The sequence below is a fragment of the Acinonyx jubatus genome, chromosome E1 (assembly GCF_027475565.1).
Source record: "Acinonyx jubatus isolate Ajub_Pintada_27869175 chromosome E1, VMU_Ajub_asm_v1.0, whole genome shotgun sequence".
Classification (NCBI taxonomy): domain Eukaryota; kingdom Metazoa; phylum Chordata; class Mammalia; order Carnivora; family Felidae; genus Acinonyx; species Acinonyx jubatus.
This window is the reverse complement of record NC_069397.1, coordinates 50,012,940-50,085,028: the sequence shown is the minus strand read 5'-3', so window position 1 is coordinate 50,085,028 and position 72,089 is coordinate 50,012,940. Positions and strand designations below refer to the sequence as shown.

The following is a 72,089-nucleotide window of genomic DNA, read 5'->3' as shown; positions in this document are numbered from 1 at the left end:
CACTCGTGACTTCTGAAGCACTATCCAAGAGTTGATGGGCTGGGTGCCCGAGAGTCTCTCTAAATAATTGAGTACTCTACTGTCGTATGGCTCCAGAAAGCATGATTATGTTCTCCAGAAGGGCATTGATTTGCCAAGTCTTATTACACTCTCAAGAGTTAGCCAATTCACTTAACAAGATTCCCTTTATGGAAAGGCAAAGAACATTCTAGTCATTTATCAGTAGATGGTATCAAATGCCATCCCTGGCAACTATGGCAACTTGGTATTATATGTGCTAACTCAGATTTTTGGAAGTCAGTTAGTGCCATAATGAATATCCCCAGTCATGGGCATTTTGAGTAAGACCTCCAACCCACTGTTATACACCCTCCCCACCACTGCCCTCTGATACACTGGGGTTTACCTACTTGGAACTTTGCCAATTTGTTTTCAGTTTAGTTGAGGAAAAGACTGAGAAAAGGGAGAAACCCTAAGTCTACAGCACAGAGAACAGGGAATTCAGAAGCTGCTATCAGTGATAGCCCATCTTTGGATCAATCATAATAATAACACTAACACTGATAATAAAACATTTAGGTTTTATGTGCTTAGATTACAGAAACTGTGCTGAATGTTTTATATGCATTATTTTATGTATATATTACAGCAATCTTACAAGATAAAAATAATAAAATAGAAACCAGTATGGAAAGGTACTGCTCAAGATCCAACAGCTGTAATAGGCAAGATTTCAACTCAGACAGTGGAGTCCAGACAAAGCGTTTAGCTACTGCATACACTGCTTCCTGCTACCTGCTTGGAATTATTTAGAATTTCTCGAAGAGCTGAACGTTGCTTCTTTCTGTTGGTATGATCTGGCAATGGGGCATCTGGTTCTCAAGGAGATGATTAGTGTGGTTAATCCAAAAATTAAATTGTGGGTTTTCCAGGCCAAGTAATGATCTATGGTATGAACTAGTGTTTTCTGGAAGTGTGTGTGACCTGAAGCTTTAATTTTCCTGGCCTGGTGAGAGACATAAGGAGCAAAGAAATAATTTCAGTTTTAGGAGTAAAACACTGATAACCACCAAGAAAATACTGTTATGAATTATGAAAATACTGTTATGAAATTATGCTTGCCCAAGGAAAAAAAGGCCAAGTATCAAATGAATTGATGAGCCTGTGTAATCTTATTTGATTGTAGTGATATAATCAAATTATCTTGTCTAGAATAGGAGGGGAAAGCACCTTGGATCTTAGTTCATGTATAGACATAATCAGAGTTATAAGGTTGAAAATAACTTCACCTTTAGACCACTGGCATTTGGGGAGGTGATTCTTCCAGGAAGTCCACTTTATCCAGTCATGGCATTGCAGTAGCAGCTGCCTGAATTATTGAAGGCTTTCTTCGTTGCAGGCATTGTACAAAGCACTTTATCTGCATTACCTTGTTTTGACCTCACACAAATCCCAGGCCCATTTCACAGATTAGGAAATGGAGCAGATATATTAAGCGATTTGTCCAACTTTACGTTCCTAGAGCCAGGTTGGAATCCCAGACCACCTGATAGCTATGCATTTGCACATAAGGAGCATGCCACAGTGCCTCCACTCACATTGTGTGCTAGGGATGTTGCCTGGGATCCAAAGATCTAGACTTCGGTCTCAAGACCAGCCACCACTGGTCATCAGCCGCCCACCATTCAGGAAATGCCATGCGAGTTACTCACCTCCCACATCGGGATGCAGACAACTGCCCTGCGTCTCCCACAGTTTGCTTTCATTGGATGAAAAAGCTTCCTACATGACAGGTCTGATGAATAAGGACTTTAAAAAAATATTTCAACTTAAGCTGGATGGAATTTTTTGGTCTTCCTCAAACACGATCAGATTTGAACTGCATACGATGGAAAAGGGTAGGACTATGATAAAGATGTGGGGAAGGGAGAACATTTCAGGAAAGATGAATCATGTGACCCAAAATGTTTTGGGTCCCCTCCCCCAAAATGTTGAATAAAGGTAGAGTTCAACGTATAGATTTGATGAAGGATAGGCAAAGTCTGGATTTATCCTGAAAACAAAGTCGAAACACTGAAGATGGTTTCACATGAGGGTTGTGTCCCATGCAATGGTCTATTTTTTTGGTAGTAATGCCTAGGATAAAGTGAGTGGGGAAAGAATAAAGCCAGATAGACCGACGACCATATTGCTGCCACTCTAGTTGAGCTCTGAAATGATAGGCTAGGGCTGCGGCAACAAAAGAGACTGGACAGACGTGAGGGAGAATATGGGCTCATTCCGATTCTGGAGACTACACAGGTGTCCTTCGTGAGACAAAGGAAGTGATTAAAAGCTTGAGGATTTTGAGCCTGGGTGTCTGGGAGAAAGAGGCCAAATGGGGGAAGTCTGACATAGGAATCTCCACGTGGAAGAAAGAGGATAGGAATCTACTGTGAGAGTCTATCGTGGAGACAGCAAATGTGCAATTCAATGTAGAGAACGAAAGCAGTGCAAGGAGTTCGGGTCCCAGCGCAAAGAAATGTGAAGCCATCTGGTACCGGGACGCTAGACAGTGGAAGCATGAAAGCCATTGAGCTTCCAAGCCAGTCAAAGGAATAATGGGGCAAGGTGTGCAGCTCAGTGTGTCTCCTTATTTGGGGGATTATAGAAGCAGCAATTCAACAGGAAGTTAAAATTAAAAAAGAAAGAAAATGAATCATCATTAAAAAGATTCAATAGTCTGAATTACACAATGACCTACACGTACGTATGTATGTACATAGCTATGTGATGTGTGTGCGTACATGTGTACCCAGGTTCCAATGTGAGGGGTTCAAAGAAAAGCATGACCAAGTATCAGCTAGACTCTTGCCTTTTATGGCCTTTGCTAATACCCCCCTTTTTTTTTTCAACTCTCAACAGGGTCCACTTTCTATAGGTGGAGAGATTGTTAGAAATGCCTTCCATGCTCAACTGAACTTGTTTTGCCCGGTGAATAATTTTCCTTTCTACCTATCTTGGCACCATCCATTTCACAATTTCCCTCCTCCTCATCTCATTTTGCTTCCAGAAACATATTCTCAAGTGCCTGGCTACGTCAGAAATACTCTCTATGGATGCTGCTCAGCCCTTAGTGCTGTGCAGAATCGCTGAGCTGTAATGCGCCACAGGCTCTAATATTTCTAACGCCTCCTGGAATCATCCCAGCATTAACCATTTATAAAATTCCAACTGCTACTCAATATGTAGAAATGCCATTGCATTTCACTGCTTGCCAAAACAGCAGGCCTTTCTGAGATTATTTTTCTTTTCTCTTGGTTTCCGGGAGAATACAATTTTGAGATCCGTGATTAGTTGCCAAGAGCAGGCTAGTGGTAGTTGTTTTTTTCCTAAATGATTTTATTATATTGAGGATTTGCCTCGGGACAGAATGTTCTACAGAGACTAATAGGTGAATAAATATGTAAATGCATTTTTATATGGCGACCCCTTACCCCATCCCACCTCCCCATGTTTATGTAAGTTTACTAATACTTAATGAGGGAATTTTAAAAATCATTGTAAAGGCAAACAGTGGATCTGTTTTGCATTTGGAGGACGCAAAGGGACATTGAAGCCACGTTTTACGATTTAAACTAAAATCAGAGGTGGATAATATCACGGTGAAACATGGTCTTCCAGTGCTCCTGGAGCGATAAAGACTATTATAATGATGCAGGCCAATTCCACATAATGTGGTAGGTCGGATGCGGTGTCCTGGAGATGCTTCAAGTTACAGATACAGTCAGCTGAACATCAGAAGTCCTTACCAGCTTTGAGCTAAGGAGTTCCACTCTACTGTTTCCTTGGGAAGTCAAACATTGCTCTGTACCACAAGAAAGAGTTTCAGGACAATGTCTTTATGGGGTCTGCAACAGAAGAAAGGTTTCTTTCAGGCTGACGTTGTCAATCAGATCCCATAATCTAAAGAGTCCGTTATAAACAGGGAGCAAACAAGCAAAACCAAATACTGCTGTGCTGGGGTTGGGGGTGGGGTGGGTAGGAGGGAAACAGCAATTAAGATTATATTCTGTGGGAAAAGTCCACAGATGTCACCTTGTCATTTCATGTTTTCAATGATTGCTATTATTAGTCACCTGATACACACATATTTTAAGTTTATGGTGTCAAATATGGCACTAATTATTACCAGGGATACAAAATAACCGACATGCTTCATGTTTTATGTCGGTGAGAAGGAAAAAAAAAAAAACTTGTGCAAAGGTTAGGCATTGCTTCTTTTAAAGATTTGTTTTTCTATATTTAGAATCACAGAATAGAAGTAGGAAGAATTAGGAGGGAATATTACAAGAAAAAGCTCAGAAGGGAGGTTCTAATATTTTAATAGATTACACAGGATAAAAAGAATGGGCCCACTCATAAAATTATGTAAACATGAAGGACATTCAAACACCGTTTCCTGGAGAAAAAAAAATGTCTGTCATGTATAGGACACTTTATCTTTTTTGCCATTGCTAGAATGCATGCTTTCACAAAATGCTATTAGGATAAACTTTTCTTCTATGCCAGTAAACTCAACCTTGAAGTTCAGCTTCAAGAGCATGACACCTGTTACTTAAATCATTCCAAGCATGGTCAGTCAAGTTTATGACATTTGCCTAAGGAAGAGTCTGTATCAGAGGGAATCTCTTAGATCAGTCTCCCAACAAAAAATAAGTCCTTTACAAATCTGACTATTTAAGATATAAGATTAGGAATATGAAGATGCTGAACCAATGACTTGGCAATCTGCCAACTGCCTTGTCAATCACCTGTCTCACCGAAAAAAACCCTGGGGCAGCTCAGGCAAGGGCTGCAAATAAGATAAGACACACGCTTCTGGTCCCTCCCTAACTTCCAGAATCTTGACAGGGAGGCAAGACACAGAAACTATTGAAAAAAAAAAAAATGCACGTGGTTCATACATGCATATGTATCATTATAATCCTAAACGGATTTTAGCAAATGACCTGGGTAGGCAGAATAATGACTCCTGAAAAATGTCCACATCCTAAACATGGCAAGAAGAGACTTCTCAAATGTGACTTAGGTGACCGGTCTCAAGATAGGGAGGTTATCCCAGGTTGTCCCTGTGGGCCCAATCTTTTTTTTTGTTTTGTTTTTTCAATATATGAAATTTATTGTCAAATTGGTTTCCATACAACACCCAGTGCTCATCCCAACAGGTGCCCTCCTCAATACCCATCGCCCACCCTCCCCTCCCTCCCACCCCCCATCAGCCTTCAGTTTGTTCTCAGTTTTTAAGAGTCTCTTATGCTTTGGCTGTCTCCCACTCTAACCTCTTTTTTTTTTTCCTTCCCCTCCCCCATGGTCTTCTGTTAAGTTTCTCAGGATCCACATAAGAGTGAAAACATATCGTATCTGTCTTTCTCTGTATGGCTTACTTCACTTAGCATAACACTCTCCAGTTCCATCCACGTTGCTACAAAGGGCCGTATTTCATTCTTTCTCATTGCCAAGTAGTATTCCATGGTGTATATAAACCACAATTTCTTTATCCATTCATCAGTTGATGGAAATTTAGGCTTTTTCCATAATTAGGCTATTGTTGAGAGTGCTGCTATAAACATTGGGCTACAAGTGCCCCTATGCATCAGTACTCCTGTATCCCTTGGGTAAATTCCTAGCAGTGCTATTGCTGGGTCACAGGGTAGATCTAGTTTTAATTTTTTTGAGGAACCTCCACACTGTTTTCCAGAGTGGCTGCACCAATTTGCATTCCCAACAACAGTGCAAGAGGGTTCCCGTTTCTCCACATCCTCTCCAGCATCTATCGTCTCCTGATTTGTTCATTTTGGCCATTCTGGTGTGAGGTGATATCTGAGTGTGGTGTTGATTTGTATTTCCCTGATGAGGGTGATGTTGAGCATCTTTTCATGTGCCTGTTGGCCATCCGGATGTCTTCTTTAGAGAAGTGTCTATTCATGTTTGCTGCCCATTTCTTCACTGGGTTATTTGTTTTTCGGGTGTGGAGTTTGGTGAGCTCTTTATAGATTTTGGATACTAGCCCTTTGTCTGATATGTCATTTGTAAATATCTTTTCCCATTCCGTTGGTTGCCTTTTAGTTTTGTTGGTTGTTTCCTTTGCTGTGCAGAAGCTTTTTATCTTCATAAGGTCCCAGTAGTTCATTTTTGCTTTTAATTCCCTTGCCTTTGGGGATGTGTCAAGTAAGAAATTGCTACGGCTGAGGTCAGAGAGGTCTTTTCCTGCTTTCCCCTCTAGGGTTTTGATGGTTTCCTGTCTCACATTCAGGTCCTTTATCCATTTTGAGTTTATTTTTGTGAATGGTGTGAGAAAGTGGTCTAGTTTCAATCTTCTGCGTGTTGCTGTCCAGTTCTCCCAGCACCATTTGTTAAAGAAACTCTCTTTTTTCCATTGGATGGATGTTCTTTCCTGCTTTGTCAAAGATTAGCTGGCCATACGTTTGTGGGTCTAGTTCTGGGGTTTCTATTCTATTCCATTGGTCTATGTGTCTGTTTTTGTGCCAATACCATGCTGTCTTGATGATTACAGCTTTGTAGTAGAGGCTAAAGTCTGGGATTGTGATGCCTCCTGCTTTGGTCTTCTTCTTCAAAATTACTTTGGCTATTTGGGGCCGGTGGGCCCAATCTAATCACGAGTCCTTAAAATTGGAAGAGGAAGGCAGAAGGTTGAGTCTACAGATGGCATCATGAGAAGAGCTGAAGTGGAGGCCATGTGTAAGGGACCCGAGCGTGCCCTCCAGGAACTCGGGGCTGCCTCCAGCCAATGCCAGGAAGGGAAGGGACCTCTGTCCTACAACTGCGCCGAAATGAATCCCGCCCACACCTGAATGAGCAAGAGAAGGGGATTCCTATGTAAAGGAATAAAAGTCCTGCTGACACCTTGGCCTTAGCCACACGAGCCCCCATGTCAGACTCCTGGCCAACAAAACTGTGAAATAACATAGTTGTGTTGTTTGAAGCCACAAAGCTTGTGGCCACTTGTCACAGCAGCTGAGAGTACTAACGTACCACCAAAACAAGTGGCAAAAATTATTTAATTCTTTTACTGGCATTTGGGAAAGGAGAGGGAAGGATATTTTTTGGAGGAACTTCGCTATTATGAAATTCAAACTGGTTTTGTAGGCTGGAGGAATGTGAATGGGGTTTAAGAGGGCAGAGCATTCCCCCCAAGGGAAAGTTCACAGAGAGCGGTGTGAGTAAAGGCGTCTGACTGACAGAGTTGGTGTTGGGAAGGAGGAGGAAAGTCAGGATTAGGAATGTATCCTTGAGGACTCTGCATGCAAGAGGAGAAATTTGAGCTATTGGAGGAAATTCCTATTTCAACCCACCCTTACAGAACAGCTACGTGAGTTCCAACATTACCCCTGCCCTCCTGCATATCTCTTCAGCAACATCCAGGGACTCTAACACAAAAATAAAAAATTAACGCTTACTGATTACCCAAGACCATGCTCTGTACTAAGAGCTTTATTCATGTTCTTTACTTTGATCCTTACAACAAATTTTTTTTTCATGAGTATATTAAGGCTTAGGGAGATTTAATCAACCTACACCAGGGTACAGAGCTAACTAGAGGCAAACCCAGCATTCAAATCCAGACAAGAAAACCCTAGAGCTGGGTCTTAGCCATTTTAAGTAGTGCTGCCTTTGACAGCCAGACACGCAGTTTGTTTAAACTGCCTGCAGAATATTTTACTGATATATATTTGGTTATGCCTCTATGGGCCCAACCGACATTATGCATGCTAACGGAGGTGTAATCAACCATTTTAAAAAGGAAAGTGAAAACCAAATCTAATTATTCAGTTAGGTGAGAAGTCTGTAATGACCACAGCATGATTCATCCGAAAATTGTTCAGGTATCACAGCCAAACACTCCAGCTGGCTACAAAAAAAGGATTCAATGACCAAATACAAACCTCAACTAAGTCGCATCTGAGTCTGAAAGAATGCCTGGTATTTATGCCACCATAGAGCATGCCGTGCCCACAATTTTGTCTGTCATGAGGAGCAGCTGGGACCCCAGCAACTGAATAGGTTACTAGGGTGGCTTTTGTGTTATTCTGTTGAAATCCCTTCCTTGCTCCCATAATTCTCCAAATATTGTCAGGACCAGAGGGAAAGCAGACATCTGAAAGGGACCTAATTAACATAGTGCACAATTCAAGGAATAACGAACGAATGCGTGAGTGAATAGTGATGCCCAGATCTGAAATAGAGCATCCTGATGTTGGCTAACATTCTCAAAGAAGCCGTCATAAATTTCTATCCTGCTACCACACACAGCCTGTCGGGTGGTGCTTTGCCAAAATCCAAAATAAAGCTGACATTTAGAACTTTTAACTTCTAACTTTTGAGTAAGAACCGATAAAACATGGATTCTTTGTAGAATGCATGAATGTACCTGAGTTAAACCCATCAATTTTTATGTAAAGACTGAAATTGCGACACATGCTAAAAGAATCAAATATAATTAACAGATCATTAGAACAGAACTAATTTTTTTAGGTTTTATTTATTTTGAGAGCGAGAGAGTGAACACAAGCCAGGGAGGGGCACAGAGAGAGGAGGAGAAAGAGAATCCCAAGCTGGCTCCGTGCTGTCAGCACAGAGCCTGATGCAGGGCTTGAACTCAAACTGTGAGATCATGACCTGAGACGAAATCGAGTTGGATGCTTACTGACTGAACCACTCAGAGCCCCTGGAATTGAACGAATTTTTAATGGTAATAATTTGCAGAAAATAGGGTGTGGCTAATAACGTTTTATTGATGGTGCATAAAAGTTATCACAGGTGATTGCTTATCCACTTGAAAGCCAACATTCTTCCAGGGGAATAAGTTTTAGTTATTCTGGTTTGATTCAATTTGATTTTAAAATGGCTTTTGGTTAGGTAATAGAAGTACATGTAAGAAGTTTCAACAGGGATGCCTGGGCGGCTCAGTCAGTTAAGCGTCCAACTTTGGCTCAGGTCATGGCTCTCACAGTTTGTGGGTTTCAGCCCTGCATCAGGCTCTCTGCTGATAGCTCAGAGCCTGGAGCCTACTTCAGATTCTGCGTCTCCCTGTCTCTCTGTACCCTCCCTGCTCACGCTCTCTCTCTCAAAAATAAACAAACATGAAAGAAATGTCAACATCTGACCCTCTTACCCTCAACCATGTTACTTAATCTTTTTTGTTTGTCTTATTTTGGAAGCAATCACAGTTTCTTTTGTATCCTTTAACAGAGCTATATGTCTAAAAGTCTACACATATATACACCTAACCATACACACAGTTTATTACCATAAAAAAGTCATCACTGGAAAATGGCTAAAAACCTAGTTTTCCACAGGTAGACAGAAGGAAAACATTTAAAAACAATATAAGTAGATTAAAAAATGTGGCTGTGAATAAAAACAAATGCAGCTAATAGAGTATGTATCATTGTTTAGTCTCGTTAGCTGGGAAGTACAGTTGGATGGGGGTTAAAGCAGAGGCTCAGGGAACAGATCTCAGCTTTTAGTTGGGTCTCAACTTGTACTTGTGTCAGGACTCTATGCCTTGGTTGCCTCACCTGTAAAATGGGTATAAAGACTGTGTAAACCTGAAGATTACTGACACAATCCAGCTAACATGCTTAGCACAGTGCTTGACACATATTAGAAACTCAAGCTTTAGAAACAGGAAAGAAAAACTGGCCAGAAACACAGCAATTATGTGTGATGTGTGTGTGTGTGTGTGTGTGTGTGTGTGTGTGTGTGTGTGTGACAGAGAGAGAGAGAGAGAGAGAGAGAGAGAGAGAGAGAGAACATGTGTTTTCAGCCTGGAGTGTTTTGGGGGGAAAAATGTCTTTCTAATTATTTTAGGCATTGCTTTCAGAAAATGGTCTTTATTTGTAAGCTTAGGAGATATAACATTGGAAAGCTCATTTACAAATTCAGAACTGGAGACTTAACACTTGATTTAAATTCATTTCTCAGTTTTCCCCCCCAAGCAGTGTATTAAAGTAATGGATGAAACCATAACAGAGGTTTCAAATGACAACAGACTTAGAATCTAAGTGATAGGTCAATAAATGATGGCTTTCCTATGGTTCTAGCTTTTGCTCTAATAGATTGTTCCAGGCTATAATTTTTTTTTCTTTTAGGATTCCATTATACTTCTTTTGCTTCATACTTCTTTGACATGCATTACCTTTCTTGGTCTGTTCTCTCACACTTGAGAGAGTAAGGTATATCCTTCTAAAAGACCCAGGCTTCTCCTTCTAAACTACCACCCACCAACCTATAAAATTTTAGAAGGCTCAAAAAAAATAACTTTCACCTGGAGCAAATAGACGCATAAGCACACATCTCTACCCTGTTTGTCATCATCACTACCAGCAGCGATGCTTGATGTTAGCTTGGTGTTAGCGAAAGTACCATGGGAAGGAAAAGGTTGGAAAGTGCTGACAGAGATGTGGGAGAAACTTAACCTTTTGGCAAACGGTAGATAGATGTGAAAATAGAACCTAGCAGATATATCCGGTTGCCCATCACCTCTCCTCAAAGGACCTCACTAAAGTCAATATCACCTTGGCTCCCATGACAACCCCTTGACAAAGATAAATAGGTATCAAATATGCGTTTGCTCCCAAGACCTCTGGGCATTGGTACAAAATGCAAATGCAAAACTCAGGCTGAATTAATCTCCTGATGTACCACTTAAGAAAAAACCACAGAATGCAGGTTTACCGGTCCAAGCTTCTAGCCCTGCCTCTGCAAGGCTGTCAGCACCCTCTAAAAAAGAAAGTTGATAAAATTAAGCAGGCAGTTTCTGTTGGCATTTTCACACTGTATGAAACACATGTTCTGTTTAGAATGCAAACATGACTCCAGGGTTATAGGATCTTTTTCGGGATGCATGCCAATGAAGAGATTTCTGATCACAGGATTATGGTCTCAAAGTTGAAAACTTGGTTGAAACTACAGCAAGTAAATCAAGGCCCTCTTTGAGGAGAAGATTAGACAAATATCTAGCAACCTGGAGCCACGAAGTCGGTGGGTCTGCAAAAATCAGTGCTCTGCCTTGGCAACCTCAAACTCTCTAACAAGTTCCTGGGCGCTGGCTCAACACTGAATGGATTCCTTCTGTTTGACAAGAGTGTTGTTGTCTGCTGTGGAAGAGGAAAAAGACTAAAGCAGGTGTTACCCTTGGGGTCTCTTTTGCCTTTACCAAGCTCAATGGTACCGAAATGGAAAAGATTCTACCGAAGACAAAAACCCCAAATTATACCTGTGTTAGTTACATGCAGTGTGCTGCAGTGATTAAATTCTCAAATCTGATGGTCTTTACCTGTTGGTCTTGTTTTCCTCTGCTTGAACCTTTATTTATTTTTGAGACAGAGAGAGACAGAGCATGAATGGGGGAGGGTCAGAGAGAGGGAGACACAGAATCTGAAACAGGCTCCAGGCTCTGAGCTGTCAGCACAGAGCCCGACGTGGGGCTCGAACTCACAGACTGCGAGTTCACGACCTGAGCCGAAGTCAGACGCTCAACCGACTGAGCCACCCAGGCGCCCCGTGTTTTCCTCTGCTTTAAAATGAGGATAATAGAAAATGCTCCAGTGAGCACATTTGAAAGTGGAAGAAAATCCTAGCTATAAAGAAAAGCTCAGCTTAAGAGTGGATACTTATTTTATACTCCATATAGATTAATGACCCTTTCTAAAGCTGTCTTGATTTCATATTGGCTGAATTGTTCTGCATTCGTATATTAAGGTTACTGTATGTATTCTGTGTTCTATATGGTAAAATTACTCTTCTGGAAGGCAGAAAGTCTGTGGAAGGAAAAGAAGAGATTTCTCCTAAGAAAGAAGTAGGAGGGCAGCAGAGAGATATTGAAGTCCAGTTTTCTATGTTTTCTCCACGTCTCTGAATATCCACACTTTCCCTCCAGCAGGAAACAGGCCTGAGGGGAAAAGAACTGGGGATATGTTTGTATCTGTTTTGCACAAAGCTTTGAGTAGAAAGAACTCAAAACCATTGGCAACTCAGAGTTCTTGGAGGGAAGATTCCTTTAGCCAATTAGGCTTAAGGAAATATATTTCCAGGTCCTCTCTTGCTGGTTTGGGTACTAATCCCAGGTCTCAAAATAATATTCTGGCTCTCCCCTAGCACAGTCCTCTTATAGCAAAAGGTCACATAAAGGGAATAGGCCTGGAGCCAGAGGCCTTGGGGGTGTCCCTCGCTGTGTGGTCTACTGGCTGTGACACTAAACCCTCCTGTCCACAACTTGTATCTGAGCTCCGGGCTTCAGCAAACGTATAGCTGTTCACATCCAGGTATTTGGCTATTTGCTTTATTTTATTGTCCCCCCTCCTCCCCTGGAAAGTATTATATATTCACAAATATCATTGTACGTAGCTAATAAATGACCGAAAACCAACCTCAAAATGTATGAACTATAATTTCAGACCACTATGGGTTTTTATTTTCTTAGAGAATTATGCAGCATCATAGTTCGCTTTATTCCCCCCCCATCCATATAATTTGTTCAGAAAAGTACAATGTGAGGGGCGCCTGGGTGGCTCAGTCTGTTAAGCAACCAACTTCAACTCAGGTCATGATCTCATGGTTCACGGGTTCGAGCCCAGCGTCAGGCTCAGTGCTGACAGATTCTCTGTCTCCCTCTTCTTTCTCTGCCCTTCCTCTGTGTTCTCTCTCACTCTCTTTCAGAAAGAAAGAAATAAACATTAAAATAAAAACAGGAAAGCACAATGCAATAGGTCTTGTTCTGACACAAATCTCTCCTTGTTTTGTATAAAAAAATAGAAGATGCACACACTGATCGTTGAGAGAGTTTTCCTGTGGCTGTGTTTTACGGAACTTGCCTTCCAATGGCATGGCTTTTTGTGTTTCTCTTCCTAGGTGCATGAGAAACTATATTGAAGGGTATGACCCGTGGGAGAAGGGCGGGTCATTCCTCTCAAGTCAGCCACACCATCTCTCTTCATCTTCTTGTCTGTTCCCCTCTCTTGCTCTGTCTTTAGCTTCACATGATTGCAATTGAATGAATCCACCTGCTCTGAAAGCTCATTTCCTAGTCCCCAGTGGGACGATTCAAGTTTTATTACTTTTAAAGATTCACCCAGGCTTTCACGAACATGAAAAGTGGATCACCTCAGAGTGGCAGCTTTCGGGTTTAAAAGATTTAAACTCCAAAGCAGAAACTGGCTTCTAATGCTCCACTTGAAAGGCTGCAAAGCCCCATTGGATGTATGTTTAACAGTTTTTATTCTCTTGTGAAAAATGAGGATGTTTATATCTTCGCCGAAATCATAAAAAGACCCAGGTAGAAAATTTTCCATTACAAGTCACTGTTCCTGTGGTGTCATTTTAGGTAGAATAAATGAACGGGATCTGATCACAGGCTTGTAAATGTGAAATAACTCCTGAGTGATGTCAAACATCACAGCCATCCCACCTTCTGTGTGCAGAACACGTCTCATGAGACATCTCTCCGCAACCCTTCCCCCATAACATCATTTTCCCCTTCATGTCTCTGGGGCTGCTTTGCAATAAGAGTGATACATGGAGTACAAGCATCTGTGATACTCAGCCTCAGAAAGTTCCGGGCTGGGCTGGGGGTGGAGAGGTGAATCAGTGCCAAAGCACAGCACAGCTCAACTGCCAGATGTCCAATACTGACAGCTGCTGCCTGGGGTTTACCTTGCAAGGGCTGCTGTGTAATTTCAACAGTAGACACAACAGGGAGAGAGAGAGGCTAATGTTCCTAAACCTGCCTTCAGAAGCTCTGGTCTTTGCCTCTCCATCCCTCAATGCTGTTGCGTCTCTAACAGGGATTCAGACAGCTTTAATTGCCCCGGTGGCCATCTTGCCTGATATTCTAAATATACACATAGTTGGTTTGTAAAAAGGTCAGGTTGAATGCAAGTGAATGGACCCAACTCAATTACTGTGAGAATAAGGCCTGACATCTGTGGTCAGTGGATAGGGTCTCATCTGAAAAAAAATGCCCACACTTGTAATCACTTCCCTAAAGAACAACTGGGATGTTACTCAGGATCCTAAATTGAAAAGGGACATCCCTAACAATAGAGGACATAAAAAGCAAGTGCAAATGCATTGGCTTCAAGATATTCTAAGACTTGTTCTTAATAGTTATTTCAACATAACTGTACCCCAAAATTTGCATTGATCAGTCTTTTACACATAAATATTGTCCATCTTCTTGAAGTCTCGTTAGTGCTGAGTGGTGGATTTATCTTCCATTTAATTCCTCTGGCAAATTCCCCGCAATTAGTAATAAATGTATCCAATTCTCTTTTATTTCCTAGAATTGATTCATCTTCTCGCACTTTAAACAAAAGTGTGGCATGACCTGGATTGTTTCTAACTGACATGACCTCATTAATCTATTTGTACATAACAACCATTCCCCAAATGTAGTGTTTTAAAACAACCACCACTTAATTGGCTCATGTTTCTAACTGGTTTGCCATGGCTCAGCGGGGAAAGCTTACTTCTTCTCCCTGAGTTGATAGCTGGGCTTGGTCAGGTTGAACCCAGTCCAGGCTGGAAGATCCAAAATGGCTTCCTTCACATGCCTAGCGCCTCAGCTGGGAAACTGAGGCTCACTCTCCTCATGGTCCTTCATCTTCTAGGTCCTCCTTTCCCTGTGGGCTTCTACCCTTCAGAAGGTCATGATCTCCATCTGATCTCTCTAGCGGGATAGCCAAACTTAGTTATGGTAAATCGAAACTCTAAGCAAGCAAAGGCAGAGTCGGCCAAGCTTCTTAAACCCAAAGCCCAGGAGTGGTGTAGCTAACTCCTAAGCTCTAATAACCAAAGCAATTCTCAGGCCAGAGAATGCTCAAGGGAAGAGGAAATACTCTCCATTTCTTGGTAGGTGAGCAACATCCACATATAAGAATGAGAATTAACTGGTAGTCATCTTTGCAGACAATTGACCACACCTATCATGCCATACATCTGTGTAAACACAGAGGGGAAGAAATACATGTGGGAATTTAGTATATATTAAGTTGTATGAGCCAAATGCTTGGGGAAACTGATCTATTTAATAAATTGTTTTGAGGCCTTTGGTTAACCGTTAAGAAGAAGGAATCCAGCTACATTAAAGAACACAATGTGATGAATAAATTTTAAAGAACTATAATGTTTTCTTTTTCTCGGAATGTGGAAGAGAGATTAAATGTAAAATTGAAAAAATACACACAACAAAGTCATAAAGGTAAACTCTGACTGGTCTGACAGATCTTACCAAATATAAACTTTATTTTTTTCCCAAATATAAACTTTGGAAGTGGATCCCAAAACCCTGTGTGCTGCCTCTGCTTAAGGTAAAGGAATATACAAAAGAATATTGATCCCACCCTAAAAGTGAAGGGGGGAAAGCCAGATAATTTATAAAATCATCTCCTTTCTTGTCCTTATCAGAGAACAGGGGTCACACTGCAGCCAAATGAAGTGAATTCCAAAAGATAACAGCCACTCTAAGGAGAGAAGAAAGACCAGTTTCGCCTGGGGCAGAATATGGAAGGAAAGGTCAGCCACCATAACAGCAGGGAAGAAGAAAACAGCCAAAATTTTAGCAAATTCCTAAAAGCCAAATTTATGGGCTAACAGGACAGCTTAAAATACCTGGGAGCCCTAGACCTGAGGAGAATCCACAGTCCCTTATAGCCTCTTTTTCATGGACCTCTCCTGGTGTTCATGGGAAGCACTTAGGGACAGGGCAAGGGACCTGAGAGAGCCCCCTTCAGTAGCACTCAGCATGAAGCCACACCCACTTTCTTGGAAACTTCTCTCATACGAAGCAAATGCCCTAAGTCACCAGGGTAGGGGCAGGCAACCCTTCTGTCCCAAAGGTTCAGACACAGATTAACCGTCTCTGAGAGAAAAAACAAACAAGGGGCATCAGCTACTGAGGGACAAAGCCAAGGTACATTTCTGCTGAGTGAGGGGTCAAAGCAAGAGGTCTGCCCGGGAGATGGGGATAGCATAGCCTACAGCCGCAGGAAGGGCACTACCGTTCCTCCCAGTGGTCTCAGGCAGTGGCCCAGTACGGCTGCCGAAGAAATAGAATAAAACCCCTCTGCTTGGGGAGGAGACACAGAAAAATCCCTCCCACCCAAGAACCCTCCCCTTCCGCCTATACAAGGTACACTTTGGACGGCATGGCAGAGGGTCAGGAATGCTAGCAACATCTGCTTGATTACCAACCCGATTGACTCAACCGCCCACGCTAAGGATCAGAAAGAAAAACAAATGTGCTTGTTTCAGGCCATACATGCTGGTTACCTCCCTCTTTACTCTGACACATAAGCAGTGTCCACTATTCACACAAGAATTGTAAGAAAGGAGAGGAGGATGGAAAAGGAGAGACAGAGGGAAAGGGAGAAGGAGAGAGGGAAGGACGACGGAAGGAATTAAAGAAAGGATAAGTCAGTCAACCTTACCAAATCCAGAGACTGGACTCATGTGAGGATTCCCAGACAGGAAATTTTGCAAACTATGTTTATTTTTTAATTTTTTATGTTTTATTTATTTATTTATGGGAGAGAGAGAGAGACAGACAGACAGACAGAGTGTGAGTGGGGGAGGGTCAGAGAGAGAGGGAGACACAGAATCTGAAGCAGGCTCCAGGCTCTGAGCTGTCAGCACAGAGCCCGATGTGGGGCTCGAACCCACAGACCCAGAGATCATGACCTGAGCCAGAGTCAGATGCTCAGCCACCCAGGTGCCCCTCAGACTATGTTTAATATGTTAAAATACTAAATGGAAAAGGTAGAAGACATGTCTGGGCAGATGGAAAAGTATAAAAAGAAGCAAATGGGAATACGGACAGGGTGGGAGATTTACAACATAATATTGGAAATGAAAACTTCCATGGGCTTATTGGCAGATGTGATGCTGAAGATAAAGGATTCAATGAATTTGAAGGTGAGTCATGGATATGATCAAAACAGGGGGAACACAAGCAGTTTTAAAAAATATCAAATAGTACACCAGAGCAGTAGGAAAGACGTAATAGTGGAACATCCGTGCAACTGGGAAGGAAGGAAGGAAGAGAGAGACAGAGAGAGAGAACAGAAACAGGAGATATTTGAAGAGATAACATGGGCTGAATTTTCCACTTTTAAGGAAACAAACCAAACCACGGGTTGAAGAATCTTAGTAAACCCCAAGTAGGTTAGAAATGAACAAACAAAAAGATAACAGACATATCATAGCCAAACTGCTCAAAACTATGAAGATATCACCTTAAGACAGCACAAGAATGAAGGATCATTACATATCGAAAAGCACAGATGAGAATAATAACAAGTTTCTTGCAGAAACTAAACAAGCCAGCTTAAAGATAGAGAAATGTCTTTAAATTTGGGGTGGGGGGAGGGTTGCCTGGGTGGCTCAGTTGGTTCAGCGTCGGACTTCGGTTCAGATCATGATCTCATGGTTCATGAGTTTGTGCCCCACGTCAGGGTCTGTGCTGACAGCTCAGAGCCTGGAGCCTGCTTTGGATTCTGTGTCTCCCTCTCTCTCTGCCCCTCCCCCACTCACGCTCTCTCTCAAAAATAAATAAACATAAATTTTTTAAAAAAAAATTGGGGGGAGGGAGTCAACGAAAATATTAAACTGAGGAAAAATATCTTCTAAAACTGAGGAATCTATAAAACTTTGTTTTTTTCAGATACAAAAGCAGAATCATTGCTAGCATGTCTGTGCCATAAGAAATGTTAAAGTAGAAAGACTATAGAATCAAAATAAAATTTAGACCCCCCCAAAAAAAAAAGAAAAGTAAGGCACCTGGGTGGCTCAGTCAGTTAGGCGTCCAACTCTTGGTTTCAGCTCAGGTCATGATCTGGCAGTTTCATGAGTTCGAGCCCCATAACGGACTCTGTGCTGGCAGTGAGGAGCCTGCTTGGGATTCTCTCTGTCTCTCTCTCTCCCTCTCTGTGCCTCCCCCACTTGTGCCGCCTCTCCTTTTCTCAAAATAAATAAATAAACTTTAAAAAAATTGAGTAAACATTATTTAAAAAGAAAAGAAGTGAAGAGCACCAGAAATGATTTTAAAAAGAAAAAAATCATGTTTTGTTTGTGTTTTTTACTGTTTACCATCTTCTTAAAAATGATTGGTTATCTAAATCAAAAAGGCTTAACCACTGTGTGATTGATAATGTATGTAGAAGTATGATGTCAGTGTAATGAATTAGGAGGAATGGAAGTGTAAGATTTTTATGCTATGTGATAAGTGGCATGATATTAGCAAATAATTGTGATAAGTTCAAGATGTAGATTGTAACCACAAACACACAAGAAGACAAATAATACAACAATGAAAACTAATTATAAACTATACTTGATAAATTAATGCAAGAAAAAAAGATAAGATAAATAGAATTCAAATAGCAGGATAATACACTCAAATACTTTATCAATAATTACATTAAATATCCAGACACCCCAAATAGAAAATAGATTGTCAGGTAAAATAAAAGCAAAGGTTCAACGTTATGTTGTCTTATGGTGGGAGAGACCATGTATGTATGGGGACAAAGGGTATATGTGAATACTCTGTACTTTCTGATCATTTTTGCTGTAACCTTAAAGCTATTCTAAAAAACCAAGACTATTAAAGTAATAACAATAATAACAGTATATAATAATAAATGGTTAAATAAATCAAGAGGAGATAATAATCCTAAATATGTGGGTACCTAGTTCCAGAGCTCCAAAATACATGAAGCAAAAACAGGTAGAACTAAAAAGTGAAAAATAGACACACCCACAAATATAATTGGAGACTCCAATGCATGCCTCTCAGAAATTGATAGAACAAGCATAAAGTAAACAAATAAAAATAGAGAAGATCTGAATAATGCTATTAACCACCTTGACCTAATAGCCATTTAGAGAACACTACATCCAATAGTAATAGAATGAACTTGTAATTTAAGAATACATTATCCACAGGGGCACCTGGGTGGCTCAGTTGGTTGGGCTCTTGGTTTTGGCTCAGGTCATGATCTCACGGTTCGTGGGCTCAAGCCCTGAGTCCGGCTTGTGCTATCAGGGCAGAGCCTGCTTGGGATTCTCTCTCTCCCTCTCTCTCTCTGCCCACCCCCCCCCCCCACCGCTTGCTCTCTCTGTCTCTCTCTCAAAATTAATGAATTTTAAAAAATAAAAAATATATTATCCACAAAGGTAAAACTCATTCTGTGTGACAAAACAAATCTTAACATGTTTTAGAGAGGGGCGCCTGGGTGGCTGGCCAGTCAGTTGAGCGTCCTATTCTTGATTTCCTCTCAGGCCAGGATCTCACAGTTTGTGGTATCGAGCCCCATGTCAGGCTCTGCACTGTCAGCACAGAGCCCACTTTGGATTCTCTTTCTCTCTGCCCCTCCCCTGCTTGCTCTCTCTCTCTCTCTCAAAATAAATAAATAAACATTAACAAAATTAACCTTTAAAAGAATTGAAATAATACAAAGTATGTCCTCTTACTGCATAGGAATTAAAATAGAAATAAAGAGAGAAGAAAGATAAATTGTCTATGAGTCAAATAAGAAGTCATAGGGAAAATTGGAAAACTGAATTGAATTGAATGAAAACAAAAATACAAAATGTCAACATTTGTGGGATGCAATTAAAGCAGTACTTTAGAAGGCTATTTGTAGAAATAAATGTTTATAGAAGATAATAAAGATTCAAAATAATGGTCTAGCTTCCCTCTTAGAAACTCAAAAAAGAGAGCAAATTAAACCCAAAGTAAGCATGAGAAAAGAATAATAAAAATAAGAGATAGATTAAAGAATAGAGGGGATTAAGAGTACACTTATCGGGGCGCCTAGGTGGCGCAGTCGGTTAAGCGTCCGACTTCAGCCAGGTCGCGATCTCACGGTCCGTGAGTTCGAGCCCCGCGTCGGGCTCTGGGCTGATGGCTCGGAGCCTGGAGCCTGTTTCCGATTCTGTGTCTCCCTCTCTCTCTGCCCCTCCCCCGTTCATGCTCTGTCTCTCTCTGTCCCAAAAATAAATAAACGTTGAAAAAAAAAATTTTTTTTTAAAAAAAAGAGTACACTTATCATGATGAGCACTGAGTAATATATAGAATTGTTGCTTATATTGTACACCTGAAACTAATATAACACTGTATTTTAATTCTACTTCAATAAAAGAAATTTCTAGATAAAAGAAAATTTTAAAAAGAGCAAAATTCAAAGTAAGGAAAGGAAAACAGATAAGCAATCAAAAACTTAAAGGAACCAAAAACTGTTTTAAGAGATCAAAGCAAATACTGATCAAAAAATGTAGAAGAAGGTGTAATATAACAATATTACAGCTGAAAAATTGCTTATCAGTACATACTCTATAGACTTTAAAATGTTAAGAGAATATTATGAAAAAAAGTTTACATTAAGAAATTTGATAACATATGAAATGGACAAGTTTTTTGAAAGACACTATTAACAAAGCTCATTCAAGAAGAAATAGATTAATATCCATTAATGAAATTCATTTAATAATTTAAAAAGATTTCCCCTTAGAAAACTTGAGGCCCAGATGGCTGCGCCAGCAAATTTTACCAAACGGTAAAAATCAGTAGTAATAGTAATACAAATTGTGCAGAAAATAGAAGATAGAACACTTACCAACTCATTTTATGAAGCCAGAATCTCTCTATTAACGAAACCAAAGATGTTACAAAAACAAAATAAAACAAAAAAAGCATAAAGCAGCATCTTCTATTAAGTTAGAGATATAAATCCTTTACAAAATGTTAATAAATTGAATGCATCATCAACAACAACAACAACAACAAAAACCCCCAAAACAGATAACACAACAAGACACATTAGGGTTGGTCTTAGGAATGCAAAGGTGGCTCAATATTAACAAAAGCAGTGTACTAGACTTTTAAGCAAAGTGTGTGTGTGTGTGTGTGTGTATATATACATATATATATATACGCAGAAAAAGCACTCAACAAAATTCAATGTCAACTCACTATAAAAATTCTCAGCAAATTAGAAATAGAAATTCCTCACCTTGAAAAATGACACCTACAAAACCGGAGCATCATACCTAATGGTGAAGAACTGAACGTGATCCTCCCAAGACAAAGAAAACATCGTCCGCTTAACATTGTTCTAGTGGTTCTGCCACTTAAAACAAGGAAAATAGAGGCATGTACATTGGAAAAGAAGATATAAAACAGAATTTTATTTACAGAATGGATGATAATTTACATAGAAAACCCCAGAGCATTTACAAAAGAGCTACCAGGACTAACAAGTGAGCTTAGCAATGCAGGAGGAGGAGCACTAATACATTAAAATTTCGTAACAATGAACAATTAGAAATTGAAATAAAAATAGCATCAAAAGTTACAGTAGCATCAAAATCAAGAAACTTTTAGAAATAGCTTTGAAAGAAGATGTGCTATATCTATATGCTAAAAGACTACAAAACATTGAATGTGAGAAGCCACATTTTAAAAATAGATTATGTAAGTGGGAAAATATATTCATTGATCACGAGGACCTAAGATTATCAAAGTTGTCATGTCTCCTCCGAATCAGTCTGTACATTGAAAACAATCCTGGGGCACCTGGATTGTGGCTAAGTCAGTTGAGCATCTGATTTTGGCTCAGGTCATGATCTCACATGTCATGAGTTCAAGCCCCACATTGGGCTCTCTGCTGTCAGTGCAGAGCCTGCTTTGGATCCTCTGTCCCCCTCTCTCTCTGCCCCTCCCCTGCTCATGCTCTCTCCCCCAAAACTAAATAAACATTTCTAAGAAAGAAAGAAAGAAAGAAAGAAAGAAAGAAAGAAAGAAAGAAAGAAAGAAAGAAAGAAAACAATACCAATTAAAACAACCTAGATTTTTTTGGTGGAAATTGAAAAACTGATTCAAAAATGTATATGAAAATGAAAAAGACTTACAATAATCAAAGCAATTGGGAGAATAAAAACAAAGTTGGAGGACACACATACAGATTTCAAGCTTTACTATGTATGGAGTTCCATAATTTAGACCCTGTGATGTTAACAATGTAACAGACATACAGATTGATAGAACAAAATGCTTATTTTGTTAGTTATTTTCAGATAAATGCCATCCCATTTCTTTGAAAAATAATTCACTTCTGCTTCGATCATTCATCTCAACTCTCTCCTTTATTCTGTTACTCAGTCAATTTACATGATTGCCTTCCTCCCTGTGAGCTTCCCTTCTGCACAGAAACTGAAGCTTTTTCAGGAGTTTTCTGGAACTTTCTTTTAGCTAAAACTAACAACAGCATTCTTTCTAAACCTATTTTCCCTATCTGGGAATTTTTTCACTTTGCCACTAGTTCCTTTTAGAAACTCTCTCTGTTCCTTTTAGACTCTAATACCACATTTTTTGGTTTCTCTTCCTTTTTTTTTTTCTTTCATTTCTCCCCCCTTTGAGAACCTCCAGATTAGAAGGGAGCTGGAAAAAAAAATGGACAGGAATTAATTTTTATCTTCTAATAATTTTGCTTTCTCTCTCTAGAGTGGAATTTCGGTTCATCTAGGACTAATTTTTATTTATTTATTTTTGTATTCAGTTTATTTGAACAAACCCAAGTTTGTTTTTTGTTTCTGTTTTTGTTTTTCAGTTTAACTGTTTCTCTTCTTTTTGACTTCTCTATTCCTGGCTCACATGGTGATTTTTCTTCCTCCTCAAGCCCTTTCCCAAAGATGCTTAACCTTCTGCTCATTTTTCTCATGTTCTCTCTTTCTATTAGTTTCTGTATCTTTAGTCATCACCCCTGTGTCAACAGCTCTCAGAGCCCCACCTCCAGCCTCAGCTTCCTTTGCAAAATTCAGTCGCTATTTTTACCCCTCCAGGGTCTGTAAAAAGTCTTCATATGGATACCCCATCCTCTCTTTTTGTGCTTCAGATATGAGTACATTTTTATCTGAAGGACAATAGCACTCTTAATTCATCTCTAGTTCTCAGTTCTTATTGATCCTTCTTGAACATTCCTCACCTTTATTTTCTTCCCTTTCCAATCAAGTCTCCAACTCTTGTTATTTTCCTGCTCAGAGAATTCCAGTTGCAATAGCTTCAAATTACTTCCCTTTATTTGTGTGTCTCCAAATGTGACACTACTCAAAACACACAAATTTTATATTCTGTCCTCATTGTGTGTCCTTATTTATTCCCTAACCATTCTCAGTAAAAATCTTTATTGCTATTGTTCTTCTGCCCATACTTACTTCAACTCAAGGATATTTTCTCTGTGTGAGGGGTGCTTGGGTGGCTTCGTCATTTAAGCCTCCAACTCTTGATTTAGACTCAAGTCAGGAACTCACAGTTCGTGAGTTTGAGCCCCGCATCGGGGCTCTGTGCTGAGTGCAGAGCCTGCTTGGGATTCTTTCTCTCTCCCTCTCTCTGCCCCTCTCCTGCTTGCACATGCGTGCTCTCTCTCTCTCTCTCTTTCTTTCTCAAAATAAATAAACTTTTTTAAAAAGGTAACTTTCTCTGTGCAAGATACTGTGTTACATGTTGACCATAAAAGAGAAACTTTAAGCACTTAATTAAAAAGCTTAAAGAAAGAGACAGATTTCAAAACAACTATCATGAAATCTAGTAGGTGATAAAAAGGTAATATGAAGAGGTCCTTCAGCAACAAGAACGAGGGGTAATCAGATCTTTATTAAAGGTAGGAAAATATACAAATAGGAAATGACACATAAAAGCAACTGATAAAGAAGTGATGTGAGCGGAGAGAGTGACACGTGCAAAGGCTCAGGGGAGTGACACCCCATGATGGATCCAGACCAGGAAGAGTCCTGTGTGTCTAAAGCGCATTCTCTCACACCTGATAAACACATGTCATCTGTCCTTCCACACATCTCTTCCATGCCTTAATTCTAATTCCTGTTGATTTCCACCTGTTTCTATAAGTTCTCATGAATGGATTCTTTCACTTCTATTTTTTTAAGGATTTGGCCATAAACTCCTTTGACTAAACATAACCTATGCTGTTGTGATAGTGATATTGTTGGATACTCCCTGGGAGATTATGAGGATCTGAAGGCCAAGAATAATGATTTACATTTATCCTCCTCCTTCCCCTCTTTCTCCTCTTCTTCCTCCTTTGTTTTGCCTCATTGCCATGTGCATAAAAACTCCTTGAAAATTATTTTAAGTAGGGTTTCTATAGGTAGAGAATGGGGGTTACTTAGATGTTGTCTATATAAGTGGCTCTAAACCAAGGTACCTCATTAGTGTCACTTGGATAGCTTTTAATAAATACTAATTTCTTTAAAAATCTTTTTAATGTTTATTTATTTTTGAGAGCGAGAGGGAGAGTGTGAGCTAGGGGTGGGGCAGAGAGAGAGGGAGACAGAGGATCCAAAGCAGCTCTATGCTGACAGCAGTGAGCCCAGTGTGGGGCTTGAACTCATGAACCATGAGATCATGAGCTGAGCTGAAGTCAAACGCTTAACCCACTGAGCCACCCAGGCACCCCAACACTAATTTCTTTAGTGTCTGGACTTCACGTACGGCCCACTTAAATCTAGAATCTTGGAAGAAAACCTGATCCCTGATGTCTAGGTATCTCTATGTATGTGATGTACATGTACCTTATATCTACAACTATATATGAGTCTGATGGGGAATAGGGAGCTAGTTGAAAAATGTTGATATACTTTTTTTTTTTTTTTTTTTGATGAGGAATTTAAAGCTCGGAGAGGTAAGAGCTTGATTCAGGTCACCCGACTTGAGGTAAAGCTGTGAATGGAGGCCTGACTTTCTGACTCTCGGTCATAAATTTCAGTTTATTCCCTGCTATCTCTGCAGAACAAACTCTGTCCTCTTTTTGAGTGTGACGATCAAATAGTCTCCATTTCTGTGATTCTTCAAGACACAATACCTACCCGTAGGAAGAAAACAGCATGGCATTCTTTACGTGTTGAGTGGTCTCCTTCCTGACTTGCCTGGCTGCCTTCACCAAAGCAAATTCTGGGTGTGTGAGAAAAACCCAGATCTAAGGAACTGCTGAAGTCACTCCTGCTTTAAAAAGAAAAGAGCACACGTGTAAATCTACGGGGAAAACTTGAGGGAAGAATGTCTATCTTCAATGTTAGGAATGTAGCTCCAAAGTCACACAGGGAAGCTAAGAACAGGCTGAAACTTCTCCAACATGTCACATGGCTCTGTGCAGGCCAAGCCAACGCAACAAGAATGTCCTTCACATGACACTGAGCCACTTTATAAACTGGAGCAGGTGGGGGCAATGTGAGCAGATGGAAATAAGGCCATGGGACTGAAGTGTTTTGTTTTGTTTTGTTTCTTACACTTTTCCGTTTGTCCTTATGAACTACCTTGAATGCACAGCCCTGTGTTGCCTCCTTGCTTTTTAATCATGAGAAGTGGGACAATCAGGACTTTATCTCCCTCGATCTTATTGTAAACTACCTGACTTTCTTTTTTCTTTTACCCTCTTTGATGCATTGTCTAATATATTTCAATTCCCAAGGAGGTTGGGTTTTTTTTTTTCTTTCCTTGTGAAATTATTTATTTATTTTTCTGGACAGCTCATTGCTTAATGCCTCAAAAGTCTGCAATTTCTCAACATCATTTCCTCTTTGGTACACAGCGGTGGAGACCATTTCTTTCAAGTTCTCCCTTTACAAGAAAAACTACAAATAGTAAAATACCCTGTGGTGTTTTTTTTTTTTTAACTGAAGTAAACTTGTCCTCGGGGAGATGAGTATTGAGCTGTTGTCTTCTTTCTACGTGCTGCAATTTCCCAGATACCTATTGAAAGTAAAGAACACCAGTAAGTTCTTGGTTGTTTGCTCCAAAAGAGAGATAAAGAAAAAGCTATAAGTTTTGACTTTGGACATTGTTTTTGCACCGGCATATTTATGGGCCTTGTGCTATAGGACACAGCTTCAAATAAAATAGCGAAGACACGTGGCCCATGAGTAGCCACAAAGTTGTCATACCATGCACACCAATCCCCTTTCTGCAACAGGGAAAGGGTATAACCTGAGAAACATTTCACAGATCTCAGTCTGTAGGAATAAAGACATATGATGCATTCAGGAGCAAGAATAATGATCTGTTAAGTATTGTAGTTTCAAATCCCTGCTGAGATGCACACTGAATCAAATTTAGACCAAATAAAGAACAAGGTCTCAAAAGAATGTCCAATTTAGCCAACTACCTCAGATATTGTCAACAATTGGAAACACATTTGCCTACAGAAAATCTAATGTCTCCTTTTTTTTTTTTTACATTTTATTTATTTTTATAGACAGAGAGAGACAGAGCACAAGTAGGGGAGGGGCAGAGAGAGAGGGAGACACAGAATCGGAAGCAGGCTCCAGGCTCTGAGCTGTCAGCACAGAGCCTGATGTGGGGCTCAAACTCACAAACCGCAAGATCATGACCTGAGCCAAAGTCGGACGCTTAACCAACTGAGCCACCCAGGCACCCCCAGTGTCTCCTTCTTTGACATTGAACCAATGAACTCCATTGGTTCATTTTTTTTTTTTAACACAGTAAGAGAGCTGGTTTTATCCCACTCTCTGCTCATATGTGAATTCATCTTATGTTTGTCAGACTTTAGGCTTTGAGTTTTCAAGTTTCTGGAGTTCAGAAGCTTTGAAAAATAAATTTGTTATTCCTATGGATTATTAACAGATGTCATCATACTATCCAGTGAAGTGTTCAGGTTCTTGTAGATAGGTACACAGATGTGGGTTCAAATATATACTGGGTAACCTAAATATCGTGAGAAAGTACCATATTCTTCTAAGCATGAGTTTCCCCACCCATGTTCCAGGACTACTTATGATGCTAAAATCATGCCATTGTTAGGAGAATTAGCTGAAATCACCAATTTAGATGATTAATGACTACCATGTAGTAAGCACTCAATTGATTACAGCTCCTTTTAGTTAACTAATAAAACGTAGTATTATTAGATGATAGTGGGATCAAGCTTACAACAAAAGTATTTTTCATTCCTAACTATTTTTTAAAATAATGCAATAAACCTTATTTCCCTGATATTACTCTACCATGCCAAGACAAATATTGAAAGCAGAAATATCATTTTGAATTTTACATAAGGACACCAAGCTATAATCAATCAAGAGGTACATGAAGTACATTTACAGCTACCAGCCCCGGATTTTTGTAGATATAATGGGAAATTACAAGCTATTGATTTAAGCAAAACACACTCGATGTAGCTTCCCTTTATAGCCTTGGTCTAAATTACAGCACTTTGCAGTAGATTTATGACGCCTGAATAACTCCACTGGAAGACTGATTGGTTTCTTGGTATCTCAGTGGAGTGAAGTACTTAGTTTTATTCAACAGCACAGTGTTCCTGGTGTTGTTCAGTAAAAGTTGTATTTGTGACTTGGGAAAATCCTATATGCACAAATATTGCCCCTCACCTTTTCATGACCTAAAAGTGAAAGACACAACAGAATCAAAATTCTCAGTAGTCTCATCAGACTGGAACAGTGACATTTAAAAGATCAAATATAAAATCCAATATTCTGATTTGAAAATAGCCACTGGACAGATCAGGGATAGTAGGAATGAATTTAAGTCAGATTTCCCGAACAGAAATCCAGGAAATACTACAGTTATCCAAGACGATAGTGTAGCCTTTCTCCACCCACAACATATATTATCATTTGTTGTCCTTCCTCCTGATTTCATGCTAGAATACTTCCATCTATATAAGTAAATGAATATTAATAGGGAAATAATGACATAGTTGAAGCAAGCCAAAACACAAAGAGTAAATGAAAAGCAAGTATCTATTTGACTCCTCTGTTCTCTACCTTCTGTTAATGACATCAGCAATGACACACATCCTCACCATCAGTTTTCTTGGTTCCATCTGCCCAAATTTTACTTTTAGGTCCAATCCTCATTCTTTGGGGGACTCCTACTGTCTAACTTGTTATTCTGTCTCCACTGCTCCCCCTCTAAAAACTCTTTGTTGTACCTCATTCTTCTAAAATGCACACAGGAGCTTAGCATTTTTTTGCTTAAAGTTCTTCCATAAATATCTATATCCTAGACAATTAAGTCACAACACTTTTACGTAGCACAGAAGGCCCCTTTTAACTTCCTTTACTTCCTTTATTTCCACACTCAGTCATGTTGAACCATTTATGTATTTTCCACACTATCCCAAACTTTCACAAGTCAATGGCTTCGGCATCTTCCTACCTTTGTTTAGAATTACCCTTATTTCCACTTTTTTTTTGTTTTTTTTACTTTTTCATGCTTCAAATCCAAAGGCAGAAATCAAATCTATATAGGATAATTAACTGATCTATCCCTTTTCCTTCACAATGTTATATGCTTTATTTTCTAAGTATTAATTTATATGAATCTTTCTCAAACAGTGGTGAACATTTTAAAGCTTTAGACCACAATGGGTTATACCCAGCTTCTATGGAGAAATTGACACATTGGAGGTATCTAATAAAGTTTTGAAAAATTAAAGGCATTTAATAATTCAGATAAAATGATTGTTTAAACTGGATTGTGACACTCGGAGGTTGTCATTGGTCAGCTGTTCCATGCTATAATCCTATGGAGTAATTAACTTTGTCTTGAGTAAACAAAACAGGACTCAGATACAATTTGGTAAAGAATTGTGTACGACTAGGTCCTTAATATGCCTTTCTCTTGGCAACTCATTTCCCCCCTGAATTCCACAGTGAGAAGCATGCATTTAACTCCCACAGTGGAAGGCCTTGACCTAATTTTAAGGAAATCCTAGAAGAATCTACAGTCATTAATTCTGGAGCTGGTTGTTTCAGAGAGAAAAGCAGATCGATATGTGTATATGCTGTCAAAACGACAGGCCTGTTTCCAAGATGGGAATGCAAATTGGCCATCATTTCACCCACAAGTTATTCCCGTTCTTGATCAAATAATTGCTGGGGAAATACTATTTTTAATTGAACAAGTGATTCATCTCTCTGGAGTACAGAGCATGTATTCCACGGACTGCAAATAACCAGCTGGTGATAGCTCTCAACGTTTGCTGGTTAGAACCTCTATCGGAGCTGAGTGTCCTAGTCCTGAAATGACATTACATCTATTCAGCTGTTGTGAAGGAAATTTCTAGAAAACTCTCTGAAAGGTACACAGATTGATCTGCTGTTGGAAAAATTCCTTCTTTGGGGCCTTATAATTTTAATCCTCTAAATGGCAATCTCCCAAGAAATAGATGGCCTCACCAATGCAGCAAAACCATTGGATTGGTTGGTTTCCAAGGATACTGAAGGGAAAATAGACTACTTTTAAAATGAAGCCTTTGCCTAAAAATAATAGAAAAGAATAGAGATGAGGAAGTCCCCAATTAATTGCATTCACCACAGCAGCCCATCTAAGAAGCGAAGCTGTCAGATTATAAATTTTCAAAGATCCCTGATAGTTTGTAATAGTAAATTTGAATACCAACTTACTCTGTATCTCGCTGTATGATCCTATCAGGAAGCTCCTCTTTAAAAACCACTCGATAGGGTTAACCCATTCAGAAAGAGGGATTCTAAACAGGAGGGAGGATTCTAAATGAGGGAGACTAACTGCAAATTTCACTGCTACTCACCCCAAGTTGTGTTTTTGCCTAGTTGAACCCTGCCCAGCTGGGGATCCTAGTGCAGAACTATCTGAGCCACACTCAGAGGGAAGACTCACAAAAAAATAATTGAAGAATAAACTTTCTGCCCAGGCCAATTGGGTAAATTGCTTTTGTGCTTTTCCATGACTTGCTTTTGCCAGATGGAATAGTTGGCACTCAGGACGGTGGCACTGGACCAGATTTTGGAGCAATGGGATTTTTGAAAATGATTTATTTTTTCCCTCTACAGACAGTTACTCCGGCACAGATGGTTTCTCTGAATGATGAGCCCAGAGTCTTTTCCGTCATATTTCGCCATTGTAAAAATCTATCCGCTGCAGTGGCTTCGGCTTTTCGCTTCGTGAATCCAAGAGAATGTGTAAGGAAGTTCAGAATGAAGACCAAAGTTTGGCACCCAGCATGTATAAGACCAAGCCCTTCAGAGATGGCTCTGTGATCATCATAAGCTGAAATCCTTCTTTTCCCTCCCCTTCTGTTCCTACTATGAAATTCCATCTTCAGCAAATAATGTTAATAGGGGAAAATCAACCAGAGAAGAATGGAAAATTATAGCTGTCCTTCTCTGGACTAATATGCAAGCTTAGATTGTGTTATGTGAGTCCTTAGTACTTACTGTTAACTCTCCCAACGAGATTAAGACCTAATTAGGAATGCCATGTTAATATTCAAGGCCGAATTAGGGTAAAAGAAGTACTCGGGTTAAAACTTATCCGTGATAACTATGCAAACAAGATCTCAAGGACTGCCCCATTTCTACGGAAAGAAACCTGTCTTTGGAAAGGAAACTTAATATTTCTTGAGAATCAATTACATGCTGTAAATGTAAATCTCTATAAAATCCCTGAGACTCTGTGAATCCTTACCCCCATTTTACACACAGGTAAAATGAGAATTAGAAAGATTAAGTAACTTGAAGTGATCCGCTAGTTTACAAGAGAGACAAAAGATTAACTACAGGCTTCTATACGCCAGAGCTCTGCCCTGTAGCCTAAGATCCCCTCCCCCCCCATTTAAATCATATGTTGGCAATTCATGGTATTTGGGTGCAAGGAGAAAAGGTGGTAGTGATGCATTCCTTGACATCATTAACAGAATAGAAAATATAGAATGATATGCCTGGCATAGGGCACTCCGTCAGGGAGCTACCCTAATGGAGAAAATTACAATGATGACTACAGGATGTGATGACACCACATGAAACCCAGCCAGAATTTGAGCCCATCACAGCAAAATGGAGTAAAGGAGCACATCTAATTACATTAAACGGATTTGGCAAGAAAGCCTGAGCATAACAGTTAATTATGATTAATTATTTTACTTCTATCTGTCACAACTGTGAGAGGCACAAATATCTTTACGATAGCGGGTCTTTAAAGGAGTATAAATGTATTAATAATTTTCTATATTTGTACATTGTATATTTTGGGTACTTAGAAATGATTCTATTTAAAAAATGAGGGGCACCTGAGTGGGTCAGTCGGTTGAGCTTCTGACTTCGGCTCAGGTCATGATCTCACAATCTGTGGGTTCGAGCCCCACATCAGGCTCTGTGCTGACAGCTCAGAGCCTGGAGCCTGCTTCGGATTCTGTGTGTGTGTGTGTGTGTGTGTGTGTGTGTGTGTCTTTCTCTGCCCCTCCCCTGCTCGTGCTCAGTCTCTCTCTCTCAAAAATAAACATTAAAATTTTTTTCAACAATAAAATAAAAAAAATGAAATGACTTCATCAGAAAATCTAGATGTATGTGTGTGTGTGTGTGTGTGTGTGTGTGTGTGTGTGTGTTTGTGTGTACTGTCTTACACCAGCCACATCATATCAGCATATCTCAGGGTGTTTGATAGTCTTGACTCAACTCTGTAATTTTTGAAAGTCACTTCTCTTCATTGGAGGCCAGTGTCTTCATGATCATGCCGAAACAATGGCATCTCACCTAAATTTCCTCATTTGTAAACTGGAAGTACGTAGAAGGTAATTCTGATCAATAAATGAGATAATACACTTAGTATAGTCTCTGTGTTGTCATGTCAAGTTAACATTCACTGCTATTATTTTTATTACAAATCTGATGAACTAGTTGAACCAGACGTCTTCTACGGCTCTTTCTAACCAGCTCTCATAATCTTTGTTTTTTTATGTCATGATCTCTTGATCTATTTTTTTTTAATTTTTTTTAACGTTTATTTGTTTTTGAGACAGAGAGAGAGCATGAATAGGGGAGGGTCAGAGAGAGAGCATGAACGGGGGAGGGTCAGAGAGAGGGAGACACAGAATCTGAAACAGGCTCCAGGCTCTGAGCTGTCAGCACAGAGCCCGACGCGGGGCTCAAACTCACGAACTGTGAGATCATGACCTGAGCCGAAGTCGGCCACTTAACCGACTGAGCCACCCAGGTGCCCCATCTTGATCTATTTTTTTAAGTTGTATATTTTTTCTATCCTATTCATATGAGCAGAATCTTATGTCTTGTCATTAATTACACCCCCCAACCTGAGCATGGAATAATATATGGTTTTTGTTCATTTATTTGTTTATTTACTTGTTGATTTATTTACCGAGAAGTTTGCAAAATAGATTAAAATAGCATCTCCTTTTAATCGATGAGTCATAAAATACAACAAGGAGCAGTAAAAATGAGATAAAGCAATCCAAAACCTCAAAATGATTATTTGCAAATCTTCATCAGGTTTGGGACAGATATTATTTCTTTCCAAACTTTGGTTATGTATGTAAGTCAAATGTGTAAAAAATATTCAAATGATATTTATAAAAATGGCTTTTTATCAACATAGCCATTGCTTTATTAATTTAGCTTAAAACATAGTTCAACAGTAGTAAAGAAGGCATAAATGTGAACTCCAGTTATGTTATTTTAAAATGCCATTAAGTTCACATTGAAGTACATAGTAGAGTAAGTGGCAACAAATTGGAAAATAAAAAAGCACAGTGCCTTAAATCTCTCCATAGAGTAAATTAAATTGAGATATATAGATATAGATGTAGATATAGATATAGATATATGTCTATATAAAACTAGAGTGTATATTTTACAATGGAAATAGAATTGAATATTTGTTAAAGTCATGGAAGGGAAATAGGTTTCTAAATGGACAAGTGAAAACGTCACAAAAAGAAAAAAATTTCAATAGATTTCTATGTAAAAATTTAAACTTTATGCAGGTTAAAAATATAACAACACACAAAGGTAAACAGCAGAGTAGACACTATTCTTACAAAATAAGATGAGAAAAGACCAAGAGACCTTAGTAAAAATAGAAGAATATTTGTCAAGGAGAGCAAATCACGGATAGATAAATGGGAAAAAATAGGAAAAGAAATGTACAAGAGAAGACATACAACTAGTAAGCAAACTTGATAAAAATGTTCAATATGAATACAAGCAAAATAAAACACCAGACTTTTTTTTTTTTTTTTTTTTTTTTGTCTATAGATGTCATAACCTACTGTTGGTGCTTGAAATTACTAACAGGCATTTTCAAGTAAGTAGCAAAGGCAGTCAAAGACATTAGTGTGTTCTTGCATTTGAGGGCATAATTACAGTTCTGTAAATATGCCTTATAGAACAATGTTGGTGATGAAATGTTACACAGCCTTTAAAATGATGGTGGTAAAGGATATGTGAGAACTGGAAACAATGTGCATGATATATTAAATAAAAATATAGAATGCTGGAACAAGTAAATATCCACATGCAAAAAAAAAAATGAATCTAGACATAAACTTTCTACTCTTCATAAATGATTAACTCCAAATGAGTCATAGACCTACAGTTAGGTCATAAATCTAAAACTCAAAATTATGAAACACTTAGAACAAGACATAGGAAAAAATCTAGGAGATCTTGGGTTTGGCAGTGCGTTTTTCATACAGCACCAAAAAACACAATCCATGAGAGAAGGAATTAATAGTAGAAATCATTAAAATTACAGTCTTCTGCTCTGCAAAAGACATTGTCAAGAAATTTAAAAGACAAGCCACAGATGGGGAGGAAATATTGGCAAAAGACATATCTGATTAAGGTCTGTTACCAAAAATATCCAAAGAACAATTAAAACTCAACAGTAAGAAAACAACCCAATTAAAAATGATTAAAGATCTTAAGAAACCTCACCAAAGAAGATACAGATATGGCAAATAAACATTTGAAAAGATGCTATATCATCAGGAAAGTCAAATTTAAAAAAATGAGTTAGGGGCGCCGGGGTCAATCAGTCCATTAAGCGTTGGACTCCTGATTTTGGCTCAAGTCATGATTTCACGGTTCCTGAGATCAAGCCCTGCACTGGGTTCTGTGCTGACAGTGCAGAGCTTGCTTGGGTTCTGTCTCTCCCTCTCTCTCTGCCCCTCCCCTGCTAGCATGCACTTCCTCTCTTTCTCTCTCTCAAAATAAATACATAAATATTAAAAAAAAAATTAGGGGTGCCGGCGTGGCTCCGTGATCGAGCGCCCGACTTTGGCTCAGGTCATGATCTCACAGTTCCTGAGTTTGAGCCCCATGTCAAGCTCTGTGCTGACAGATCGGAGCCTGGAGCCTGCTTCGGATTCTGTGTCTCCCTCTCTCTCTACCCCTCCCACCCTCTCTCCCTCAAAAATAAATAAACATTAAACAAATTTTTTTAAAAAAATTAAAAAATGAGATACTTCTACATGCCTGTCACAATGGCCAAAACCTAACATACTAACTAACACCAAATGCTGGTGTCGACGTGGAGCCACAGGAATTCTCATTCCTTGCTGGTGGGAATGCAAATGGTGCAGCTGCTTTGAAAAACAGTATGGCAGTTTCTTAAAAAAATAGACATACTTTTACCATGCAATGCAGCAATCGCACTCTCCGGTATTAACTTTATGTCCACCCAAACCCCTGCACACAAGAGCTGATAGTAGCTTCGTTCATAATTGCCACAATCTGGAAGTTCTTCAATAGGTGAATGGATAATGAGACTATGGCACATCCATACCATATATCCAGGATAGGAATATTATTCAGCACCCAAAAAAAAAAAGTGATCAATGAAGCCACAAAAAGACTTGGCAAGGGAGATCCTAAATGAAAGAAGCCAGACTGGGAAGGCGACATACTTATTCCAACCACATGACATTCTAGAAAAGGCAAAACTGTGGAGACAGTAAAAAGATCTGGTGTGGAAGGACTCAAAAAGTGCAGCACAGAGAATTTTTAGGGCAGTGAAACTATTCAGTATGATTGATTCTATAATGATGGATATACGTCATACATTTTTCTAAACCCGTAGAAAATGCAGCACCAAGAGTGAATCTTGGTGTGAACTATGGACTTTGGGTGGTTATGGTATATCAGTGTAGACTCCACAGTTGTGAGGCTTCTAGGTGGCTCAGTCCTGACCGACTCGATTTCAGCTCAGGTATGAGCTCATGGTTTGTGAGCTCCAGCCCCATGTCAGGCTCTGTGCTGAGAGCATGGAGGCTGCTTGGGATTCTGTCTCTCCCTCTCTCTCTCTGCCCTTCCCCTGCTTGCTCTCTCTCTCTCTCTCTCAAAATAAATAAATAAACTCAAAAAAATTGCAACATATGTACCACTCTGGTGGGGGATGCTCATAATAGGTGAGGTTATGCATGTATGGGAGCAAGGAGTGTACTGGAAACCGTTGAACCTTTTGTTCAGTTTTTCTGTGAATCTAAAAGTGCTTTAAAAAGATAAAGATTTTATATATATGACATATATATACCTAACTTGCAGCATCTTTTACTTATAACTGTTTAAAATGCATATTAAAAAATATTGGGACAATATATAACATCTATTGTATTAGAATCATGTGGTTGTGTATTATTAACTTCCTTCAATTTCATTAATATTGCTATAATATATCACGTGTTTAAAATAAATGAATAAAGTAATAAAACTACACTAAGGTGAAATTATGTCCTAAATTTCAAAGATTTTAGTGGCTTCAAAAGATACAAACCTAAATACTCAGTTGACTGTAGCCCTGACTTACCTTCTCTTTTCTATTCACCAATGCTGTGCAATATTCCCTACGGAAGTTAGGAATATTTTCCCTTCCCAACTCACCCAGCCATCAGAACAATGCTTATTTCCTGAGGCTTTTGTGAAAATCACCTATTTGGTTTCTGTCTACAGCCCCTCTTGTAAGGGTCTGACGTAACTCAGCACAAGGAACTGATGTCTAAGGGATACACATGGATGGTGGCAATCAGCTGTTAGTGATGAAAACTCTCTTCCTCTCCGGATAAAAACACTCATTCAAAAATGGGAGTGCCATTCACTAGTTTATCATTAAAAGTACCTGCTAACAGAGTGACCAACTCTCTTTGTATGTTAGGACTGTGGGCAGGTGGGTGGAGGTGCCAGGCTTTAAAAGTGGGACCAGTACAGGAGCGCCTGGGTGGTTCAGCTGGTTGAGCGCCCAACTTCGGCTCAGGTCATGATCTCATGGTTCCTGGGTTTGAGCCCCGCGTCAGGCTCTGTGCTGACAGCTGGGGTCTTGGAGCCTGCTTCAGATTCAGATTCTATGTCTCCCTATCTCTCTGCCCCTCCCTCACTCATGCTCTGTCCCTCTGTCCCTCTGTCTCTCTCTCAAAATAAATAAACATTAAAACTGGGACCAGTCCTGGGTAAACTGAGGCAAATAGGTCACCCCACCATCTAAGTACCCGGCACTGTTTTAAGTAATTTATGTGTACTATATTATTTAATTTCCCACGTTGAAATCCCAACTTAGACTCCAGCTGAGATCCTCAATATATATGGGGTCAGGATGAGCAGTGTGGGAGATCTTGACATTATGTAGACCCCAGGTAGCTGAGTTCAATGAATGGTATACATGTCCCTTCCTTCTTTCCTTCTTTCTTTCTTCCTTTTTATGTGGTTCACACTATGCTGTGCAAATTTTATGACAATGTATATGCTTTTTATGGAGTTAATTTGTTTCTAACTAAAACTGTTTCATGTTCATTATAGAGAAATAAAAATACAGAAAAGCATAAGGAAGAACACTGAAGTCACAAGTTCTCTCCCACCTCAGGGACACTGTTCCTAAGCTTGGCTCATTCTCACCCCTGAGGTCTTGGTTGGAAAAAACCCTCCCTGTCAACCAGACCCCAAGAGGACTCTTCGCACGGATATACTCTGTCACTCTATCTTGTTGCATGGTCCCCAGAAGAGCTTCTAACTTGGAATTGGCTTTCTACATATTTAATTATACCTTGTTAATCATCTGTCTCTACCATGAACAAGTAAATTCCATAAGATCAAAGTTCTCATCGTCTTACTTATTACTGACGGCCAGGGCCCAAGCCTGCAACTTGAACGAGTCACACCCACAAGCCCTCCAGGCTGCAATAATCAGTGTCAACGGTCTGCTAGTGCATTAATTACTTCCTGCAAACATTCTCCACCTTTCATAGAGTGATGATCGTTATATTTTTGTTGCCTTATACCTTTTTGTTTGCACTTACAGTTGCAAGCATTTTTATGGGAGAGTGTCAAATGTGAACATTGTTTTAATGGTTATCATATACCATCTTACAACTATATCACCACTTATAAACAAGTACTCGGCTCTTGAATTTTTAGCTTCTTTTTAATCTGTTGCTATTGAAATTATTGGTATGTTTATTTAACAAATACTGGCCGGGTGTGTGCCCTGCTCTGCCAACACTGTGCTTGGCATTTAGCTACGGAAATAAGAAAGATAGAGCTGTTCCTGTTCTCATGGAAGTTAGAATATATAGAAAAGACAGACTGTCAATACATGTCTGTAAATGTTTGGAGGAGAGTGAGGACCTATGAGTGATATGTAAGCATATTGGTGGGGGGAGGGAGTTTTGGAGTAAACCAAACTTCTGTTCTTCTGTGGGAATAGAAGGAAAGTAGTCCTGGAAGAGGGATATTTAAACTTAGTAAGAGGTGAAGATACATAGGATCTAGCTGAGAGAAGAAAAGGTTTGCGGCAGAATACTTCAGGCAAAGGAAAAAGCAAGAGCAAAGGTCCTGAGGCAGCCTAGAGTGTACTGAATGTGATGAATTGAAGGTTGACCCATGGTATAGATAAAAGAGGAGAGACTAGTATCATCCTATATAAACCGTTGCTCCAATGTTTATTTATGTATTTAGAATAGATTGCTTGAATGAGAAAGAATGAAATATGGCCCTTTGTAGCAACGTGGATGGAACTGGAGAGTGTGATGCTAAGTGAAATAAGTCATACAGAGAAAGACAGATACCATACGCTTTCACTCTTATGTGAATCCTAAGAAACTTAACAGAAACCCATGAGGGAGGGGAAGGGAAAAAAAAAAAGAGGTTAGAGTGGGAGAGAGCCAAAGCATAAGAGACTCTTAAAAACTGAGAACAAACTGAGGGTTGATGGCGGGTGGGAGGGAGGGAAGGGTGGGTGATGGGTATTGAGGAGGGCACTTTTTGGGATGAGCACTGGGTGTTGTATGGAAACCAATTTGACAATAAATTTCATATATTAAAAAAAATAGAATAGATTGCTTGAAATGAAATAATTGGAGTGAAGTTATGGACTTCCCAAAAGTTTCCTGATAAAACCAAAGTACTTTTCAGAAAGTTTATGCCAATTTATGCTTCTATAGAATGTATATGACATTGTCTGTCTTTCTCGCTTTAACCTCTGGCATTTCAAATATTCCACTTTCTTAATGAACTGTTGAATCTGTTAGTCACTGGAGCAAAAAAAATAACAATATCCTTTAAGATTTAGCGCAAGAGGTATGTCTAAACATCTTTTCTGATTACCTCTTACTCAACTACAATAATTCCTTACAGTGTATTTCTCCAAGATGAACATATTCACTTTATCCCATATTATTTTGCAGTTGTAATTCTGATGCTTTGCCTTTCTTTTTTTCTGCTGCTTAATCTGTCTTTTTTCCCAATTAGACTAAAAGCCTCATGAGGCCAGTTCAGTACAATTCAATTCAACTAATAGTTATTGCAGTCTTACTTTGTTTTTTTTTTTAATGTTTATCTATTTTTGAGGCGGTGGGGGAGAGAAAGGGAGAGAACACAAGTGGGGGAGGGGCAGAGAAAGAGGGAGAGAGAATCCCAAGCAGGCTCCACACTGTCAGTGCAGAGCCTGATGTGGGGCTCGAAACCACGAACTGTGAGATCATGACCTGAGCTGAAACCAAGAGTCAGACGCTCAACCGACTGAGCTACCTAGGTGCCCCGCTTTCTTACTTTGTTAGAAGGGGTACTGCAAAGTGCTGAGTCAAAGAAAAACCAAAATTCATGATCTTTGTCCTCAGAGGAAGGTAACATTTGCACAGTTAGCAAAGCCAGAAGGCAAATCCGTCACCCATTCCTTCATACAATAAGTAATGGATAATTAGTGATAAGTAATAATAAAATAAAATTTCAGAATAATGTATTGCAACTCAGGAGAGACAGAGTTTAGTAGTGGCCAGGGAGACCAGAGAAATACTTGTGAATCAGATGATCAGAGCTAAGGGTTGATGAATCAGTAGAAAGGCGGACATGGGTGGGGAAAATGCACTATTGACATAGGAAACGGAGGTCATAGGTGAGAAAACATAGTATGCCTATTGAGGCTGAATTAGAAAAGTTTATTGAGATTGCTGGCCAAGCAATGCCATAGACTCCCCAATGGCATGCTGAGTTAGGATGTTATTTTATAATTAATGATTTTTTCTTAAAAGTTTTGCAAAAACAGCAAGGAGATGATTCCCTGTTAACAAAAGTCCATAGCAGGGCACTTGGGTGGCTCAGTTGGTTAAGCATCTATTTGGCTCAGGTTATGATCTCACAGTTCGTGGGTTTGAGTCCTGCGATGGGCTCTCTGCTGTCAGCACAGAGCCCGCTTCAAATCCTCTGTCCTCTTCTGTCTCTGCCCTTCCCCTGCTTGTGCTCTCTCTCTCTCTCTCTCTCTCTGTCTCTCTGAAAAATAAATAAATAAGCTTAAAAAAAAAAGTCCATAGCAATTTTGTGGTTGCTACGATATTCACTGATAAAAATATTTCCAAGGGCACAGCTAAATTTCCATTGCCACACATTATTTCCAAACACAGTTTACCTTTGTTTGTAGCAAATCATGATATCATAAACACTAAATTCCTTACACCCTGTCCCAGGTCAACCTTGAACTGCTTGCTTCTAATGATGTGGAGGTGTGTTATCTTCACTGGGGATGATTCCCACTAAGGGGGAATTACTCCCTGTCAGCAGGTGGGCATACCAAGTGACAAGAGAGGTGATGATTCATCTAATTTTGAACTCACCCACTGTTTGATGGCAACATCCACAAAAGAATGAGGCAATTGGACCGCTAACCCAGACACCTGCTACATTGACAGCTCTCTGTTATTCCAAATATAGGACAGCGTGGTCTGACAACTCTACATGGGGGCTGGGAAAGGAACAAGTGGTAAAATGAATGTGATTACCTGAATGCATGTTTTCACAGAGGATCATGTTTCCACCAATCATTCAGACATTCATTCGGCAAATATTTAAGAGCCTTCTGTACAATATGTGTTTTGTGAGACGCGGGTGAATAGATGATGATCATTCTATAAATCCTACCTTCTGGAATTTTATAGGCTAATAGCAGAAAAATTTCCTTTTGAAAGCGACACACTTTAGGTGGGTTGATTTATGTGAACTCGATACTTCAGTCTTCAAAGTCTTACTTTGTCCACGAAATGGTCACACACACACACACACACACACACACACACACACACACACGCATGCCCCACCCCCATTTTGTCTAGTCTAATTGTCCATTTGGCCCTAGAGAGTGGAAAAACTAATTGACTTTTCCTATGCCTCTCTGCACAGATCGGGTTGATCTGGGTTGCAGCTGTGGTTTAATTTGCGAATGTGCAATTGAAAATAAAACTTATTGGATTACAGCCCCCGACCAACTTTTTGGCAAACTGACAGCATTGGCCAAACATATGAGGGTCATATAGTAATTAGAGAAATGATTACAACTTCCAGAGGAATATCCTGGTCATATCAATGGGGGGACTTTGCTGTGGTTTGTTTTAACTATATCCCCAGCCTCTCAGGATGAAGTCAACCTAATAGTCTTCTGGATTCTGCCCTCTCTGGCACATTCATTTTCTCCACATCTGTATGAGAGGCCCTCACCAATCTTTCATTTATTTAAGCAAAAAAAAAAAAAGTAAACTATAAAGAATACTTTCTTTCCTTGCCTATGTTTCATAAATGCTAGTCTTTGCCTTTTAATTCATCAGATTACGATTAGGGAGAAACTTAATTAGAAATATCCTTGTGCCCTGGTTGTCAAATTCATCTCTCTTAAACTTTAGAAATAGGTGTCTCCAAAGGGACTCATAGTTTATGGATGAAAGAATACAACCTGGTATGCTTTCCTAGGTACTGAGCATTTTTACACTAGACTGAGAGTCATTCTATTCCTTCCTTCCCTCCTTCCCTGTCTACCTTCCTTCTCCCCTTCCTTCCTTCCTGATCTCCTTCCTTCCTTTGTTCCTTCCCTCCTTCTTTCCCTTGCTCCTTCCTTCCTTCCTTCTCTCCTTCCTTCCTTTGTTCCTTCTCTCCTTTCTTCCTTCTCTTCTTTCTTCCTTCCTTCTCCCTTCCTTCCTTCACCCTTTCCTTCCTTCCCTCCCTCTCTCCTTCCTTCGTTCTTCCCTTCCTTTCTTCCTTCTCCCCTTCCTTCCTTCTCCCCTTCCTTCCTTCACCCTTTCCTTCCTTCCCTCCCTCTCACCTTCCTTCCTTCTTTCCTTCCTTCCTTCCTTCCTTCCTTCCTTCCTTCCTTCCTTCCTTCCCTCCTTTCTTCCTTTGTTCCTTCTCTCCTTCCTTCTCTCCTTTCTTCCTTCCTCCTCCCCTTCCTTCCTTCATCCTTTCCTTCCTTCCCTCCCTCTCTCCTTCCTTTCTTCTTCCCTTCCTTTCTTCCTTCCTTATTTCCTTCCTCCTTCCTTCTCCCCTTCCTTCCTTCACCCTTTCCTTCCTTTCCTCCCTCTCTCCTTCCTTCCTTCTTTCCTTCCTTCCTTCTCCCCTTCCTTCTCCCCTTCCTTCCTTCCCTCCCTCTCTCCTTCCTTCTTTCTTTCCTTCCTTCATTCCTTCTCTCCTTCCTTCCTTTGTTCCTTCATTCCTTCCTTCTTTCATCCCTTCCTTCTCTCCTTTCTTCCTTCCTTCCTACTCTCCTTTCTTCCTTCCTTTCATCTTCTTCCTTTGTTACTCAATGCAGTGATTCCTGCAGTATTGTTACGACTGGGGTTGAATCTGCACATTAAGTGGCATTAGACTCACAGGTGCCTCCTCTGTGTTTGCTCTGGGTGAGTGCTCCCTCTCATCACATCCCATAATACGTCACTCTAAGCTCTGTCTGCTGTTCTCCCCCCTCAGTGGCAGAGCAGCAGCAGCAAAGCCTTTACTCAGATCGGTGTCCTCACTCCAAACTTCCATTTATCAAGTTACAGTCACAGAAAGCTTAGAGAGGCACAAGGGAGACTCTTCCATGTAGGGCTGAGTAGACTCAGAAGCCAACTTTTACATAAGTGACATCTCTGTCCTTGCACACGTTCACAAAAGAAGATTTGGACTATTTTTGCTCTGCCTATTTGCTGCCTATTTTGCTCTGCCTATTTCGAATGACTTGACGATAAAGGATGCAGTGGTCCCTCAAAGCACGTGCTGCCTGCTTTGCCCAGGTCAAGCAGTTTATAGAATTTGAAAGTGTATGTGTTTTAACTCATTACAAAGAGACCAAATAAAACCTATGTACTGTTCTCCGATCTCCATGTTAACTGAAATCAGAGCACCATTGTGACCAGAACGGTGACAGACAGAGATGCTGCCTAAATCAGGGGGGGAAAAATACAAAGTGCGTTTATGTTGTAGATTTCTTGATGCTGCTACAAGAATGAATACATTATTGTGCTTTTCGCAAATGTGTGTTCCTAGAAATCAAAGAGGGATGGGCTTATTCAGGACATTTGCGGTGGCGCGGTTTGCTTTTTGATTTGTCTGGCAGAGGTCTGCTGAAAAGAGAGAGGCAGGGGTTGCAGGAAAGGAGAAATGAAACAGGGACGAGGGAAAATTAATTTGAAGGTCAAATGACATACCCCAGTTCCCCCGACACTTATTTTAGTAGCTGATTCATGCTCAATACAGTCGGTGGTTTTCCCGCACGACAGTGAGCAATTGAAAGAGAATAACTCCACAGGCTGACAGAGACAGACAAAGAGGGTTAATAAGCAGAAAACTTAAAGAAATCTGCTTAGATCTATTGTTGGACACCCAGTATAGTTCACCTGAAGCAACCACCTCAGCCTCTTCTTTTTTGTTTTTTTTTTCTTCCTTTTTCTTCCTTTTTCAGTGTCTGTCAGTAACCCGGCAAGCTCTAATGACCAAAGAAGCAAATCCAATCATATATTTTCTGACATCGGGTTTAGCACTGTGGTATTCGGGGTGATGGTAGAGTGGGTAGACCCACTCTTATGGGTCTAAAAAACTAGCATTTTTTAGAATGAACTTCTTTTTTTTTAATTTTTTTTTTTAACATTTATTTATTTTTGAGACAGAGAGAGACAGAGCATGAACAGGGGAGGGGCAGAGAGAGAGGGAGACACAGAATCTGAAACAGGCTCCAGGCTCTGAGCGGTCAGCACAGAGCCCGATGTGGGGCTAGAACTCATGGACCGTGAGATCATGACCAGAGCCGAAGTCGGACGCTTAACCGACCGAGCCACCCAGGCGCCCCTAGAATGAACTTCTAATAAGAGTTCCAACTACTATAAAATGGAATTTCTTAAATGAAGAAAAAAAACCCTAAAATATTTGGGGAGCCATAAAGCATGAAACTAAGTTGTTTTTTGACCTAGATGCCAAGTAGAGATCGTGGAGATAAGACTTTATTCTACTAGGACAAATACATTTTGAATTGACGCAAGAATTAAGTTTATTTCTTTCAGTAATTTACTAGGATTGCTGCTATTATCATAAAGAAGACAGATGTGTTTAACAACTTTTGCAAAGACAAAGGAGAGTGTACGGATCGGCTAAAGGTGGAAAGTATGATGAGCTAGCCAGAGTGAGAGAAGAATTCAGGATTCTTGTATCTTTAGCCAAATAATTTTATTCTCAATTTAAATCAAGTGGGGTAAGGTAATCAAATGATAAATCAGTTGCTCTTAACTGCCTTTTTCCAAAGCTCTTTGTAAATTTGAGCACTTATTCCATTGCGATTTTTTTGTTCCCTTATTTTCTACCTCGATACTGGATTGTGAGCTACCAGGTGTCAAATAGCACATCGTATTTTTCCCTTACTCCCCAGATTCCAGCAACCTGCCAGGTTTTCATTAAGTGCCCGATACCCGATTTAGGGGATGGATCAAATAAAGCCTGTGTAACAAGATCTATCTACTTCTGGGATGGATTTAGATATATGAGTGGTAACATTTGAAAAAAATGCAGTGATGACACAATAAATTGGAGGTACAAACAATATTCCAATGAGAGCAGTTTGCTCTCAGATGTTCAGTAAGGAGATCTGTGGGGTATTGGAGCATAATATCACAACTGCCCGTGCTAAATATCATATGCGCAGTAGCATTAACATATCAAGACACTGTCACACTGGCTACACTTCCTAAATTTCGCCACACTTCTATTGTTACCATTTTACAAATGAAAAAAAAAATCTCTATATATTCCAGGTCCTTCTGACACATACTATCTTAAAATTGTACAATAACCATGAGGAAGTTATTCTTAATTCTCTTTTATAGATAAGACGTCTAAAAATCAGAGAGGTTAAAAAATATGTCCAGATTATACACACGGTGAATGGTAAAGCTGAGAGTAGAATCTATGCATGTGAGATTTTTATTAGCATTGTGTTTGTGGTCCGTGTTATTACATGTACCTCTGTTCACTTTATCATATGTACAAGATTATATTGTAGAAACATACAAACAGGTTTGCTTGTATATACGTTTCATATTTTTGGTGAATACCTAGGAAGGATGTGCACATTTTCAACTTTATCATGAAATTAATTTCCAAAATGGTGACACTAATTGTACCCTGTCTTCAGCAAAGTTTCCATTGTTGGATACCTCTACCCCCGCACCCCCCCCCCCCACCAGTCCCGCAGACTGTGGACAGGGAACATGAGGCGTGATCAATATTCTTGCTCTCTCCTGACCCTGTGGGGCCATGCTTCACTCAGACCTCAGCCAGATCCCGGGAAACCTGGTGTTTTCACTGGAGGATGCTTGCATATTGCTTTTGCTTGCCTTTCCTTGTCTGAGTTCATGAGAATTTTCAACCCAACAAAGGCCAGAGTTCCTGTCCACAGAATAGATTACAATCTATCAGTGGGAGAAGGACAATGCAGCTGGTACACACAAGCTCAGTCCTTGTTCATAAACACTTGTTGGCCTTTAGAACACTTGTGACCGACAACAGGCTATGTTTATACAGCTCCTTCCAAAAATAAAATTCAGGAAAAAAAAAATCGGTAAAGCCATAATGTCACAATTTCCCGAACTCAGAAACGTAGTGATATTTTTGTTTTCGATCTGGAAAAGTTCCCCATTGAGAAATAAGGTCCTAGATACTAAAGGAAAGAATGGATTCTAAATGCAGTAAAACACGCGAAATGCAGAAAGGAATGTGGTCTCCTCCAGAGACACAGAAGCTGCAGGGAGGATGTCCTTAGATTTATTTCATTCTGGATTCGTTTATCCCACAAAATACAGGTGCCTTCTTGTAAAAGCACATAAAGAAGCCCAACAGTAAATCTTAGTCCTCCTAATATTGATCTGAAAATGCATAATTGACTTGTTTATATACACGTGCTTTAAGAAAGGATGCCATTGATTCAAACCAGTTGAGCTCATTAGCCCTGTTGACTCATTATTGATCAATAAACTGACTTTCTCTCATGATGTTTCTCTCAATCCTAGGAAGAAACAGAGTTCAGTGTTAAAAAAAAAAAAAAAGTCAATAGCTTTCAATGCCACTGAACCAAAGTATTCACTTTAGCTTTCTGTTTTGAACTTTGTTTATTCTTATTTTGATTTTTCATGGCACAAGAAATACATTTGTATTATAATATTTAAAATACAGAAATAAAGAAAACCAAACAAAAACAGTTTACTATGCCCCATTCCACCACCTTCTGCTGAGGTTATCACAGCTTTTAATTTGGTGTGAATCTTTTAAAACTGCTTTCTATGTATCTATTTAGAAGTACGGTACATGGTTTATATTTTTCATATCTTTACCTATGTGACATAATGTATTATTCTATAACTTGCTTTCATATTCTTAACAACATACCTTAGAAACATGAAATTATATTATTTTTTTTAAAGTTCATTTATTTTGAGAGAGAGAGCCAGAGGGCGAGGAGGAGAGTGGCAGAATAAGAGAGAGAGAGAGAGAAAAGAATCCTGAGCAGACTCTGTCGGACTCGGCACAGAGCCCAATGTGGGGCTAGAACTCACCGAACGTGAGATCATGACCTGAGCTGAAACTGAGAGTCGGACGCTTAACCGGCTGAGCCACCCAAGTGCCACCTTTAATTATTTTAAATGGTTGTATGATAATCTACAGTAATGGGTACACTCTGGTTCATTTTACTATTCTTCTAATAACAGACATTTAGATTGTGGCTAATTTTTGCGACTATGCTCACAATGCTGCAGTTAAGTACCCTAGTGCTTTCCTAGAATGCTTCTTTCTGTCAGAAATTCCCAGATAAGCTGACTATTCAAATACAACTGTATAATGTATGCATTATTAGTTTAAACTGAAGGGGAGGGAAGAGTGGTTACAGGTAATAATTATTGCCAACTTTTGCTAAGTACCGTTTATCAGCTACTACTTAAGTTCCTTACATGCATTAACTACATGACCTCTAAAATGACCCTTTAATGTAGCTACTATTGTTAGCCTTGTTTTACATATAGGGAGACTGAGGCATAGAGGAATTAATTACATTGCTAAAAGCCATAAAACCAGCAAATGAAAGAAGAGATTTGAACCCATATATATTCCTGTAGCCTATATTTTTAACCATTATGCCGCATGGCCTCCCAACGTGACTCTATAAGGAATTACTAAAGGAGTTTGTAAAAGTTCTTGGGTAATTTCAGGGTCTATAGTTATTTTTGGATCGGGCGAGGGTGTGTGGGATTTATGTGGTGACGTGTGAAGTGTATAAGAACTGTAAATTAGAAGGGGACACAAAGGCTCTGTCAGCCCAGATGAAGGAGATTTATAGGGAGTAGCTAAGGAAATAAAAGTTTTAAAAATATTCACACGGACTCCAGTGACACAGCTTTATTCTTTACACATGTGTCCCTGGAAGGTACTTTACCAATGTTACTTTCAAAGGATATTGAGGATCCAGAATGCATCCAGGAGAAAGGAAAAAAGTGCCTGAAGTGATAGAAAGTGAAGTCCTCGGAATAAAAGCTGGAGAGAACTGTTCAATGGACAGTAATTACTAGCTGGGTCCATGGTCCTGCCCTCTGTGCAGTGGTGAAAATCAAGATGAAAATTTTGTTTTGTTTAGTTTTGTTAATTTCCAAAAAAAAAAAATGTTTATTTATTTTCTTTGAGAAAGAGACAGAGCACGAGTGGGGGAGGGGCAGAGAGAGAGGGAGACACAGAGTCCGAAGCAGGCTTTAGGCTCTGAGCGGTCAGCACAGAGCCCGACACAGGGCTCGAACCCACGAACCGTGAGATCATGACCTGAGCTGAAGTTGGATGCTTAACCGACTGAGCCACCCAGGTGCCCCAAAGATGAAATTTTTGAAACACACTCCTTCTGAGATGCTGCCTGTTATGGAATAAGGGAGATGAGACCCGGGACAAATACTTATAGTATGATACAGGGGTTATACAGACAAAAAGGAACAAATGGTATGAAACATATATGGCCCCCCCAACTTGTGCCAAACACTGTCCACAGACTCACCTCACTTAATTCCCGTGAGTGGCCATCATCATAGCTAAGGAGACAGACAAATGCTCTGAGTTACGAAACGGTGTACTATGATGTAACACTGATAACTTTGATTCAAACCCCAAATCTGCCTCACCCCAAAGCTCAAATGCTTCTTAGCCACTCCCTCACTCCTTTGGAAAAGAGAAGAAAACTGGAAAATAATGACTCTTTTCAAATAAATGAAGAGTTCTTATAAGAGGTCCATAGCATGGATGGTTCAACTGGGGAGATTGCAGATGAATGTACTGAGAATCTTTGTATTAGATGAAAAATGCTCTATAAAGAGAAGAAGGCTCATTCTAAGAAAGCATATGTAGGGCTAATATGTGTGTGGTTTTATCTAGTAGACTCATATTCCTTGTTAAAATATTGACCTATGTCCAAGTCCAAATTGTTTCCTACATAGCTACTGTTCAGGCCCCCCAACTAGCTCACAATGCCGTGGCTTATCCCCAACTCCCTCCCCATTACCCAGCAAAACATGGTCGTAGGATGGAGAACAACATTGGCCCTCCAGAATCCTTCTTCAGAGCAATGGCTGTCCATTCTGGTCAGTTGGCCCCCATGCCAAACCAACTGTTGTCGTTGGAATACAAGTCCCATATATAACCATCCAACCTCAGATGCTCAGGCAGACACCTGTATCATGTTCTCTCTCCAGGTCCCTTTCACGTCTGTAAACATTATTTTATGCGCTCAGTAAGGTATTTATAAGTTTGAATTTCCATCAGGTGCTGAATTAAAGCCAGAGAGGTTGTTTTTTAAAAAGTGGGTTTTTATATCCTCATTTCATTCTCCTTTTCATTATCAGCAGGCTTAAAAGAATAGTCATTATATGGATCCTAATCTTAGGAATCCTAAACTTCACCATAATAGTATCATATATCACTGCCATCTATGTAGCCTGTAAGAATTCACTCTGTAAAGCTTGAAATATTACAATTGTAATTTGAAATGTATTAAAAAAACCCTCAAACTGATACATAGACAATAAATAGAAACAATGCCAACAAACACAGATGAGCATTTTAACACACACAGTAAAAAGTACCAAACACCACATAATTAGGCTTCCCAATCTTTATTGTAATCCAGTAATAAGGGGAAAGGGTGGGTGGCATTGACCTCTGGATTCCTCAATAAATATTCCACTAATGATGATTTTCCTCATTAAACTACACCCCATATATGGGGATATAAGGAAGAAAAGATTAGTCTAAGTAGGTGGCATGACCAGAAGCAGCCAGTGCAATCCCATAGGGGTTAATTTGTTCATCTGTCTTTCCTCTAAGGCCAGGAATCTTTTTTGAAACTCATAAAAGATAAATATTCCCAGAGAGATTGTGGACAAGAACAGCAAGTTGGCACAGTGGAGCAAACATTTTAACCATCTTGCAGCTAGGACTTCTGGAGACTCCAGAAAGTCTATTGCTATGTGTTTGTATGTTGATGCAAACACACAGCACAGAGTTGGGATACACAGTGCTTGTTGAGGTTAAGAAAAGCCAGTGGAAATAAACGCATACGAACTGAGGCTTTAGGCAAACTTGCTATCTTTCTCACACAGGGGAAAACAGCACTTCCAAATTTCCAATGCATTCCTGTGCCCACATCACTATTTACTTACAATAATTTTCAGCCATAAATTTTAGCTTGCTTTTATGGTACCATTTATAATGGGTCACTTATATTACCTCTCGTTCAGCTCCCATCTCTACCCCTCTCCCCTTTGCAAGAGTGGAAATAAAGAGTTGAATTAATCGAAGCAAAAACAGAAGTACATAAAATAGAAATCTGAATGGCTGCTCTGGTGTCCCCAGCACATTATACACTTTGCCTTCTCTTACACAGCGCAGAATGTCACATATCCAACTTTTGATTCTCTGTATCCCTGCCCAGTGTGGTGGAAACTATCGTTTGGAAGTGACTCATGTCTTCTGCTTTCATAAGCTGTTTCGTGGTCCTTTCTAGGAGAGGAGAGCTAACCCATATCCCCCCGACAGCCTCAGTCACATGCAGGCTGAGCCATCTTTGACATAGTGCTACCTTCTGCTGACAATATGTGGTCCAAAATTGTCTCAGATGAATACATGGTTTAAAAACTCCCAGTTGTTATAATTCTTGATTTAAAAAAAGTGTCTATTTATTTATTTTGAGAGAGAGAGAGAGAGAACATGAGTAGGGGAAGGGCAGAGAGAGAGGGAGAGAGAGAGAGAGAATCCTCAGTACACTCCATGCCATTAGTGCTGAGCCAAACATGGGGCTCGATACCACGAACTGTGAAATCATAACCTGAGCCAAAATCAAGAGTCGGACGCTTAACTGACTAAGCCACCCAGGCCCCCCCCTTATAGTCCTTGATTTTAACCTTGAATTTAAATTATACACGAACTGGGTGATCTTGTCAAGTTATAGAATCTATTTCTTCCTTTGCAACAGCATGATCTAGCTATTTTTTTCAAGTTAACGTGAGGATTAATTGAAATTATTCTTGGCATAGAGTCTATCTAGCACAATGCACGGTTCATGGTCATACTCAATAACCGTGTCTGGTACTAGTGTTATTGTGCTAAAAACAACAAATACAACAATACAGGTTGATATCCCATTGCCAACATAACTTCTCAGTAAAAAAAGAGGCAAAGAATTCAGAGGTCAAGTTACAAAGTAAGGTAGATACCAACTCTTCCATTTTGGGGATGAGCAAATTGAGGCTGTAGAAAAACTAAATAGTGATCTTGATGTCTTTAATCTTTCAACTCTCATGCAGCCAAAATGATCCACTGTATTCTAAACACCACTGAGCGATCTGCGTGAAATGCCACATTATGAAGCTATGGTTGGCTGTTTATGAAATGTCTATATCATATTTCTCAAAGCCACGAAGTCCTGGCTGGTATGAGCTCAAAGAAATCATGTTCATTCTTAAAGCTCACGTTAATTTTAGCTAGAATAAGCCATATTTCAATAAGGAAAGGCAAGATCTGAAGGCAAAAAAAAAATAAGACAAATTTTGGTTATTCAAAATTTAAATTATTTTAAAGCAAAATTTTAAATATTAATATATTTACTGTTTTGTATTTCACGGACAAGCTTTCGTGTCACTGAGAAATCTATATAGGCCAATATCAGAGTCTCAAATCTTTGCTGAACTCATTCAAAGACTACCAGTTACCATATGCCTTCACAACAGTAGCAAGGAAAGTCATTTCTTTGGAACACACACTCACACCCACTCACACAAATCCCACACACATGCACACACATGTGTACACACCCTCATGCATACTCACACACATACTCACTTATATTCATGCATACTCACACACACACACACAATGATACACATTCACATAGCCATTATGTGTTGATTATCCAAGAGCTACTAAAAAACTTGAACCAAATCTATGGTCATGTCTAGAATTATAAAACCTTTTGGTGTCCATTCTCATCTGAGTTAATGTTACCCTTGGCCTTAGCATCATACTTGACTTTTTCACCTGATTTCCCCTAGAAGTTGTTTTTCTTTTTTATTATGCATAGTTTTGTAAACTTCCTAAGACAGTTTGGTCAGAAGGCACTTCACTCTTGGTATCCTGGAGAGACCCCTTAATTGGGAGTCATAGACAGCACTGCCTGTCTTGGCTAACCTATTTTGTTGAGTTGATTTATCTATTTTGAGAGACAGAGAAGTAGGGAAGGGGCAGAGAGAGAAAGAGAGAGAGAGAGAGAAAGAGAGAGAGAAAGAGAGAGAGAAAGAGAGAGAGAGAGAATCCTAAGCAGGCTTCCCACTGTCAGTGCAGAGACCGATGGGGGGCTCAAACTCATGAACCATGAGATTATGATCTGAGCCGAAGTCAAATACTTAACCAACTGAGCACCCAGGTGCCTCACATCTTCCCTAATTTAAAGTTAGGGGTTTCCCATTTCCAGTGTTTTCTCCTTCCAACTGCCTAGTTGTTCAGAGAATCCCTTCCTTTGTTCAACAAACTGCCTTTCAAATTGGTCCTAACCTATGGAACAAAAGTATAAAACCGGTCCTTGCCAATACATTATAATGAAACAGTTTAATTTGGGGGAAAATGCTGTGTTTGAAGAGGAGTTATATTTGACTACGTTTTTTTTTTTTAATATGTGTGGTCCATTGGGACCTCAGCAGCCCAGATCCAATGGCCTGCTTCCCTCTGTGGGGGCTAGGACTATAGCCTTACCAGCTGACCCTCTCCCTGGAGCAGCCTAAGATGACAGGACCCATTCTGTTTCTTGCCAGTGGTGTGGCACGTGAAGAGACCTGCCCTTGGAATCACTATTCCCCTCTTAAAAGGACAAGTCAAGATCCAGTTTGTAGGAGACTCTGGGGCTTGCAGAACAATGTCTGCCTTCCCTCCCGACTACCATCATATGCCTATCTGGCTTAGAGTCCAGGCAAGAGGTGCCTGGGTGGTTCAGTTGGTTAAGCATCTGACTCTTGGTTTTGGTTCATCTTGGTTATGGCCATATTGAGATCCAGCTCAGCGTCTATGCTGACAGTGCAGAGCCTGCTTAGGATTCTCTCTCTCCTTCTCTTTCTGCCCTTCCCCCACTCATTCTCTCTCTCTCTCTCCCTCTCTCTCTCAAAATAAACAAACTTGAAAAGAAAAGAGTCCAAGCTAAGAAGCCCCACTCCCTCCCCACTCAGGACACACCTCTTTTCCTGGGACAGTGGAAAAAAGGAAGCAGCATGAATCCTGTCTTTTGTACTGGAAATCTGTTGTCTCTGCATAAAAGCCCATTCATGTAGCATGAAAGAAACCTAACTGATCCACTTTCAGAACCTGAAAAAAAATTTTTTTTTTAAAAAAATCAAAAAACAAACAAAAAAAGCCATTTGTCTTTGATCCAATTAGCACATCCACTGACCAGCTAAGCAAACTCAACTCACCAGGACATTCTAGATTGTTGTTTCCAAGATGAGTGATCCTCCCGTTAAGCTCTCTTAAGTTCCTTCCAGGTCTATTTAAGAATCTGTAATTGTATCCCAGTATCCTGCTTCTAAGCCAGGACTTTAGCTCATGGGTAAGGACAAAAATAATTTTTGTAGAGAACATGCCACGTGCAGCCCTCATCTCAGGAAAGACAAGGGATCTTCCTATTTGAGGTTAAGTGCCACTAGCTGATGTCTCAATAAATATTCACTGTCAAAAATTACGGTGCGAGGGATTTAAAACAAACCTTGTGGGTGGCTCCCTGCATACTTCTGGGTGAGGGTCTGGGCTCCTTGAGATGTGTTCACTGTCTTTTCAGGTATGGCTTGAGCCTAAGTCTGCACATAACCAAATAAAGGAAGTGATCGCTTCCAGAGACTTCTTCCATCTCTGTAACTCATGTTCCTCTACTATTGCTTCTTTATTTTTCCCCTTTCCATTAAAATAAAAACATTGCTTTATTTTCACTTAAATACAATTGCTCTAAGGGAAGACTCTGCGAATGTATGGTGTGCTCTGGGATGGAGGCATCCAAGTTTGTTTGACAGCTATTTTAAATATTTCACTCATGGTGGGGGGAGGGGTGGAGTTCGAGATCTGCTTCTTACTGGGTGGGCGCCCAAAGTAAAGGACCATATAGATTATTCTTCACAAAAGATTGAGGAGTATACCTATTGATGAACGTTCGGAAAGCATCGAGTGAGCCTTACGAGGGTTAAAAATGGGAGTTGGAAGGACACGTGAAACAAGATGATTCCTTTATCCCAGGTCATTGATTAAGGGCTGTCCCCTTGTTTTTTTAAAAATTTTTTTTAACGTTTATTTATTTTTGAGACAGAGAGAGACAAAGCATGAATGGGGGAGGGTCAGAGAAAGAGAGGGAGACACAGAATCCGAAACAGGCTCCAGGCTCTGAGCTGTCAGCACAGAGCCCAACGCGGGGCTTGAACTCACCAACGTGAGATCATGACCTGAGCCGAAGTCAGACACTTAACCGACTGAGTCACCCAGGCACCCCTAATTTTTTTTTAATTTTTACTCATTTTTGAGAAAGAGAGAGACAGAGCGTGAGCTGGAGAGGGACAGAGAGAGACACACAGAATATGAAATAGGCTTCAGGCTCTGAGCTGTCAGCACAGAGCCTGGCACAGGACTCGAGCCCAAGAACTGCGAGATCATGACCTGAGCCAAGGTCGGTTGCTTAACCAAATGAGCCACCCAGGTGCCCCAGGGCTGTCCCCTTCTTTAGCAGCCCTCCCGCTTCCTTTTGCTTATAAAACTTAAAGCTAAAGATGAGTTAAGAGACTTGGAAAGAGACATGAAAGCATATACTCTATAAAGACAATGTTTGCTCAGTGGCTGGTGATATTTTCCCAGGGTTAACAGGTCTTTTCGCACATATTAGAACAAGTTTCATGTTTCTAAAAGGCGGCAGCTTTTGAGTATTAGAATGGCACTGCCCTTTCAAGGCTGTGACATCTCATACCAGCCCATACTTGTCTCCTGCTTTGTCTGATTAACTGGCCAGCAGAGTGGAACACACTGGGTGGGAGTAAAGTATGACTGAGAGCCTGAATTGTGGAGCACAAGGAGAATAGGTAGTCCCCGGGACTTGCTCATAGGTGTGTCTATCACTTAATTCCCAAACCCCACCTTAATCCTTAAGGGAACTGGGAGAACTACTCTGTACTTCTGGGAACAAATACAGTAAATGGAAGTCAGTCAGTCCCCACCCTGGCAACCTTACCATAATGACACAGATGTGACATGAAATCTGTTTCCGTTCAGGTTCAAGAATGACAAAGTAAAGTGGTGAGTAGGTCTATGCATTTTTTTTAGAGCAGGAGTTCCCACGAGCGCCTGTTACAGGATGCCGTGGACACTTTGGTCCCTCCCTTCTGAATTCCCTTGTCATCTCTTTGAATCTCGCAGCACCTCTGACTTCTTACACGTAGATTTTTTAATAAATGTGAATTAAATTCATTGAATTTTGAAAATATTAAGCATAGAAGTCACTGGGATCGCCACACACCACACATGGGAGTTAATGATTTTCAGCAGGGAGTTCAGAAACTACAACTCACGGACCAACTCCGGTCCATCTGCTGTTGTTATATGTCTCATGAGTGAAGAATGTTTTAACTTTTTAAAAAAATTTTTTAATGTTTATTTTATTTTTGAGAGAGAGAGAGACAGAGCTCGAGAGGGGAAGGGCCAGAGAGAGAGGGAGACACAGAATCTAAAGCAGGCTCCAGGCTCTGAGCTGTCAGCACAGAGCCCAATGTGGGGCTTGAACCCATGAACCCCAAGATCATGACCTGAGCCGACGTCGGACGCTTAACCAACTGAGCCATCCAGGCGCCCCAGAATGTTTTAACTTTTTAAAATAATTTTTTTAATCAAAAGAATGAGACTATTTCTTAATCTGCAAAAATTATGTGAACTTCGAATACCAACGTGTATAAATACATTATCAGCACAGTGTCCGTTCGTTTGTGTATGGATTTTCTGAGGCTGCTTATCTGCTGCAACAGTAGATTTGAGTAGCAGCAATGGGGACCAAATGGCCCATGATGTCTGAAATGTTTACTGTCTTGCCTTTTACAGAACAGGTGTGCCAGCGACTGGTCTAGAGTTTCACCTTTATTTAACCATCTATCATTAATATCTCTCAAAATCAAGGGAGTCCAAGAACTGTAGGATTCATAGAATTTAACATCATAACTTTCTTCAACTGCAAGATTTTTTTATATTTTCAGATACCTCTAGAGAAAAGTGGAGCTTTGCCTTCAGAAATGTATTTTGGGGCTCCTGGGTGGCTCAGTCGGTTAAGCCTCTGACTTTGACTTAGGCATGATCTTGCAGTTTGTGAGTTCGAGCCCTGCATTGGGCTCTGTGCTGACAGCTCACAGCCTGGAGCCTGCTTTGGAATCTGTGTCTCCCTCTCTTCATTCCTCTCCCCTACTTGTGCTTTGTCTCTCAAAAAGTGAATAAATGTTTTAAAAAAAAGTTTTAAAAAGAAATGTATTGTGCCAAAGGAGATATAGGACTTAAGAACATAGGGACACCTTGATGGCTCAGTCATTTGAGCATTCAACTCTTGGCTTCAGCTCAGGTCATAATCTTGTGCCTCATGGGTTCCAGCCCTGCATTGGGCTCTGTGCTGCTGGTGTGGAGCCTGCTTGGGATTCTTTCTCTCTCTCCCTCTCTCTCTCTCTCTCTCTCTGTCTGCTCCTCCCCTGCTCTCTCTCTCTATTAAAATAAATAAATAAACTTAATTGTTTTTTAATTTTAAGAACATATATTACCACCTTTAGATGACAAGGAATCCAATAGAAAATCAATAACATGAATATTCTGTAGTCAGAATGTGTTTGCTCTGAAAAATCTGAGTGAAGTCTTCCTCAGTTGAAGGCCCTAAAGGTACGAACACACATATGTCCCCTTACAGTATATGCATTCCCCTGAAAAACTTGTGCTTAAAATCATTAACAGTGAGTTGAATCACTTCCACACAAGGAACAATTGATGTATTTGGTTTCTCTCTATTTTTTTTCATATTATATACAGTATTAGTTATTTCATGTTGCTTTACAGATCATCATAAACTTAGCAACTTGAAACAACACACATTTATTATGTCACCATTTCTGTGGATCGGGGGTTCCTGCAGAGCTTAGTTGGGTCATCTGCTTCAGGGTCTCAGAAGCCACCATCAAAGCGCTGGCCGGGGCTGCAGTCTTATCTCAAGGTTCGGGTGGGGAAGGATTGGCTTCTTTGCACATGTGATTGTTGGCCAAATTAAATTCCTTGGGACCCATTAGCCTGGGGGCCTCAATTTCTTATAGACTACTGGCCAGAAGTTACAATCACTTCCTTGTTATGTGGTCCATTTCTTGGAGAAGCTACAATCACTTCCTGGTTACGTGGTCCATTTCTTAGAGAAGCTACAATCACTTCCTGGTTACGTGGTCCATTTCTTAGAGAAACTACAATCACTTCCTGGTTATGTGGTCCTTTCTGTACAGAAGGTGACAACACAGCAGTCTGCTTTCTCAAGCTAGCGGTGGGGAGGGTCTTCCAACTAGACATGTTTTCTCCTGTAATGTAATTATGGGAGTGACATTTCATCATCCTTCCCACGTTCTGTTAGTTCATGCAGTGACAGCTTTTGCCCATATTTCAAGGGAGAGGGGTACACAGGGTACAGATACTGGGAACTGGAGCAACTGGGAGCCATCTCAGCCATGGTCCATGACAAACCATTATAGTCTTGTTTCTACAGACTGACCAGGAATGTCTTCAAAGAGAGGTATGCAAATGGGAGACTTATGAGAGAAAGGGCCCAGAGAGATCTATGCATCTTCGTGTTCACTTTGGTAACTTTTTTTTTCAATGTTTAATGATTAAAAAGAACCAAAAACCAAAAACCAACCAAACAAAAAAAACCCTTCTCTTATATTGTTGAAGCTTGCCTGGCTGACCTGAATTTGACCTCCTTAGTTTTCTCTGCCCACCACTGGGCATCCCTCTCTCCCATACTAATGCTGACTGACAAACAGCAGCCCTTCAGGCTCTCTCACCATAGTCGGACTCCCTTAAGGTCAGAGACTTCTGCTTGATCACTGCAGTGCTACGTGGTACAAAATAGACTCTCAGTAAGGGCTTCCTGAGTGTGTAAATGCATGAACGAATCAATGATTCAAACTTCACATGACTTTTCCCCTTTGATTCAACTCTTACAATAACCTGGTATGATACAAATAGTAATTTCTTCATATATTTATTTCATATATTCTTCATGTAAATTGATATGTCTTTTTCCCCAAACATTGCATACTTAAAACATAGAGCATCCATAGGTTTCTCAAGGCCAGAATTTAAAACCAGTGTTTTTAATTTAAATTCCTCATTTTTCCTCTTAGAGCTGCAACATGATTCTTGACCTTGTCTTTGAAATGTTGACCAACTGACCTTGATTCTAAGGACAATGTATGCCAAAGCACATGTGCTCCCCTAAAGTGTGGTATAAAGCAGCATGCAGGGCCACAGGGCATCAGGCCAGAGAGCTCTTTGATGGAGGTGGAGGGTGGGAAGGGTGGATGTACTTTTTTTTTTACTTTTTATTTATTTCTTTTTTTTAGTCAGAATCCAGAATGTTCTGAAATGTACTAAAAATAAATTTATTTAGGCAGCCCCTTTGCTGGGATAAGGAATGCTGGTGTGTTTTTTTTTGTTTTTTTTTTGTGTTTTTTTTTTTTTTTTTTAAAGAACTTGGGAGGAATGTTTTGGTGAACTTGTATACCGTACCATAAATATTTTTGCTAAAATTATAGAATTGTCTGTTTCCTTTCAAATTGCATCAGGACCCAGGCAAGAGCGATGAGTTTTTAATGTGGAAATTTCGTGCACACGTTTCAGCTTCTTCCTTTTCTTCTTCAACTTTGCCAAGTCTCATTTCTGTTTAGTAAAGATTGATTTATTGGTGCTTTTTTGGCCTACCTGATGTGTTATGCAATTTCTCAGCAAATGCAGGGACACAACCATCAGTTTGCAAACTTGTTTAGTTGTAGCCAAAAAGAGGTTTATTAGGATTCAGTCTGATTTATTTACTATGCTAAATGGTTTTTGTGTGGCCTAAAGGCTGATCTTCTCTTTGCCTCCATTATTTCTTCAAAATAAAAGGAAAGAGAGACAGAGAGAGAGAGAGAGAGAGAGAGAGAGAGAGAGAGAGAAAAGAAAAAGAAAAAATTCAGTCAGACACAGTGAAACATGTTCTGTTCCCCAGGGTATAGAGAAAAGATTCTCTGCTCTGCTGCTGTTCAGAAAATGATAGAAATTGTTGCTTTGGATGGCCTTAGAGAAGAAACTCCAGAAGCTTGATTTGTTTCCCCCCCCCCAATAAAACATCACTGAAGCAGAAAAGAGAACCCAACAGGATAATCTGTGAAAGTGAATATGCTCCTCTTGGTGACCGTAAATGGCAGAGGAAGGTGTCGAGAGGCACTGTTGCTTTTAAGTGGAAAACACAGTGACCAGGGTCACTATGCCTGGCCACCACACTGTGGTTTACCCTCTGTGGAGATGCTTCAGATGTGGTTTCAATCCCATTGAGTGTAATTGACATGAATGTTTGTTGGGTGAACGGCCCCGTAATACATCCAGCCTCTCCTTCTCTCTGGGCATCGCCAAGAATGGGCTTCAGTTCAGCACAGAATGAGTTTGCTCCAAGTTCTCATCAAACATAATTTCCACTTGTTTTCAAACTGATAAATCCTGAAAGGAGCCTGTGCTGTTCACTTTGGTTTCCTGAGATGACTGTTCAGCTACATATGTCTTTGCTTTGCATCTACACAACTCGAGCTGGATTTATCATCCAAAGTATCATCTCATGTTCAATAGCACATGTTTGAGTGAGTCAGGAACCTCCTCATACTGTTGAGCAAGAAGGAATTTTAAGTTATTGAATCATGAAAATGGGTAAAGCCCCTCAGGGATGGCTGCTATGGGCTGAATTATGTACCCCCCTACCCCAAATTCATATGCTGAGGCCTACCTTCAGTATGTCTGAATGTGACTGTATTTGGATACAGGGTCTTTAAAGAAGTAATTAAGGTTAAATGAGATCACTGAAGTGAGCCCTAATCCAACATGACTCCTGTACTTATAAGAAGAGATTAGGACACAGAAAACACAGACCAAGGGATGACCATGTGAGGACACAGAGAGAAGATGGCCATCTACAAGCCAATGAGACAGGTCTTGGAGGAAACCAATTCTCCAACACCTTGATCTTGGACTTCCAGTCCCCAGAACTGTGGGAAAATGAATTTCTGTTCTTTAAGTCACCCAGTCTGTAGTAATTTGTTACGGAAACACCAGCAAACTAATACAGGGAGTTTCTCTTCTAGTGAAGTCACCCTCTTCAGGCAAAATTACTCTTTCTGGGTGGAATTCAAGCTAGATATCAGCTGATGTGGCACGTGGCTTCTCTTTTCTATGGCATGGTTTATTTGTGCAAGTGATTTGATATGTTAACTCACATGGTTTCCCTTGACTCTCTGTATTTATCCCGGCATCAGGACTGTGTACTGACTCCTCTATGGGTATAAGAAAACGTCACAGGAGGTCTAGAGGACAATTTTCTTTGAGGAGATTATATTGATGAAAATAAGAACAATTTGGATGTAAAAGAACCATTGTTTTACTGCCTACGTTGATAGGCTTAAATCACATTACTTAAAAGTCCTTTCTCTTCAGTGAAGAGGACTATTTAATACAGTAGAAAAAGCATTAAACTGGAAGCAGGCAATACATGTGAAATGGCTTCAAACTTATGAAGGTCACAAAGTGCTACACGTGAGTGTAGTCTGATCTTTGGAATTCACCTTGAGTCATAAGTGGGGCTGGTCTTAGCCACTGCCATTTTTCAGCTGAGACAAAGACTCAAAGAATTTAAGAGATTTGCAAATAAAGTACTTAAACACCAAATTCAGGAATTCTGATCTGGAAGTATATCCATTTTCTATTCCTCCACACTGAACCCTGTAGATTTAGTACATTCAATGAGGAAATGAGTGAAAAGCATATATCATGTATCTGTCACATCGAAAAAGTCAGCAATGTTACATGAGATTAATATTGATATGGTAGCCCAAACCTCAATTAGGAAGCAAGATATGTGTAAATGATTGGTCAGTTTTAGTTCATTTACCACTTAATGAGGAATCTTAAATCTAATATTTCCTTTGTTAGGCATTCTTGATGAGAATTATTGAAAATGCAGTACTCTGTTTTATTAAATAGTATAGTGATATATGTATATATATATACATATATATATAATTTGTATTTTATTATATTTATTAGTTATTATAAATTTCATTTTAAAATTTTCATAACAGGATAGACCATTTTGGAAAAGTATGAGATGTTTGGAACCTATTCTGACCTAGAGTTCTACCTGAATTAAGCCACTTTGACTTAAGAAAATTAGCAAATGCTGTGCAGGCATTTTGAAGTCAATGAAGTTTAAGATTAATTTTTCCATTTAATGGGAATGTACTGAGAACTTATTATGTTCCTGGCCCCAAGATATGCAACAGAAAACTGTGTAACAAAAATAATATTTCAGGAAGTTGAATGTGGAGCCGTGAGAAATATGTATGGAAGGAAGAGATAAGGAGAATTCATTATGAGGCCTTGTGTAATTTAGTTTTGATAGGAGTGTGATCATAATAACATTTTATTGACATTTGAGGAAAGTTTCTTATAGACAGCACAAAATTGTGTCATATTTGCAAATCCATTCTAACAGTTTCTGTCTTTTAAGTGCTATATTTAGACATTTACATTTAATGCAATTGTAGATACACAGTTGTTGATATTCGAGTAAGTCTAACGTTAGTTTTACATTTTTCTGTTTCTGCCCTCTGTTCTCCTCTTTCCCTGCTTTCCCTTTCTTACTTTCTATTAGGTTATTTGAATCCTCCCCATTTTTTGTATTCCATTTTAATGTGTCTGCTGAGATTTTGATTATACCTTTTGTATGGTTATTTTAACGATTATTCTAGGGATTACAGTTACAGACTTGACTTGTGTCCGTGTACTTATAATCAAAATTCTACTACTTTAAGTTGAACATGGAAACCTTATTATCCAAAAGGTTTTTTGATATAGTTGTTATATGTTACCTGCACATACTTCAAAAACCCCATTGGACATTGTTATGATTTTGTTTTCAACTATTAAACCTATTTTAAAGAACTCAAGAAGATCATGTACTTTCTTGATTGCCTCCACCCCCTTGGGATCACAGTGTACTAATCAAAGAGAAAAATTCTTATTATTTTTACCCAGACATTTACCATTTCTGTTGCTGTTCCTTCATATTCTTGATGTTCCAAAGTTCCCTCTGGTATCAGTTCCCTGTAGTCTAAATAACTTAATTTAGCAATTATTTTAGAATAGACAACACATCTCTTAGTTTTCCTTCATCTGAGAATGCCTTTATTTCACCTTCATTATTAAGGACATTTTTGCTGAATAAAGATTCAGGGTTGAAAATTATTTTTTTCTGTCATCATTTAAAAAAAACATTTTGCTCTTTCTTTCTGGTCTTTATGGTATCTGATGAGAAATCTGCAGGAATAGAATCATTGTTCCTCATAGATAATGTACACTTTTGCTCTGAATTCTTTCAAGATTTTGTTTTTGCTTTAGTTTTAAGTAGCTTAATTATGATGGATGTGGGCCTGAGTTTCTTTCTTTACACGTATCCTTTGGAGAGTCAAATCACCTTCTGGAAACTGTGGGCTTATTTTTGCCAAATTGGGAAAGTTTTAGCCTGACTTCTTTAAATATATTTTTTCCAGCATTACCTTCTTTCTCTTTCTGATAAGCTAAGGACACGAATATTAGAGGATGTTATTGTCCTACATTTTCTCAAATGGTTTATTCTCTGATGCTCAGATTGGATATTTCTTATTGGTTTATTTTCAAATTCATTGACTCTTCCCTCTGTCATTTCCAAACTGCCATTGAACTCATCCACTGAGTTGTGTTTGTTTTTTGTTTTTTGTTTTTTTAATTTCAGTTCTTGGTTCTTCTTTATATCTTCTATTTATTCACTAAGACTTTCTATTTCTATTTGTTTCAGAGTGTTTGCAATTGCTTATTAGAGCATTGTACAATTGGCTTAAAATATCTTTCACATAATTCCAGTATCAGTGCTATGTTAATTATCTGCACCTGTCAGTTATCTGTTCCTATTGTGAGTTGAGATTTTCCTAATTGGAATATGCTGAGTTATTTTGAATTATGTGCTATAGATTTTGAATAGTATATAATGAGATTCTGTGTCTTTTTCTAATTCTACAGAAAATGTTGATATTTTTGTTTTCGTAAGAAATTAACCTTGTTAGCTTCAAGCTAGAAATTCTTTTTTTAAATGATTGATTGATTGATTGATTGATTTAGAGAAAGGGAGTGCAAGAGAGGGAGGGACAGAGAGAAAGGGAGAGAGAGAATACCAGGCAGGCTCCACACTGTCAGCACAGAGCCTGACACAGGGCTCAATCCCATGAACTGTGGGATCATGACCTGAGACAAAATGAAGAGTGGGATGCTTAACTGAATGAGCCACCCAGGTGCCCGACAAGCTGAAAATTCTAACCCACCTTCTATAGGCTGTGGTTCCAAAGTGAATTTGTTTTTCAAAGTCTTTAAAGTGCCATTTGGACCTGTCCCATGTGTGCCATGTCTTGCTGTTGGTTCAGTTCCCAGAGTGCCCTAGGACTAGCATAAGATCTACGAAAACAAGCCATGGTTATCAGTTTAATGGAGTCACTTTCCTGAACTTTAACCTATCCACCGTCTCTACTCTCATCCTTTCTACTTTGTTTTTGTTTTTTGTTTCTTTGTTTGTTTTGTTTTTGCTTTCCTCTGAGGCTCACCTTTTTATTCCTCCAACCAGAAAAGCTGGAGCTTTAATATCTCTATCCCTTCATGTACTTTCTTGATTGTCTCCACCCTCTTGGGATCACAGTGTACTAATCAAAGAGAATATTCCCTTCTCCTAGAATTTTGGTTCTTGCTGGCCTCACCATTACTGAAGATACTGAATTGTTTCAGGGCTGAAATGTACAAGTATGAAGAAAAGGTGAAATAAAACCAGAGAGCGATTTCTGTACTTTCTCACGGTCAGTTCTCTTTCCTGGAGGCAAACCTGGAGGGCATCTTCTGTAGCTTTTCTGTCTGTGCCAAAGCCCACTCTGGTGTCTATGCCCAATTTCATTCAGGTTGGAGGACTGTAAGAAGACTGTAAATTCACAATAAGTTCAATGGTAAATTGAACTCTTGTTCTCCACACCACCCCAATTTACCTTGCTACTGACTTTGCGTAGTTTTCAGATAGCTGCTGCATATGATCTGTTCAAGGTTTGCATCTATAGTAAATATAAGAGACAAACAAACAAACAAAAAGAAACAGTGTTGTGTACTTACTCCATCTTACCGGGAACCAGAAACTCAGTAGAGATTTAAATGGATTTCTAATTATCTTGTGTTTGGAGGTGGCTGATGTATTGTTGTATGATATCTGTACAACGGAGCAGCTTTGTTTGTACAGGTCACATAAATATTGGTGATCACGACATATATCACTTGGTTATCAGACATAAGATAGGGCAGGCATTGTCAGTAGCATAGCTGTATAATCTCAGCTTTCCTTGACACTATAAACACCTGAGGTTTTCTACTCAAAGGTTATATTTAGCTTGGGCACAAGGCAAGCTAGAAGTGTCAGAGAAATAAAGGTCCCCAGAATGAGACTTCAAACAATGACCGAAGTTATTGGGCGGCCAGTTCAGAGGAATCTAAACCAGTCTCCTAGAGTTCTTCAGCAGGACTGGACTCACCTGCTTATAGTGAGAACAAGCTTAATCATGTACCCTTGATTGGGTTTTCTTTTCCTGCCTTACTCTTTCCCCTACTAGAGTTTGCTTAGCAACACCTCCCAAGCCACGTTTACTCAAAACTTTTTCGTAGGAAGCCTGATTGCCAAAACATCCAAACTATGACCAACTTGAATAGGCTTTTTAAAGGAAAATTTCTGTATAAATTCAAATGATTTTTGCTTACAATATCATAAATAGCTCAGGTAAAATGAGTGGGTCGTCTTCAAGGAACATGGGGAAATACTTTACAGATCTTAAGAAGCTTCAGTGACACTGGAGATTTTATAGATAATTAAAATATAAAATAATTCTGCTCTTATCAGAAACAATGTATCAGGAATCAATCCTGATATATTGATACCCTGATATATATCCTGGTATACGTCAATATAGCAATATACTGATTAATAAACTATTTCTCATAGATGTATCCGTAATGGAATTCTCATTTGGCACAAAAGAATACCAGATTTGACTCTAGACCAATGGCAACCTGGTTACAAAGTAGCTTTGTGTGATGGAGACTCTGAAGATTTAGGAATCAGATACCCTTTGTTGTCTGCCTTTGGGCATAGTCTTTGTTTCCATGGGATTCATTCTATTCCTTCATATACCCAAGGTGTTGGAATTAAACAAAATTTTGTGGTGTTTGACTGATGGATTTCTACTGGGTTTATGCATGGATTTCTAACAGCAAACTGCTGAAATTATTGGGTATGTCAATGTCTGTGACTACCAGCAATTCACAAGCTCTAGGATTCCAAAGCACCTTACCATTCTATTATTCTGGCTATCCAAGATGAAGAGGAATTACTGTGCAAGGTTATCCCAAGACAAGCATTAGGTCAGAATATTATAGATAAAAGTACACATAAGGAATAAGATTATAGGCATAAGACCAAGTCTAAGAGAAAGTAGGAAGCAAAAACAAATCACATGTAAAAGTTGTAAAATATCTTCTTGCAAACATTCCCTTTGGTTTATTTAAGGTGATTTTGCAGAAAAAGGCTGTAAAGCATGTGACAGTTTATAAATGACTCAACCACAGGCAATTTCCACATATAATTTATTCTTTTGCTAATGAGTGAATAGTGAGTAAAGCCGTTGAAGCGATCACATCTGTTAAATATTCTAGGTGCCAGAGCAGAAAATAAGAAAATAAGAGTGTTAATTTTTTTTTAACATTTATTTATTTTTGAGAGAGAGAGAGAGGGAGAGAGAGAGAAACAGAGAGAGAGAGAGAGAGAGAGAGAGAGAGAGAGAGAGAGAGAGAGAATGAATGGGGGAGGGGCAGAGAGACAGTTGTTGAGTTGTGGGAGTTGTTGAGCTAAAGGGCGATCCATAGCAACGGAGCAAGTACTGCAATGGCTCAAGAAGGGAACAGGTGTGTTAAGTTTGAGAGCAAGAGAGAAGGCCAGTGTGGCTGATCATGGTGGCCAATGTGAAAATTCACAAAACATGGGGTCAGAGAGTAGGCAGGCACTAGGTCACAATGGTGGGACCTTGTAATTCAAGGTTTTATTCTGATTCCCATTGGAGAACATTTGCAGTATTTTCAGGCAAGGATGGAAACGATCAAATATTTAAAAGCTCACTGTAAATACTTTATGAATTGAGTATCTACTCTATGTGAGACATTGTCTTAGCTTCTTGGAATGCAAAGATGAATTAAGAGGTTCACAGTTGAGGGGGCAAAGCAGAGGTGTGATCATACAATTACAATTTAGAATAAAGACATTTTAAAGCATGTAAATAATTACCTCTAAAATAAATCCCTTCTTCAATGATTTGTGTGTGTGTCACCCATATCCCTAACACAAGAATCCTCTTTTTTTTTAAGCTTATTTATTTATTTTTTGAGAGAGACAGAGAAAGACAGAGAGAGAGAACATGAGTGGGGAAGGCGCAGAGAGAGAGAGAGAGAGAGGGAGAGAGAGAGAGAGAGAGAGAGAGAGAGAGAGAGAATCCCAAGCAGGCTCTGTGCTATGAGTATGGAGCCTGATGCAGGGCTTGAACCCACAAACCTTAAGATCAAGACCGGAGATGAGATCAAGAGTTGGACACTCAACTGACTGAGCTGCCCAGGCACCCCTAGAATCATCTTTACTTTTTTAAATATTCTGCACTAGATTACAATAGAATCTTGTTTGGGATTTAGGGAGAAGATAAGAAAACAAACAGCAAGAAATTAAGGTCTCACATTCATGCATTCCTTTTTCTTCCCCCCCGAAGCATGAGCATGGAAATTTCAAAGTTCATTTCATCCTAGGTGAAATAACAGCAGTAGTAGAAATAGTAACAGTAGTAGAAGAAATCATAATAATATCAATCACCCGTTGTTCATTTGTATCATGCTGTTTATATGATGTTTTTGTGCATATCCATTTTAGTTATCCTTTTCTTTCCAACACCACATGGTGGAACAATAAAAGCAGACATTTTACCTTCTCTTTTGCTAATGAAAATATACACAATGAAAGGCAACTTGTAAAAAGACAACCCAGGGTAAGAAATACATGTTGCTTTGTAAGATGCTAAGCACATATATAGCTATATATTGTATAGTATATCTGAAATAAAATTTCATGAGACAGTACTTTCCCTTACAAAGCACTCTCCTATTTTATATCTATTCCATATTATGACATTCTATTCCACTTTTAAAATGCTGATCACAACCAACTAAATTGATAGGTTGCATCCCACAGTATGAAAAACTTTAGATCAAGGGTTTGCTTAGGATCACACAGCTAGTAAATTGCGTGTTTGAGGTTTAAATTTGTGTCTCTGCGTTCCCCATCTGATTCTCTTTCCACATAACTAACATCTCTGGTTCTTCATTTTATCCACTCTGATCCAACCAGCAGACTTTTGCCATGTTTATCTTCCTAAGATACAATAAAACATTTCAGTTCTTTTCTTTTTTTTAAAATTTTTTTTTAACGTTTATTTGTTTTTGAGAGAGACAGAGAGAGACAGAGCATGGTTGGGGGGGGCGGGGGGAGGGGCAGAAAGAGAAGGAGACAGAATCTGAAGCAGTCTCCAGGCTCTGAGCTGTCAGCACAGAGCCGGACGTGGGGCTCGAACTCACTAATCCTGAGATCATGAGCTGAGCAGAAGTCAGATGCTCAAAGGACTGAGCCACTCAGGCACTCCCATCAGTTCTTTTCTTAAAAAAAAAAAAACGAAAACAAAACAAGCAAAAACGACTTTAGTGGGACCCCCCTGCCTATTGGATGCAGATATACAGAACTTCTAGAAGTAGAATAGAACCCATGTTCTTCCCCTTGAGTCTATAGATTTCTAGCAGGTTTGTGAAAGAGCTTCCTGGCATCAGTGATCCTTCTCCCCTGAATTTTATGCCTGCTCTCAAATATCCCTCATGCCTGTATGATGCATTATGTACAACATGTTTCTTGGCATTCTCTAAAGACATCAAACACGTTCCTACCTCAGGCACATCATTGGTAGTGTTCCTGTTGCTGGAAATATTTCATTATCACATACCATCAAACACCCCCATAGACTAGTAATTATCTACCTCTCAGCTTTCTCTGTGAAATAGAAGTTATTTGCTTGGTTTAAAGTTACAACTAACATATTTCAGAACATGAAATTACACTGGGCCAATGGTAGCACAGAAGTGTGAATACATAAGCTAGGTCATTGAATGAGTGTAAGTTCATCAAGGTAAAAAGAGTAAGTTTTCCCTTTAAGTGCCTGGTTGTTCCAGAACATGAGAAATGATAGTGAGGGACAAAGCACAAATGGATATAAGAAGCTGGAAAAAGTTTGCAGAAAGGGCATTTTTATTTGCTTTGGTTTTTAAGACCTGCAAATACTGAGTCTGAAAAGAAATACTAAAAATGTGGTAGAACTTTCCAAAATTGGCTCTGGTTAATGGGTTTATTTAAGAGAAGGGAAAAAACTGGTGAACTCTTTATTGTCAAACAATTATATTAAAGCAATATTCAAACTGTTTTACTCAGTTGAAATGATAAATTGTTCTTAGAGCTCTTAACAAGCAGGTGTTATAAGTTGGCTTTACTTTTCTAGTTTTATTCAGATATAATTGACCTACATCACCACATAAGTTTGTTCCCAAGTTTTCGTCTAGGAGTTTTATGTTGGCAGGTCTTACATTTAAGTCTTTAATTCAATTCAAGTTAGTTTTTTGATAATTTTTTTATCGTCTGTGTAATCTGCCCAGATAGCAGAGATTCCATATCTTATAATAATTATGTGATTTGTCTCCACTTCATCTTTCCTTTAATTATCTTTTATAACATCCTTCCTTGTGATAAAGTTCTTTATAATCATGTTTCTTTGCCATATTATTTTTAGAATAGCTTAATGTAATTTTATTGTAAATAAATAACCAATTATTTTTTTTCTCAGGCCCCGATAAGCCTATTGCAATTAAGTGCCAAGCTTTCTTGAGTTAATACGTTTAATTTTGTCTCCCCAAGATCAGACCCTAAAAGTAGGGAACAAAGTCAAGACATCTTTCACACCTAAAACTCTCTTTAGGACTTCTTAGAGGACTCCTGGAAAATCACAGTAGTTTGTTCCTTCATCTTCTAAAGAGAGATGCTAGCAATAATTACGATTGTCTCAGATGCCCTATGCTTCTTAATTAACTCAACGCTATTATAAAAGCTGCATAGGAACAACTGTCAGATTAGAAGCGATGTTCAGCCTTTTCTAGATTAAGCCAATGTAGCTGAAATGCAATTATTCTGTGTGTGTATCTCTGTATTTATCTTTATCTATCAATCACCATATATATAATACGTATTATGGTAAAGCTCTATATATTCTTCAGTGCTTTCTCTGTTCCTAAAATATTCTTTTTTTATCCATCACCTATTTCACCCATCCCCCACCCACCTCCCCTCTGGTAACCATTGGTTTGTTCTCTATAGTTTAGAGTTGGTTTCTTGGTTTGCCTCTTTCTCTCTTTTTTCCCCTGTGCTCAATTGTTCTGTTTCTTAAATTCCCATATCCTGTTCATAATATATTCTTATCCCCAAGGGTATCGATTCCTCTCCATAAAATGTTTTAGAACATACTCCAATAGAATTTGATGTCCACCATTATATTTTTGCTTACGGTAGTAAATTAACCACAGCCTTTCATCTCAGTATCAAATTGCTTTTTGTTTTCCTGTGGTGCTTGCCTGAAGTCTCTGCTACAGAAATTTGTGTCTTCAAAAGGGGAATCTCACAGTCCTGTAAAGAGATTATCTGAACTTTTGATATGTCTAAGAACACACTCTCGGTTAGGTTTCTAAGCTAACATCGCTTAGACAATTTTCAGAAGGCTTTAGTAGGCTGAGTCAGGATTTCCAGTGTTTTTTTTAGTCCAGAAGCAGACATACTTCACGAAAGCAGATGATTCACTCCCAATGTCCAACCCGTGAATATATTACATAGAACATAATGAACTAATAAGAAAAGCTTACTTGTTTAAATGGAATATAATTTAGCACCAGTTTTTAATATTCTTCTGTATCATTCTCTGGATATCAACTTAGCAGGCATTTGTAAGCTGAAATAAAACATTTTTAAGTGGTGTTACACCTCACTGTCTCTCATAATTCAGGAACCAATACTTTTACATGAGCTTCATAAAAATCTGTCCTCCTTTGTACCAGGTCACAATTGGACAAATGAATTGTGCAACCAGGATCACATAGAAGTGCCATGTTTGAGAATGAGTCTCATTTATTCAGGTCTTACAAGCCTAGTATTCAGGAATAAGGATTGACTTTATGTGTGGAACCAATGCCTATAAAAATTTTCCAGGAACACGGACTCAGGCTTGGCTCACAGGTAAGAAAGGAACCACTTCCTGGAAGGTCAGGAACTTTAGAAGAATTTGCAGACTAAAAGAAGAGAGAAACCCACCCACATTCATAAGTACTATGAGTGACATTTGATAAAGGAATGCCTTGGGCTTGGCTTCCTGGCCTCAGGATAGAGAAGTAAATGAGAGAGGCTTTTGAAAAGTCTAATCGAGATTCCTTGTGAAAATTTCCCAGACAGAAGTAAATTCTCTGGCAATCATGTTTACTCAATCCTATAAGATTGTAGATTGTCATAGTAAATCCAGGGAGAGTTACATGGTTAGTTTATGCTCTTGTTGCCGGTCAAATGTAACAAAACTAGCCTTTCTTGGTCAGAAGAATGAGTTTTGAAGATTGTTTATGATCACAAAAGCCGGATGGACAAGGGGGAACACTAGAAAAATAATCTAAATAATCAAAAATAATCCAAGACGTAAAAATAGGCCAAAGAGATTACTGAGAATCCTTTCAGAGAAGTGCTAGGCTTTCTATTGTCTGCGTATTTTGTAGAGGCAAACAGGAAGGCAGATTTTGTCCAGTAAAGACGCAAATGATTTCTGACGAGTGAAATGATAATCCCCAAAGGTATATTGCCCTGTATGGCATTAACCAGTTTTGTCTCTGAGTCAACAATCCTATCTTAACTTTCTTTTATTAAATTTTACATACCTAGGTGTGCACAAATGCACATGTACCCACACACGTGTCTGTACTTTCAATCAATTACAACACCCATTTATGTTACCCATTAGATAATAATGAATAAATTAGTTAATAATGAGGTAATGTTAAATAAAGTCTTTGGCCTCTGTTGATATTTGGCCCTTGTTTAGTGAATGAAGAATGACTGCATGTCAATAGAATTAGCTCACTTTTTTCCATATGAAGTTGACTTTTTGTTCTTATTAGAATAAAGGCTTTATGTCATAGATAAAGGAGTAGAGATAGTGTCACTTACTGGTACCAGGAAACAAGTTCCTGGTAAGTAATGGAAGGTAAGTGAAGGAAGAAGAGACGAGAGAGAGTAACTAGGATTCAGTACCGATGGAGGACTTTCTCCAGCTGCCCAATACCTTTCCAAGAGAAAAGCAATAAAAACATGTTTTTACATGAATAAACTGGAAAAATATACAGGAGCTCACGGGACCAGCAGCCACCCTGAATTTAAAGATCATATGGAGTAAGAATGAGAGAATGCCAAGTCGGAGAGCTATGAATTGAAATATTACAGTTTAAGTTGCGAATATGGCAAAACTAGAGGTCAATCTTGAAAGTGAGGAAGTTGTTGAAAGAATAAAGGTGAAGTAAACGAAGCTACAAATTTAAGGAAATACAAAGCCAGCATGTTGAATATAACGTTTACACTGATATGCACAGCATCTACTAAAAGTTGGGCCTAGGGGCGCCTGGGTGGCTCAGTCAGTTAAGCGTCTGACTTCGGCTCAGGTCATGATCTCACAGCTTGTGGGTTCAAGCCCTGTGCTGACAGCTCAGAGCCTGGAGCCTGCTTTGGATTCTGTGTCTCCCTCTCTCTCTCTGCCCTTCCCCCGCTCACATTCTGTCACTCTCTCTCTCTCTCTCTCAAAAAATAAACATTAAAAAAATAAGTAAATAAAAAATAAAAGTTGGACCTATAGGATCTACAAAAAGTGAGATGTCTACAAGTAATCCACAAAAAGAAAGTGAGTGATTTTATTAGTAAAGAACTCGATACATGTTCAGAAAAAAAGTTGAGAGGAATATAGATGAATAATTTGATTCCTAAAAGAAAAGAAAGTGTTTGCTTTGTTTTGCTTGTTTTCAAGAATAGATAAGAATAGACTGAAAGTCTCAGGATGAGACAAAACTTACCCACACTTTGGACTGTGTGTGTCACATGCTGTGTGAATGAATAAAAACCAAGCGCTAGATGGGACTCAGTAAAAAGTGGGGTTCACAGGAGAAATCCCGGTTTCAGTTAGGTTCAAAAAGAGGATGGAGTAGATTGTAAAGATGTAGATATTATGAGGTAGTTTGTTTATAATGAAACAGGGACTTTAGAATTTAGGAGGTCCTACAAATTACATGGTTTAAATCCTTAGTCTTCATTTGCCAGCCAGTGAAAATAC

The 72,089-nt window shown here is 39.4% G+C and overlaps 1 long non-coding RNA gene across 1 annotated transcript; it reads right to left on the bottom strand.

The window, feature by feature from the left end:
* Positions 1-21,244: 21,244 nt before the first annotated feature.
* On the bottom strand, positions 21,245-52,677 carry LOC106984835 (uncharacterized). The gene is made up of 4 exons (XR_003416743.2): positions 52,635-52,677; positions 52,399-52,527; positions 24,943-25,075; positions 21,245-22,501 (listed from the first exon to the last, which is right to left on the bottom strand). It is a non-coding gene; the product is annotated as an uncharacterized LOC106984835 (long non-coding RNA).
* Positions 52,678-72,089: the final 19,412 nt, after the last annotated feature.